The sequence below is a fragment of the Rattus norvegicus genome, chromosome 1, assembly GCF_036323735.1.
Source record: "Rattus norvegicus strain BN/NHsdMcwi chromosome 1, GRCr8, whole genome shotgun sequence".
NCBI classification, from domain to species: domain Eukaryota; kingdom Metazoa; phylum Chordata; class Mammalia; order Rodentia; family Muridae; genus Rattus; species Rattus norvegicus.
The window spans coordinates 124968873-125040961 of NC_086019.1; the positions used below are offsets into that span (position 1 = coordinate 124968873).

At 36.8% G+C, this 72089-nt stretch overlaps 1 long non-coding RNA gene across 1 annotated transcript; it reads right to left on the bottom strand.

Annotated features, from left to right (window-relative positions):
- Positions 1 to 20376: 20376 nt before the first annotated feature.
- On the bottom strand, positions 20377 to 60423 carry LOC134483493 (uncharacterized). Its single transcript, XR_010060329.1, has 3 exons — positions 60130 to 60423; positions 35954 to 36036; positions 20377 to 24938 (listed from the first exon to the last, which is right to left on the bottom strand). It is a non-coding gene; the product is annotated as an uncharacterized LOC134483493 (long non-coding RNA).
- Between the last annotated feature and the right edge of the window lie 11666 nt (positions 60424 to 72089).

Consider the following 72089-nt stretch of genomic DNA (forward strand, 5'->3'; position numbering starts at 1 on the left):
TCCCTGAACTCAAGCAGTATTACAGAGCAATAGTGATAAAAACTGCATGGTATTGGTACAGAGACAGACAGATAGACCAATGGAATAGAATTGAAGACCCAGAAATGAACCCACACACCTATGGTCACTTGATTTTTGACAAAGGAGCCAAAACCATCCAATGGAAAAAAGATAGCATTTTCAGCAAATGGTGCTGGTTCAACTGGAGGGCAACATGTAGAAGAATGCAGATCGATCCATGCTTATCACCCTGTACAAAGCTTAAGTCCAAGTGGATCAAGGACCTCCACATCAAACCAGACACACTCAAACTAATAGAAGAAAAACTAGGGAAGCATCTGGAACACATGGGCACTGGAAAAAATTTCCTGAACAAAACACCAATGGCTTATGCTCTAAGATCAAGAATCGACAAATGGGATCTCATAAAACTGCAAAGCTTCTGTAAGGCAAAGGACACTGTGGTTAGGACAAAACGGCAACCAACAGATTCTGAAAAGATCTTTACCAATCCTACAACAGATAGAGGCCTTATATCCAAAATATACAAAGAACTCAAGAAGTTAGACTGCAGGGAAACAAATAACCCTATTAAAAAATGGGGTTCAGAGCTAAACAAAGAATTCACAGCTGAGGAATGCCGAATGGCTGAGAAACACCTAAAGAAATGTTCAACATCTTTAGTCATAAGGGAAATGCAAATCAAAACAACCCTGAGATTTCACCTCACACCAGTGCGATTGGCTAAGATCAAAAACTCAGGTGACAGCAGATGCTGGCGAGGATGTGGAGAAAGAGGAACACTCCTCCATTGTTGGTGGGATTGCAGACTGGTAAAACCATTCTGGAAATCAGTCTGGAGGTTCCTCAGAAAATTGGACATTGAACTGCCTGAGGATCCAGCTATACCTCTCTTGGGCATATACCCAAAAGATGCCTCAACATATAAAAGAGACACGTGCTCCACTATGTTCATCGCAGCCTTATTTATAATAGCCAGAAGCTGGAAAGAACCCAGATGCCCTTCAACAGAGGAATGGATACAGAAAATGTGGTACATCTACACAATGGAATATTACTCAGCTATCAAAAACAACGAGTTTATGAAATTCGTAGGCAAATGGTTGGAACTGGAAAATATCATCCTGAGTGAGCTAACCCAATCACAGAAAGACATACATGGTATGCACTCATTGATAAGTGGCTATTAGCCCAAATGCTTGAATTACCCTAGATCCCTAGAACAAACGAAACTCAAGACGGATGATCAAAATGTGAATGCTTCACTCCTTCTTTAAATGAGGAAAAAGAATACCCTTGGCAGGGAAGGGAGAGGCAAAGATTAAAACAGAGACTGAAGGAACACCCATTCAGAGCCTGCCCCACATGTGGCCCATACATATACAGCCACCCAATTAGACAAGATGGATGAAGCAAAGAAGTGCAGACCGACAGGAGCCGGATGTAGATCGCTCCTGAGAGACACAGCCAGAATACAGCAAATATAGAGGCGAATGCCAGCAGCAAACCACTGAACTGAGAATAGGTCCCCTATTGAAGGAATCAGAGAAAGAACTGGAAGAGCTTGAAGGGGCTCAAGACCCCAAAAGTACAACAATGCCAAGCAACCAGAGCTTCCAGGGACTAAGCCACTACCTAAAGACTATACATGGACTGACCCTGGACTCTGACCCCATAGGTAGCAATGAATATCCTAGTAAGAGCACCAGTGGAAGGGGAAGCCCTGGGTCCTGCTAAGACTGAACCCCCAGTGAACTAGTCTATGGGGGGAGGGCGGTAATGGGGGGAGGGTTGGGAGGGGAACACCCATAAGAAAGGGGAGGGGGGAGGGGGATGTTTAAAAAATAAAAAAAAGCATAAAAAAATAAAAAAAAATCATAATCTCAAGAATCAACAAAAAATATAAAAGAGAAATTACACTGTGGGAGGAAGGTTCTTTCTATGGTGATATGGTTTGTTTATTTCCTTCATCAGATCTCAAATAACAGCAGATACAGAAGAGGAAATATAGGCAAATATATTTGCCACAAAACAGTTGATATATATGCCTGGTTTGGCAAACATACTCTGTGAAACTTATTGATGGTAACAGGATGAAAATAAAGGAGGATGTTACTGTTAGAGTTCGTCAATCCTTAAGAATGGACACTGGGTATCAGGTAAGAGAATCCCAGCAAAAGACATTATCTGCAAATCCAAAGCTCTCTCAAATTGATAACTAAGAACAATAAAATTTCTTTTTCTCCAGTGGAGTCTCACTGCATATAAGAATTCCTCAAAAGGATAGGACTTAACTGGAGATGGATGACTCCCACAGAAAACACACAATTTCATATATAGAGGAATTTTGTCTCATAACACATTGTCAGGGCCATTTTTTGACCTGACAGTTTCCTTGCTTACATATTAAGGTTGGTGCTTCGGTGTGTTTATGTAATTTCTATGATTGTGACCATGTGTGTCTCACACCTAAGTGTACTGTACTTTTACCCTAGCTATTTCTATTTTTTTTAATTTATTTATCCTATTCTTGTGAATTAGTGGTGGTGATGGTATCATACATCTGTTTATCTTCTAAATAAAGACAGAGAAATAAATAGAAATGATTTGGGAGGATGGATTATCAGAGTACCTAGCAGGGGTGGGAAGGAGAAACTCAAATCATAATATATTGTATGAAATGATTCTGCAACCATAAATGTGATCTTTTTTAATAAATATTTTAGCTCTCAATTTTCAAAGTTCTGTAGGGTCACTGAGAGAAGTAATTAAATAGCAACTATTTACATAGCAGGTTATGAAGGGACTATGAGAAATATCAAGCCTCCAGTCTCTGTTAGATATTGAAATTTAAGATGAATCACTTTCTTTCAGATAAATCCAAGATGGATGGCTGTGTAAAAGTGATGGAAAGTGATATATCAGTGGCTACAGATGCAAAATAAATTTCCAAACAGAGAAATCGGGCACTGAATGACTCTAAAGATAGCTGCAGGAAATTCTAATATCCCACCGCATATCACTTACCCTACACTTCTATTGGCTCATTCTCCTACAGGTCTCACAGTCCCCCCTTCTCTATTGGGCAGACTGCAGTCAAGCCCTGGCTAGAGCCTGGATCCAGCTTAGAGCTGGACTCCAGGCAGGAGCCTGACTTGCAAAAGCCCTGTGCTCCCTCACTTTTATTAGATCTGTCTGCATTTGATTGGCTGAGTGTGTGCATTCAAAAGGAGAAGGGAGGTAGGACCAATCAGGAGAGAGATCTCAAACCAAGGGATGGAGATCAAAAACCTACTGTATCTAGGGAGATTTACATCAAAGCGATTGTTTCATCTCTCTCCCCTCCCCCCCCCTTACACTGCAGCAGAAGCAGAGAAATTAAAAGGAAAATGAATAAAATATAATTAAATCTGGTCTCTGGCTCAAATGAACATCAAATAAAAACAGCCAGTGGCACCTGCAGGCTGATCATTTATCGGGCTGCTTGAATCTACTTACTGGCTATTAACTATAAAGTGTCCATTTTGGTCTGAATCATTCTCATTCTGACTCCTTCGGGCTGGCAAGTACAGCTTGCTGCTTAATCTTTGCTATCTGCCAGTGTCACTTTCATCCAGGACCGTTATTGCATGTGTGAGCCTGCACCCCTGATTAGAATTTTATTTCCTCAGAGTGTCCTGCAACGTGCTGCTTGCATTAATGAAAGAAATGTTCATTTTGAACCCTGGCCAAGCAATATACTCAGTATGTCTGAAGTATCCTGAAGTGCCATGATGGTCAGGAAATCATTTAGAGATAATATAAAAAAACTGTTAAATTCTATGTCAATTTAATACTTCTTGTGTTATTGTTGGTGGTGGTGGTGATGGTGGTGGGGGGTGTGTGAGAGAGAGAGTGTGTGCTTGTATGTATGTGGTTATCACACACACATACGCACGCGCGCACACACACACACACACACACACACACACACACACACACACACATAGTTTTCGATGTGAGGAGGCCATAGAGGTGTTCACAGACATATGACAGCCAGAGGATAAAATCGACTATTGCTTCTCTTGTGCCTTCATTTCCAAAAAAAACAAAGAAAGAAAAAGAAAAAAAAACTGTCTGATCTGGCCTCAGTGAGAGAAGCAATTTCCCTGTGTCAGTTTCCCCAAGTATTATTATGATTATATCCATGAGTTATCACACTGCATCTAATCTTTTTTTGTGTTAGAATAATCTGTAACAGGCCAGTAGAGGGAAATATAGAAATGGTGTTTTCCCAAACTGATCAAGCCACATCTTCAATTAGTATGTAGTATATTAAAATGTCATACTGGAAAACAATTTAAGAGCAGTGTTAGAAAAGAGATGATAAAAAGCTATGTATATTTTTAATGTAAAGTGTGTGTCTGTGTGTGTGTGTATGTGTGTGCTCACACACACAAGTGCATATGAAAGAACCCAACTTTTCTATCTGTAGCATTACTTTAAATGTCAATAGCTACTCATTTAAGAGTACCTACTGACTACAATCATAGCAGGATATTTCTGGTTTGATTTGATACAAGTTTTGTGCATTCAGTATTAGATGTTGGAACTTCATGTGATCAATGGCCTGTCATGTCCAGAAAATGTTCTTTACATTGTAGATATCTACCCACTCTGGCTTTATTTGACATGGTACTTTCCAATGGACTAGAATTTTCTGAGTATTCTAGGCTGGCTGCTCAACAAATTTCAGAGAACTTTCTGCCACTTCTCCTCCATATACTGGGAGTGCTTGTGCAAACCTTTATGCCTTGGTTTTTACATATGTATTTAATAAATAAAACATTTGTCCATATCTATAAGACAAGCAAATCAACAGTAAAAACTGAATGTTACAAAGTATTTGGCTTTCCACTATAATCCATGTATAAATGTGGTGGCCGACATCTACATTGTGAGCACCTCAAGAACCTGCAGAGCTGGCATAGCTTCAGCAGTAAGATTCCAATCATACTTTATAAGCACAGTAAGACTGTTGGATATTAAAGAAATATCTGCCAAGCTTTCTGCTGTTAGACTTACTGGAGTCTGGGTCAGAAGAATCACTGCAGTATATGTGTTAAAGACTTTCCTGAGAAACAGAATGAGAGCCTGTGGGATCTGACAGCATCCAATATAAATACTATTCATACAATTTTAAAATGCATTGAGCATTGATAAGGAAGAATTTTTAAACTAGGTATAGAAATGTGTTCCTGTGTTCCTGCTGTTTTTCTCTACTTGAATAGACATAAGGAAAATGATCTTTTGCCCAAGACAGGACATTGACAACAGACCAGAAATTAAAATAAATCCTTATCGAGGCAAGGCCGGTGAAACAAAAGGCTAAATGATGTTATTTACGGAATGACAAATAAGAAATGTGACAAAAGGATACCTGCATCAACAAAAATCCCACAATGACATAGGTCAAAATATTTAAACTATAGTTCAACAAGTACCTAACTCAGATGAATGCAACCCCACAAATAATCCATGCCACTCATTTTTTTATCAAATGCCCCATTGAGATGTCTCATCTCTGCATCAGTGGACTACCACTTTGGTTCTGCTTTCCTCTCAGATTCTCCAAAAGAAGATAAATTTGTGGGTAGTAAAATTAACATGAAAAGTATAAGAGTTACAAATTACTATAGGATGAAAACAATTTTTAAAAATTATTTTGATTCAAAAGAGCAACTCACATAAATAATATAAATTCATTACTGTACATGATTTAGGTGGAGCACACCTAAAGTCACTGGAGGGGTAATGGGTTGCTAATGAGAAGACCTTGGTCAGAGAATGACAAAGTAACAAGCCAAATAGAGCAAAGACATTTTATAGGTAAAATCCTGTCCATGGAAGTATGGGCAGACTTCTTCCTTTGCCTGTCATCAATGAAAAAGTGTGAGCAGACAGAGGGAGAATAGTGAGTAAATGTATGGGATTAATTATTTCCCAAACAGCAGTGTCAATTTCATTCCCAAAAGTAAAGTCAGGAATGGAAAGGTGTATCTTTGGCACTCTTAATCAGTAGACTGTCAATAATAGTATTCCAACACTATATATCATTGATATACCTGGCCCTGGTAAAGCATGTAAAAAGTGACATGGACTAAACGGTCAGAGTCTCATGTCTTCAGATAAGAGCTGACACTGATATAGCAATTCTTCACGGAATGTATTTGCAAAAGTTGTAAGAAGCAGTTCTCATTTCTCTGTAATATTGACAAATTTAGGAAATCTTCTTTCTTGTATATCATAAAATAAATATTTCGAGTCTCAGGTAGGAAGGACCGATATTAATCAAAATTGGTACCCTTGGACATAGGAACAAATTTTCAGCAAACTAACCAGGAGCAGAATCTTTATAAACAAAACTCAAAAGAATACCAGAAGGTAGCCCTGACTTTACTGGGTGGCTCTGTAAAGGCAGGAGCAGTTCCCCTTCTATGAAGTGGAGCTTTTGCTCAAGCCCTGGCTAGAGCCTTGGACCAGAAGCTTGAAGCTATGTGTGTTGGTTTGTATTGGTTATGGTTGCCTGTAATTGACTGTATATGTGTAAATAAATAATGCATTAAGGGCTATGACAGGTGTTTTTATGACAAATTCACACAAGCTAAAGTCATCTGAGAGGAGAAAACCTCAATTAAGAAAATGGTCATAGGCAGGCCTGTGAGGCATTTTCTTAACTAGTGGTTAAAGGGGAAGGTCTCAGTTCTCTGTGGGTAGTGGATCACTCGGCTGGCAGTCCTGGGTTAAATAAGATAGCAGGCTAATGAATAGATGTGAAACAAACAGAAGAAGCATCCCTCAATGTCCTCTGTATCAGTAACTGCTTCCAGGTCCCTGTCCTAATTGAGTTCCTGTCTTGATTTGCTTAACGATGCACTGCAAATTAGAATGCATGGCAAATTAGAAGCCTAATAAACCTTGTCCTGCACAGTGTTGTTTTAGAATCATGGTGTTTTGTCACAGAAATAGGATCCCAAATTAAGTGTTCAGGAGGAGAGAGAGAGAGAGAGAGAGAGAGAGAGAGAGAGAGAGAGAGAGAGAGAGAGAGAGCAGAGAAAGGGACAGAGGCAGGAGAGGAGGGAGGAAGAGGTGGAGGGAGAGGGGGAGGCAGGGAAAGGGAGAGTGTGAGAGAGAAAGGGAGAGAGAGAGAGAGAGAGAGAGAGAGAGAGAGAGAGAGAGAGAGAGAGTCTCAAACCTTGTAATGGGAAGCAAGAGTCTGGTGTAAACTGGGAGATTTCTCCAGAATAGAAGGTCCTCAATTTCTTTTGTCTCCTACCTAGGTGTTTCAGGGTGCTTACTTTAGCTAACAATAGAGAAATGCAGCCATTAAGGTAAGGAACCTGAACCTTTATCTGCTCATTCCCGGATTTCATTCTGGCTAAATACAAGAATACCTCATTAGTGTCTGTGGCCTTCTGGTTCATATGGTGAGTGGTCAAATTCAGAGTGGAGGTGGCTCTTCCTAATTCCACTGGGTCTGTTTCATTAGGTGTGTGATTGTATGATGATGACACATTACACTGTATCATTGAGTTGAGTTGAGTTCAGTTGGCATCCTGAATACAATCAGACTAACATTGATTCTATTTTTGCAAATATTTTGGGATGATGAAAGCTTTTGGTGAAAGAACTTAATAGATACACACTCTTCAATGGTCACCAATAGACATAGCCTGATTATTGATTTCCAATTGGAGAATTTTAAAATGAGTATACTCATTCACTGGCAAAAGAATTACACAACATTAATTTGACCCACGATTTCTGAAGTTATCCTCTTGTGATCACAGTTCCGATCTCTAGCTCTTACCGAAAGGTGGCAACAACATGGCCCATCAGCCAGTATAGGTAAATGGACTTGGAAGCAGCAGTGTTGTCTGACCTCTATACATCCACTTCATCAGCAATCCACAGCAAGCCATTGATTACCTCTTAAACATCAACCCCTTTCAGAACAACATTACTTAAAGTCCAGATTTAACCTAATTTTTCAAGGATTGCAGTACAGAGATTGCATGAGACTCAGAAGAGACTTGGAACTTTCAAGCAGTGCAGACACTATGATAGACTATGAGGACTCTTCAAGTTGGACTACAGGGACCACAGAATAAAATGTGTGAGCGTGAATGAAAATGATCCTTGTAGGCTACTCGGGAATGTCAATATTAGGAAATCTGGTTTTGCTAGATTAGATGTCGCTCTCTCTTTTTCAAGAAGTGTTTTATTCTGGCAGAGAGGGGTGAGGAGCTTCGAAGTTTAAGAAGCAAAAGCCATGCCAAATGTCATTTTTGTTTTGCTGCCTTGGGATCTGGATGTAGAATTCTTTTTTTTTTCACTTTTTCTTCTTCTTTTACTTTTTTTTTTATTAACTTGAGTATTTCTTATATACATTTCGAGTGTTATTTCCTTTCCCCGTTTCCGGGCAAACATCCCCCTCCCCCCTCCCCTTCCTTATGGGTGTTCCCCTCCCAACCCTCCCCCCATTGCCGCCCTCCCCCCATAGTCTAGTTCACTGGGGGTTCAGTCTTAGCAGGACCCAGGGCTTCCCCTTCCACTGGTGCTCTTACTAGGATATTCATTGCTACCTATGGGGTCAGAGTCCAGGGTCAGTCCGTGTATAGTCTTTAGGTAGTGGCTTAGTCCCTGGAAGCTCTGGTTGCTTGACATTGTTGTACATATGGGGTCTCGAGCCCCTTCAAGCTCTTCCAGTTCTTTCTCTGATTCCTTCAACGGGGGACCTATTCTCAGTTCAGTGGTTTGCTGCTGGCATTTGCCTCTGTATTTGCTGAATTCTGGCTGTGTCTCTCAGGAGCGATCTACCCTTGGGATCTGGATGTAGAATTCTAAGCCATCTCTCCAGCCAGCTCACTCCCAAGTTTCTAGCCTCGATGATAAAGCACTAAACTTCTGAATTGTAAGCCAGCACTAAATAAATGTTTCCCATTATAAGAGTTGCAAAAAATGTAATTTTGAGGACATCAAGAATAAGTATCCCTCCCTCCCTAAATTCTTTGCCTGAATGCTGCAGGACACTTAGCCCCACAAACCCACCTCCATGCTTGCACGCTGCTATGCTTTTCCACTTGATGGTAATGGACTAAACCTGTGAACTATAAGACAGCTCCAGTGACATGTTTTCCTTCAAAAGTTTTGCCATGGCCATGGTGTCTATTTACAGCAATAGAAACCTTAAGACAATGTATAATCCAAATAAATTCTTTCTACCACAAGTTGCTTTTTGTAATGGTATTTCATCCCAGAAATAGTAATACTAAACAAGACAATATGTAGGTAGCATACTTAAATATATGGGAGCAAAACAAAGAGTTAGACTGTGAAGTACCAGAGGCTTACAATTTTTCTCTTGATAAACATCTATCAATGTATAGAACTTGGGTATAAGGAGTGGAGTTATGGCAAGCTTCTCAGGAGTGGTAGGAAGAAATTGAACTAGCCATAGACAGTTCATTGTATATGACATATATTGTAATATTGAACTGTTTCCAAAATGGATCAGGCAAATTAAGGGATAGCATATCACTTATATCTAATGATGAAAATATTTTATATTATTAGTTGAATTACTATTGAAACATTTATATTACTATTTATATAATAATTGATGCTTGTGATTTGATGCTACATAATCATGTGGACATAAACACAACTTAGTTTTTAAAATGCAGTGCCCTCACCAATCAGGTTTCTAGTTCAATATCTTTCCAAACTTATCAGTATGGTGAATCTAGTACACAATGAACTAAACTCACTCTTGTCCACCGCTGAGGAGAAAGACATATGAAATTTTTAAGTGACACTGCTGGGTCTTTCCACAGAAATATAAAGGGAGCTACCATTCAGTTACAGGGTGATAGTGACCTCCTCCTACCCATTTTATTTAATCCAAACCAAAGATCCCAGGAGATTTTGAGACATTTTCTAGGTTCCAACAAACATTTTGTCCTTCTTTATCCCATTTCTCTCCTTCCCAATTTTCCTACCTTGTTGAAAATGTTGAAAGGTCATGTCTTGGTATTCACATCATAATACATATACGAAGTATAAACTGAAATAATTGAATTTGAAGGATAGTGGAAATGGGTATAGGAATGTTGAGGAGAGAGTAAAGTCAAGAGGAATATGTTGTGATTAAATAAGAATTTCAAAAGTAAATATAAAGAAATGAAATTTTCATGTAAAAATTATTTCATTGAGGATATAACCAGGCTTCTTACCTTGTCTGATATAAAAACGAGAGTGCCCATAATAGGAAGAGTAAACAAAAATGTTTCCCACACAGCAGAAATAACATTTACTAGAAAAAAGGAGTGTGGATTAGAACATAGAATCTGTGATACTCTTGATGCCAGCATTACAGTTCTATGCTTCCAGAAGATTATTGGATATTAGGCAAGAAAAAGTCAGTACATGACCTGTCCCAAAACCACTATCTGCCAGTTGATTAATGCAAGTGAATGAAAAATTAGTTTCTTCTGATGGAGTCAGATTGCATATACAAATTATCCTTAAAGGTCCAAAACTCAAAAGTATATAGCATACAAAAAAGCACTCAATAGCATTTTGGTGATCCTTTTTCTTACAATGCTCACTCAGTGTTTTGTTTGGTTTTGTTGTTGTTGTTGATGGTGGTGGTGGTGGTGTTTCTTTCTTGTTTTTTTCCTTTCATGTCCTTTGTTCGCATGCCTATAATGGATAATAACTTATGGTTTTGTGGTTTTTGCCACTTAATTTTGTTTGAATATATATGCCTTTGAACTGTATGTGTCTATTCTGATTGTCCTTTGGCTAGTTTTCTTGTTTCTTTCTTTTGTCTTATTCTGATTTGGTTTATATTGTTATTATTATTATTATTATTATTATTATTATTATTAAATACATGTCTATATTCTCATTAGAAAGAGAAGGAAAAAGTGTAGGTTTAGGTGGGTGGGGATATGGGATGATCTTAAAAAAATTTGGTTAAGGGAAACCATAATCTTTATATATTTTATGAAATAAAACCCATCTTCAATAAAAAAAACATAAAATGGTCAGTCAATGCTTCAGCTCTGACTTTTTTCTCATAGTCCTTGTTTGCCAGATTAAAGATATATATATAGATAGCAGTTCTCCTCACAGTAGGTCCATGAATGGAATATGAGGAACAGTACCTCCCTTGTCACTATTATATAATGAAGGCTGAGAAAAATCATATTTATGGCAGATAAGGCCAAAATCCAAACATACATAGATAGATAGATAGATAGATAGATAGATAGATAGATAGATAGATAGATGATAGATACATAGATACATAGATACATAGATAAATAGACACATAGGTACATAGATAGATATTGATAGATATAGATATATTAATTTACACTTCTCTCAAACAATGCATCCTAATTGCAACCTCCTCTCCCTCCACTCCTCTCTGTAACCTCCTCTCCATTTCCCATCTCCTACAGAACAACTGTTCCTACTTTTAACTTCAGAAAAAGAGAAAACTGAAACAGGGTATAACAAGATGCAGTAACACTAGGAAAAATAAACTTCATATCATGCGTGAATGAGTCAACCCAGGAGGAGAAAACAAGTTCCAAGAAAAGACAAAAAATAGTCAAAAACATCTACACTGACCGTGGAAAGTACCACAAAACCCCCAAGCTAAACAAGCAGAAGTTTGGTAAGGAACGAGCACAGATGAATGCAGGCTCCATGACCCTTGTGAGCAGTATATTTTAAAGAGCAGTGTATTAGGAAGCAGAAGCACATTTCCTAAACAGAAAACAAAGGCAAGTAATTCAGCAGGAGTGTGGAGTCTCTTAGCAAGTACCTGTCTCGACTGGAAATCCATTGGCTGTTTCCTGGCACATCTTAATAATGGTCCTCCTTCATGGCAAAGTAGGATGTAGTCAGTTCCTGGCTAGAGTCTGGAAATGGCTGAGAGCTGGAATTCAGCCAGGAACCTGACTGGCACCAACCCGGTGTTCAGGGACTTAGCTCCATTTGTCTCAGATTGGTTGAGTGTGTGTATTCATAACAAGAACGGGTTTAGGACCAATCAATTCGGAGATCTCAAAACTAGTTATGTAAATCAAGAACTTGCTGTAAATAGAGATATTTCTATAAAAGTTTGTATGTATCTCTCCCCCTCCCTGTATGCTGCATCAGTATCAGGGACAGTGAAATGAGAAAGATTAAATAAATGTAATTTCACATGGACTCTGGTTCCACTTGACAGGACAAGAATAGACAGAGGTGTGTCTAGTCTGAATATGTATTTAGTAGATTCTGCCCATTCTACAAGGAGGCATATTTGTCTTTTTGGGCCCTGCTGAGTGTGATTTTTGAGCTGCCAGGTACAGCTGCTGCTGACATTTTCTGCACAGGTGTGCCACTGTTTATCAGTGCTACAATTATGAGCATGACCCATCACAGTGGATTAGAACTTTATTAGAATGATTGGAAAGATATCTACATGGGGTTGGGGATTTAGCTCAGTGGTAGAGCGCTTGCCTAGGAAGCACAAGGCCCTGGGTTCAGTCCCCATCTCTGAAAAAAAGAACCAAAAAAAAAGATATCTACTTTATGAACTTTACCTATTAGAAATGATTAGAAAAAAAATAACTATCGTTAGAAAGATCTGATTAGTTTTAGAAAAAGAAATGAGGTGTTCTATACCTATTAAAGTAATATATCCAATGAACATGGAATAGCTTAAAGTATAATCATGCTAAAGAAACAATTTAACAGATATTATGAAAAAAATCTTTCAAGATACATTCATAATTGTATCTCTGCCTTTGTCCCTTATCTGATTCTGTGTATGTGAGTGAGAGAGAGAGAGAGAGAGAGAGAGAGAGAGAGAGAGAGAGAGAGAATGTGTGTGAATGCATGTGTGACTTTCTTATTTTTATGATTATAATTTAATTAAATTTCTTCTTTCCCTTTGTTTAAAATTCCCATAAACCATACCACAATATCTTTCAAATTCATGGCACCTTTTACTAATTTTGTTGCATGGATATATGTAAGCACATATGTATTCTTGAATATAACATAATCAGTAAGTTTTTTGTTAACTCGATGTATATTTTCAAAGCTGACTTTTCTGAAAACACAAATAATTGATGTGATCTCCCCTGAGAATAGTTACATCTTCCTTTTCCATGTTTCCTCAGATGCCTATTGTTCGTTGAGTGTGGTTTAGTCCTTGTGGATTGTTTTTCATAAAGTTTAGCTCAATTTTGAAAGGTCAGGTAATTGATGGAGCTTCTAATATTATTAGTAGAAATATTATTATAACAACACCCCCTGATCACCTGGGTCTTGCAATTTTTTGCTACTTCACTTTATTATACCATGAACATTATTTGTGAGACTACTCTGTGGATATATCTATTATGAACTTGGAACCTGGAATTGGGGGAAGCCCCTGGGAGTCTATGAGTTTGACAGCACATAAGACTTCTAGCAGTGAGGGATATGGACCCTAAAGTGGCAACTTTCTGTAGCCAGGCAGGACTCCCTCTGAATGGATAATGGCACTACCTCACCAATAAAAATTTCAACCCTAAATATGTCTTATCTACAAGAAGTGCAGGGGCACAGATGTCACAGCGACTGGGAGAAAGACAGACCAATGCCTGGCCCAACAGGAGATCTTTCCCTTGGGCAAGAACCAATACTGGCCCTGCCCCCTTTTTGTTTGCTTTTTTTTCATTTGATCCTTTCCTGGTTTCCCAGACATAAGCCCCCTATCCAATCCTCTTCCCCTTCTTCTATAAGGGTGTTTGCCTCCACATTTACCACGCTTGCAGCCACAACTCCAACATTCCCCTACACTAGGGGTTCAACCTTGGCAGGACCAACGGCTTCTCCTTCCATTGGTGCCAAACTCAGCCTTCAACTGCTACATATGCAGTTTGAGCCATGGAGTCTTTTGGTAGTCATTTAGTACCTGGGACCTCTGGTTTGTTGGCATAGTTGTTCTTATGGGGTTGCAAGCCCTTCAGCTTTTTCAATCTTTTCTCTAATTCCTCCATCGAGAGTCAAATTCTTAATTCAGTGGTTTGCTGCTACAATTCACCTCTGTATCTGACCTGCTCTCTTAATGGTACTCTGTCACACTTTTTCAGAGGAAGCTAGCTAGCATAACTGTTCTCTGAGAGGCTCTGCCCAACAGCTGACCAAAATAGATGCAGACCCCCACAGCCAAACATTAGATCAAACAAAAACACTTAAGAAAAAGTTTGAGAAAGTATTGAAGAAACTGGAGACACCAAAAGAACACCAGCAAAACCAAATTATCTGGACTTATTGGGGCTTCTAGAGAAAGAACTAATGACTTAAAGAGACAGGGTCGATTGACTCGCCAGGAGGAACCTCCACCTTCTCAGAGATTAAAGACAGGAATGAGTGGCCTGTGAGGGGGAACTGGTAAGGGGGCGGGCAGCAATTGGTATGTAAAGTGAATTATGAAAGAAATATAAAAAAGAAGTAAGTGGCTATAAACCTTCAACAAACAAACAAACCAACAGAGATAATGTGCAACTTCCAAATTAAAAAGGAAATCAAATGTCATACATAGATATGATAGCTATAAACCACATCAATAAACAACATAGCACAATAACCTTAAGTGTGCAGTGGTATAACACATAACTGTGTGGCATCCAATGCTACTCTAATTGCATTTATTGCCTCTTCAAACAGAGGAAGGCAATGACTAGTACTGGAAAGCTAGTTAACTAGTTGATGCTGCTGAAGTTATGCATAATGGAGAATTCTAACCACAAATTCATTAATCCAATATAGTCACAATACAATCCAATATAACAAAAAATTGTATATTATTCTAATCAAGGAACAATGTATAAACATTTGTCTGAATATGCAAAGATAAATTTAGTCTTCTCCACTCATAAAGAAACTCTTCACTGTAAAATAATACAATCATTTCAGAAAGTCCTAAGCAGTCAAACTATAGGTTTGTGGAGCCCAGTCTCACTGTCTTCTTAATACCAACTAGTTTATTTAGGGCTATGTACATGATCAAGGATATATGGATCTCTAATGAAAGCTAGATATCTACTGAGGCCAAACATTACTGAAGAAAACAGATTCTCCCTTCTCCAGCAGTCCATCAAATGCCAAGGATAAATAAAATAGGAATGGGACTTCATGAGGATTGCCCAAGCCATGTTTAGATTTTAGCTATCTTGGTCTGGTACAAGTCTTGTATATGCAGATTCAACTGTTTGCAGCTCATGTGTGCAACTCTACTGTTGTGCCTACTACCTTTGGTTCATTTGATACCATTATATTCACTAAAACTGACGAAATAATGTAGGTTGACTGGCCAGCAAAACTCAACAATCTTAACTCCATGCCCTGAATTTCATGCCCAAAGCACTCAGCATTGTCTTTAACCGGTGTATTCTAGAAATAAACTCAGAAGGCCACCATCAGGCCCAGGCATAGTTGTGCTTATATGAAAAAGTAACCCATTGAAGATAATTCAAGGACCACAGGAATATACATTCTATATATTCCAGAAATACCTTTGTGTCACAACACTGAATAGTATCTCTGAGCTAGTCCTAAAGTTTAAATGTTGGCTCTCTGAAGTTTCAGGAAATGAGAATGTGTCTGTGCTATTCTGGTGTGAGTCACAAAGTAATAGAATAACAGAAGCACAGAGGACTTTCCACTACATTCTGTATCACATGTAAGACAGACAAGTTTCTAACAAAATAGTCACATTTACTGTCATTGCCAATAAAGTCGGTTTGAGATTCCATACAATATTAAAGTCAGAAGGAGAGTCCCCTATGTCTGTTATCTTTATATTTCATTTATTTCTTACCACCATACTATGTTGAAGTGAACACTAAAGATAAGTTTGCTACAAAACATGTAGATAAACATAAATATTTTACTAACTTCCCTCAAGTGTCATTTGCCAAATAATAGCCCTCACCATGGTGATAGAGTTTAGTGATTCAAAGCAACACAGAAATTGTTCAACATAGAATGTTATGTGTACAGTAGTCAGTAGTTTTATTATATGGTCAAGGAAATAAATTATGCCAAACACTACAAACTTAGCAAACTATCCAAAGGCAGTAAGATAATCAATATTGGAAAACAACCTACACTGACCAATTTTCTGAATCAATGTTAATTATAATCACATTCTAAATCTACCTAGAGATTAGTATAACTCTTGCCATTGGCAAAATAGCTTCATTTTGTAGCAGAAAGAGACCATTACATTATACCTCGGGTCAAAATTCAACTTACTGTGGTATACCTAATGTCAACTGTTAAATTTAAAAGCATCATCAGCACTCAAACAAAAAAGTATTGTGGAAGAGATGTAAAAATGTAAATCCAAAGGAATAGGATGCCTGCTAATGAGAAACACCTGTATGTGTTCTGTATATGATAGAGAAGCTGTATCCATGAAATTTCCATCATTAACATTGCTAAAAATGAATGATATGATGAGACTCCAAGTTTAAATGTCATTGGAGATATGGGGAAAATTAAAAGGCTACCTGAACAGCTATAGATTGCAATGGGTTTTAAGAAATGAAGAATCGGGGGTTGGGGATTTAGCTCAGTGGTAGAGCGCTTGCCTAGGAAGTGCAAGGCCCTGGGTTCGGTCCCCAGCTCTGAAAAAAAGAACCAAAAAAAAAAAAACCCAAAGAAATGGAGCATCGATCTTGTTCTAGAATTAGCCTTAGAAGGGACACAATATCTGAAGAATTCAGCACTAAACAGAAACATACAAGTGGGCAAACAAATACACACACAAACACACACACACACACACACACACACACACACACAAAACAATGCATATGTTTGTGTGTGTGTGTGTGATCAACACTTTTTGAATCCAGTAGTCATAATATATATATACATATATGTATAATTATATTTCATATATTTCATTGTTAGAAAATATATAACAATATGCCTAGAATTTGAAATCAAATATGACATATGATAGGAGCTGTGGATGAAAGATGAAATGATGTAAGTAATAGTTAGATCATATGTTCATATATGAACTATGAAAAATACTTAAATGTTCCTAAAATTGGTACATTTAAGAATGGAATTTAATGAATTCACCTTATAAAAGGGGACGGTCCTCAACCAAACATTTAGTCCACCAAGTAAAATGTTCCGTACTGGAAATGTGTTATTTCTTAAATCTTTCATTAATGTGGTCTCATACACTCTACAGCAATTAAAGGCTACAGCCTAGGATATCTGCTACTCTATACACCTTAACTGTGAGGTCTGTTAATAGAAATGTAGCTTATTTATATTATCCGATACAGAGAAAATGAGCTGGTGATAAATTAGAAGTTTCACTATTACTGACTAGAAGTCCTGGTATTGGGAGATACTTTACATATAACTGGTAGAAGGAAGAAATCATCAATACTACCCAATTATAAATGACACAACCTATAATAGTGATATGCCTCATGAACTCCTTGCACAAAAGTCATTGAAGTAATAATATATTTTTATGCATTTATAATGTAATCCATAAAGAAGAAATAATAAAGAACATTGTTAATATGACAAAAAACCTGAGAATAGATGTGACAGGAGCCTAGTGGAGAACCTGATAGTATTATTTTGCTAAAGTAATCCAGTAATAAACTGACTCCAAAAAATAAGCATATTTTTCAAAAATCAACAACAAAGCTTCTACTTGTAGTAGATAGGAAATAACATAAAGTCTCACAACTGTACAATATGTCAAGAATGAACCCTTGAAGCACTTGCACCTAAATGAGATTTCCTTAACAGGTCTCTCAGTTCAAGTCTCAGAGATTTCTGCAGAAAAGGATGTACAAAGATTGTCAGAGCCCAAAATGGTGAATAACTCCAAAGAAACAGAAACTTCTAGACAAATAGACTTAGTAAATTTGAAGTCACCAAGCCACTGATAGCAAAAAGATTGCATTGCTCAAGTCAAATAGACAAAAGCAATCAACTTCCTCAACAGTAGGACATTTTCATTCAGTTCCTAAATAGAACCAACATATGCTACAAACATCTTTGTTGTTGCAGACACTGTTAGGTTTTCTGTGGTCAATAACTACTAATGAAGTAACTTACTGCTAGCCCTATTATTTCCAGTGAATAATGTGGTTCAAACAAATATCTACTTTTATCTTTTCTATACCTATTAACAAAAATCTCCTTTCCTTTCCACCATTTGTAAAATAATCATCAATGCATGATACTTTGGATGCATTTTCGTGTCTATTTAATGAGTCTCCAAAACTTTAAAATATGGAAAGACTACATAATGAAGTTACATAGAAATAAAGGATATTATGTAATATATGGTTGGAACAATGATGCAAATACCTGAGCCATTACACTACATGTAATAATAGAACTTCTGAAATAACACTAATAAAACACTTGAATCACCCAGAGTCAACTCTTCTGTGAAAGTATCAGCTATTATCAGGAGTCCAAATTGAAGGGGACATTAATTCAAATACAATCAATATTTAACACAGCATTTGATCTTAGCATGTATTATTTCTTCTTCTCATCACTATTAAGTATGCCACACATTGACCTGGCAACTACCAAAGTTCTTAAAATAATTGTTTTCCAATAACCTTTCATTTAAAATTTTCTACATCAAAATGGTATAAACTCTCTGATGTCATTAAGCTTTATAATTCATCTATTTCTTTTTTTAGAGCTAATATTTTTCCATCTTTATTAAATTGGGTATTTCTTATTTACATTTCAATGTTATCACCATGCTGTATTGAAGTGAAAACTACAGGTAACAACTCTAGGTAAACATCCTGATAGCATCTTTCCTTAAGTGTCAACATTTTGCAAATCTTAGCCCTTACCAGGGCATTCGAAGCTTTTTGGCACCAAGGCACACCTAAATTGTTTACATTTCTTGTCAGTAAGGTAGATTTAGGCCATGGCAAAAGAGAGAAATTATGGCCAACTTTCCATAGATAGTGAGGTCATAAATCTGGCAGGAGTTCTTACCACTGTCATTTTTGGAAATCTGCATTTAAGATATCAATTGTTGTCCCAAGAAATTAGTGATGAACTCACTTTCAGCAAAATACTTCACTTTATAGCAGTTTGAGTGCAGTACAGAATTCCACAGCTATATAAAATGGAAGGAATAAGGGACTATGTTGTGTGCAATGAACACAAAACTTAGAAAACATTGTGCATGTGGTGGAAGAAAAATATTTGATCCAGAGTAACAGGATGTCTGCTGTGAGAAAGGGTCTCTTATTTATGATAGTGAAGATGGATTTACAAAATATCAACAATAGAGATGCCTAAAGAAGATTAAAAACTTAACACCACAAGTTCTCATGCCAATATGGATGGCAGGAACCTCACAGGCCATGGTGCTAACTGAAGACCTACTATGGATAATTTATGATAAGAGGGAGAATCAGTGACTTCTTAGGGTAAAACCTTTATTACATATGAAGGACTCAATCCTAAACAAAAATATAAGTTTGTCACCTAACAAACTCAGTAATTGGTACTTAAGCAAACATAATCGTGTGTGTATGTATGTGTACATATATATGCATATTCATTAATGTAATATAAATTATATGTTATATATACATATATGCATATATATACATATGAACACACACATATACATATGTATATATATGCACATATATATTCTCTTGAGTTTAATGTAAATCATTTAAAGATGAAGCTACTACTTAATGAGTAAATGAGAGATGATTTATAAATGAAATTACACTTTCAAAATCATTCCACGAGATTCATTTGATATTCAAAGGATTAAATTAAACTGAAGTGCTAGATCCTCATGCGTAATGAAAATAAATGACAAATATGATACTTTATATATAGAAGCAGCACATGGGCACATCGTTACTCTATGTTAAATAGTAACTGACAATACCCACCCTTGCCTTTTCCATTTCACATTGTCCTCAATGTCTCAAAGCAGTTGGTGAGTGTTGAGTTCAATGCTAAGGCAAATGGCTGAGACAACTGTAACATCAAAACAGAGAGGCCTTCAGGTTCTGTCAGTAACTTTTAGTCCTTACCTGTTAAAAGTTTAGCTGGCATACCCAGCCCTTTAACAAGAACTCTTCAGCTGAGGTACTGGGGTGACATTCAGTCAGAGGTTCTATAAAATCCTAACATTTGGTTGCCTGCCCCTTTTGTCATTTTTGCTCCCTGGTTCCTGCACCTGGTCCTTCTTTCTTCTGATTCTATTCCCTTTCCCTCTCTCCTCACATGGCTCAGGATCCTGAATTCTCTGGACTCTCCCAGATGTGTCTGCCTCTGACTATGCTCTCCCTTTTTTCTACAGTAAATGTTCTCCTCAATCATACCTAGGAACATCCATGTGCTTTCCTTACCTTTTCATTTATTTTTTAAGTGGGGGAAAATAAATATTGTACATTTCTGGTTATTAGATGTCTGGTGTTCAAATCTAACAAGAAAAATCTTCAATTTTGTGAAAGGGCACAAGACCTTTTGTAAAATTAAACATGCAGTAATCAAAAGAAATGTAGATTGTAGAAAAATATAAAGTTCAGTCTAATTATTTTTCATGAGCAATCTACAATCAATAAAGAAATGATAAAGCAAATGGCTTTACAATACCAGAATTTCTTGGTTGTAATCTCCAGTGTTAGAATCTCAGTATGCTGAGAGAAAGCATGGCTTTAATGCTTGAGTTGCAACAACATTGCACAGCATAGTGAGACCCTGTATTAGAAATAAATGAAACAAATTAAACTAAAGCATATGAATGAGTGAAGATGAGTATACTGAAAGCAATAAACATTTATTCAAGATTTTTAAAAACATGCATATCTGTTTTTAAATCTTCTAATTCATTGACTTTATGAAGGAAATACTTTTCAAATCTATTAAAAGAATAAAAATATTACATCCAGAGCCAATATAGATTAATTTTTGTCTTATGATCAACCAAATATAAACTTCATAAGGAACTGCCATAAGAGAGCCAAAATTGACACAATAATAAAATAGAAAAGTAAAGATGGAGAATTTGAATTTTCAATCATCTTTCAAAACTAAGGGCAAATTAGTTTCAAGATTATGTGGTATATGGCTAAAAAGAAGTTAGTTAAGTAAAATTGGGTACTTTAAATTAATTCATAGATAGATGATAGATAGATAGATAGATAGATAGATAGATAGATAGATAGATATAGATAGGTGTAAATAGATATAGATATAGATAATAGATATAGATATAGATATTTGTGTATATGACCATGGGTGAGTGAGGGTTCTGCTATATATACAGAGGTGTATGATTACAAGGACACCGTTATGTCTCTAGCTCAATTGAATTCTAGCTTATTACCATTGAGTTTGAGATTTTCATAGATCTTATACCTTAGCAGCTCATTGGACTTGCAGAACAAATTTGGAATTAAAATGCCTTCTATCATTCCCTCATATTATTTTGCTTTGGAAATTCTACAAGTCAAAATCTATATCCTCATATTCCATGACAAACATTTCATGAATGAGCATTCTCCTTACCGTAAATCACACATAAGAGAGTCAGAAACACACACACACACACACACACACACACACACACAAACACACAAACGCAAACATATACACATTCTCGCACACTTGCATGCGTGTACCAATGATTCTACAAAGGTTTTGAGATTTGCAGTAGTCACAGAAATTTTTAAATTGGAAGCAGTGAAGAAAATAAGAAAATGTAATTCTTGGCTCAATAACACAAAACATAGATTAAAATTGTCCATGTAACAATACATACCAAAAAACTTGAAAACCCTGCAAAGAAAGCAAAATATTATGAATTAGTTTTTGGTATATTGGTGAAAAATAATTAGTAATATGGAGTAAGAAATTACTGAAAAATTAAATGTTGCAATTAACACAAAATATACATTCTGTAAAATAAAGTATATATTCAAACAATTATTATGACACAAATATAGAACTTTAGTTGTCAATGAACTACTGAGTGAAGAGGATGCCCCAAAAAACAAAGGGGAGTATACACACAAAACTAATATGTTTGGTCACATTAATACCTTATTCAAATGCTCCCCTTGGTTTTCACAATTTCTCAGTATTATCCCACTCATGGATCATATTGCAATAAATTGATGAGATATGAAAGAGCAATCACAGCAGAATCGACAAGTAAAATGAAGTAAAATTTAAATTCACAATACATATAACATGAATTAATAAAAGTATAACTCGATAAATATAAGCATATAATTTCATATCACATTGGAAAAGTCTACTATTCTGCAAGTATTATATTCTTAAAGAAAAAAATTTAAATATTAAATATAAGAACATCATAATTAATGCCCAATAGTCATTTCTACAAAGCATTTCTAAGAGTATTAAAGAAGAAAATATACAAATGATTATGTGAATACACTAAGGATGGTCAACATTAAAAGGGAATCATTAATTTATATTTATTCCAAGCTATCTAATAAATTTAGAGTATTTACATGAAATTACAAATACTTTAGAAAACAATATTCAAACAAGGAGCTACGCCTATCTAAAAAAAAAAGAAAAAGAAAAAGAAAAAGAAAAAGAAAAAGAAAAAGAAAAAGAAAGGAACACACTGGAATCAGGAGAAATTCATTTGAATTTGTGGGTCCGGGAGACTACCTTAAGTGCATAGTCTATTGCAGACTCTTGGTTACGTTCAATATGTTGCAGTTAAATTCCTATTGCTGAAATACTGATTTTAAAAATGGAATTATAGAAATTTGAACAGTAACTACCCCTGTTAGTGCCTGGTCCCTTAGTGCTTTCCAAGAGCAGAGAGGTGTTATAAATGAAGCTGTTAAGAGAGAAAAGTACTCAACTGTAAAATTTAGCTATAATGAATTTGAAAGACAATGGCCAGCCTGGCAATGTATCATTAAATGTGTAAGATGTTAGACTCCAGAGAATTAAATAACCCTATTAAAACGGGGTACAGAGCTAAACAAAGAATTCTCAACTGAGGAATACCTAATGGCTGAGAAGCACATAAAGTAATGTTCAACATCCCTAGTCATAAGGGGAATGCAAATCAAAACAATCCTGAGATTCCACCTCACACCAGTCAGAATGGCTAAGTTAAAAAAAATCACATGACAGTAGATTCTGGTGAGGATGTGGAGGAATAGGAACATTTCTCCATTGTTGGTGGGATTGCAAGCTGGTACAACTATTCTGGAAATCAGTCTGGTGGTTCCTCAGAAAACTGGACATAGTAATAACTGAGGACCCAGCTATGCCACTGTTGGGAATACACCCATAAGATGCTCCAACATATAATAAGGACACATGCTCCACTATGTTCATAGTAGCCTTATTTATGATATCCAGAAGATGAAAAGAGCCCAGATGTCCCACAACACAGGAATGGATACAGGAAATGTGATATACTTACACAATGGAGTACTACGGAGGTACTCATGACTCTAGTCACATATGTATGAGAGGATGGCACTGTCCAGCATCAGTAGGAGGAAAAGACTTTGGTCCTCCGAAGGCACATTTCCCCCACTCTAGGGGAATGCCAGGGCACTGAGATGGAGTTGGTGAGTGGGAGTGGGGACATCCTCAGAGAAGCAGAGAGAGGGAGTATGGGAGAGGGAGAAAGGGGATAAAATTTGAAATGTAAATACATAAAATATCCAAGAAAAATAACATAAAAATGTCTACTGACTTAGACATCATATCAATAGTTATTACCAAAGTAATTGGACTCATTTCCTGGTTAAAATGAAGTAAACTATGCCTCACATTGTAAACCAGCATACAACACTTGACTAGTGTGGCCATGAAATATAGAGGACCTTACTGCCATTTAAATAAAATGTTATATACATTAACTACATTGCTTCATAATTTTGTGAAGCTGGGAACGTCAAACTGATTCAGGGGTTTTATTTATACACAATATGTATTTTGGCTTTGTATAGATGTATATATGTAACAATAACAAGTAATGAAGAGCTAATTCATTAAAAACTAGAGTTGTGAGTAAACAGCAAGAGGTTTAGCTACAGAGATGTGGAAAACACACTGGCCTTTCATTAAATTCTCACATTCATTATAAAAAGATACAGCCAGAGGACTTGGCAGAGATTCAGAATAAGAGAATGTAGGAAGAAACAGAAGGATTGAGATGAATATGACCAAAACTCATTATGTAAATGTATAAAAACATATTTATTAAGGAAGTTAAACCCAAGAACTAAAAAAAAATCAGGCCATGTACTGTACTGAAATTTCATAATTACATAGAAGGAAGTAATACAATCTGAAAAGGATCACTAACGTTCAACAAATTAAAAAGAAAAATATACAGTGGATGCCACTTCACAAACATTTCTTAGGCATACCCTTAGAGCAAATAGGGTAGAAAATGAAAAGTGAGTATTTCTAAGGAGAGAACAAACTATATCTAGTTGGAAATAACATCGTGTTGTTTCTATAAAATGAGTAAGGCATACACAAAAATGTGGTTTTAAAATATGCCTAAGAAACATGTTAGTATAGGAGGAAAACAACAGATTTAATGGATTTTATGTGAAAACTGTTAATAATTGGAAACCAAATGTAAAATGCTCAACAAATTAAAAAGCGAAGAGAAAAGAGGCCCACGATTTACTATACCATGACTAGGTGTTTGACTGTGTCTTCAATGAAAGTTTCTCAGAACTTAGTGGAGAAAAAGCACCTCATTCCCTGAGTCTGAGCTCACCATAAGGAGCATGCAGAGACCCTGCATCAGGAACCTAAAATGGAAAGGAAAATGTTTAGGAATCAATTATTGATTAATTGTAAAATATGAACACTTGAACAGTAAATCATTTCCATATAATTAGTCAGATCTATATCAGATTTAGAAACATCCAAATTACTAGACAAATCTTTTTAACATTAGTATGAGTGCAGTATTCACAAGCAATGTGAAGATTGGGTAGATTAAGCATCAAAGCCACCATGTGTGTTATGCTCTTGTTCTTATTATCAACATAATTATAAAATTTGTACAAAACCACCAGAAATCCAGTACCAGTGAAATTGTCCAGAAAATAAGAACAAGATCAATGTACTCCAATCACATTTCCTCTTTAAAAACAATGGCCAAGATAGTCCTGTGGGAGATCAGATACCATAGTCAGGCTACAGCTTTAGGGAGAGCCTCCACTACATTTATGGGGAGAGCACAACATGGAGACAGAGCTGCATGTTTTCTATATGTGTGCCAGGGCCTCATTCCTTGTAGGTTCTTTGGTAGGTGGCTCAGCCTGAGAGCTCCCAGAGGTGCAGGTTATTTGACTCTGTTGCAAAAAGAGAATCCCATCCCTTTCAGGGTGCACGTTGGGGGAGGACTCAAATGAGAAGGGGAGGGAGATGAAGGGAGGGACCAGGTGAAGGGGAACCAGATAGGGACAGTGCTTAGGATGTAAATAAATGATTGAATAAATTAATTAAAGTTGATAAAAATTATTGGGATATGACCATATACATATCAGTACAAAATTTTTTGATATAAATTAAAGGATCAAAAATAATATTTACTACCTATCATTTAACTTATGTTACAAATTTCCAAAATATGGTGATATCAGACGCAGGCCCTAAGGAGGTTTTTCTCCACCAAATTTTGATAAGCTTTCACTGAAGACATAGTCACCACACTTAGCCAGTGGTATGGTAAAATATGGGCCTTTTTTGCTTCCATTTAGATTATTAATTTTTAGCACTTTTCTCTTTGGTTTCCAGGTATTAATTGTTTTCGCATAAAATTTTTAAGAAGTTTCTCAAATCTTCTGTTTCAAATTTATAATACAGAAAAATTGGATTTTTCACGGCGTATGTACTCAAATTTTGTATTTGCCTATTTAAGGGTGCGTGAGTGCATGCGGGAGTGCAGGAGTGTGTGTGTGTGTGTGTGTGTGTGTGTGTGTGTGTGTGTGTGTGTGTGTGTATGTGTGATAACAAACAATAAAAAGATGTCAAGTTCCCATCTTTTCCCAGATATGACCAGTCCCACAGCTCTCTGTAACCAGATCCCCTGGGGAAAGTGCAGGACTCTAAGAAGTGTGGACAATCTTGAGAGTACAGGGGAGACCACCACTTCTGTTCACATTCCTGGCCCAAGTGGAATCTGGCTAGAGCTCTCTGTACACAGGACCTTAGGAGCAGTCAGGGACAGGATTCCTCTGGTTAAATCCAAATCTTGCTTTTTCAGTGTGTTTGCATACCCAGTATTTGCTTTGGTGGGAGAACTGCATTCTGATGATGCCAAGTAGCCTTGGTTTCTGTTGCTTAGGTTCCTGAAATTACCACTCACAATCTGGTTATCTCTGGTGTCAGTTGGACTTGCTATCTCTGACAGTGGCTTTACCCTCCTGAAAGCCTGTGCGTCAGCCCTCCTGGAGATAGGCTTTCTCCCATCAGGATCTCAGGTACAAAGAGAGCTCTGTCACAGGGTCAGCACCAGGAGCAGACAGAAACCAGAAGGATCCTGTACCAGACTACTCCTCAGTTCCTGTGTCCAGAAGGCTCTAGGCAGAAGAAGCTAAGAATGGTGACCCTATAGAAAGACCAGCAATCTCAACTAACCTGGACCCCCAAGATCTTTGACACTGATCCACCAACCAGGCAGCATACACTAATGTATAAGGTCTCCAACACATATATAGCAGAGGACTGCCTGGTCTGGTATCCGTGAGAGAAGATGTACCTACATGTGTGTGGGGGGTATTTCCTAATTTTTTTAATGTACTATTTAATTACAACATTTCTGCCTTCTCTTTTCTCCTTCAATCTCTTCCATATACCACTACATGCTCTCCTTAAATTTACCAACTTATTCTTAAAATAGTCTTTGTTGGATATATACATACATATATATAGAGATTTATTTTTTTCAGGATAACCTGTTCATTCTGATATTGTTACTTGCACATATGTTTAAAGCCAGACTTTTGGGTACTACACGGCCAATTGGTTTGCTAGTCCCTAAGATGTCAATAATTCCCTTTCCCAGGTTTTGTCTTTTACCTATCATAATTGGCACATGGTTGAATCTGTGTTGGCTTATCTTTTTCTAGCTTAGCATGTTCCTGTGCGCTATCCTTATCAGCTGTTTTTCAGTAAGTCTTGTTCCTGAAACTGTATTTATTAATAAAATACCAGATATCGTTGCAAATGCAAGAACATCTGGGCCTTACACTTTTCTTCTATATTTGACATAATCTTGCCTAAGGATTAGGTTTGTGCAAGCTTACAAAAGATGAATACCAACAGCAGTCTTTTCCATCTATGATGGCTATGACGGAGAGATATCATATTTAGTATTTGTCAGTATTATTGAAGTCATGGTTACTGGAGGAGAATCTTCAACCACAAATTTGGTAAACAGCATAATATCTCACTGCAACTTATAATTGATTTCATCTTCAGTGGTAAGATTATCCTCCTGCATGTCAAGAAACTTCTCTTTGAATGAGACAGAGACCATGACAAACAAACAGAAAAACAAACAACAAACATGTAAAAAAAATAAAAACAGCAATAATATCTATCAAAATATAGACATGTGGAACCCAGTACCAAAGTATTTGAATTACCTATTTAGGACTGCCTGTGTTGTACATAGATATTCAGAAATCCATGGCATTGTTGGAGTCTACTGTACTGAAAGCATCCCTGAAGAAAATCCCCCCTCATTCATCAAGCCATGAAATTCTAAAGAAACTAAAATCTGGGTGCATCTACCAGCCATGCTGAGATTTTTGCTAAGCAACGACAAGTCCTGTATATGCAGTCATATTGTCTAAGGACCCATGTGGGGCAAGTAGACTATGCCACCAGACAAAAGAACTGGTAAGGTTGAAGCAGGTTGAAAACCACAGTAAATCTCATAATTGAGAACATCTGGCACAGGGATCAGCTTCTAGCCAGGCTCTACCTATTCTGGAATATGTGAACATGCCACCCCACTGAGAGGACCAGGAAAATTGGTCACACAGCATTTTTTTATTTCTACATTTTTATATCTTTATTATTATTGTATTTTAGTTTTTTTAAATTTTATTTATTTTATTTTAATTTCTGTCACCTAGAAATAAATACAGGTGCTCTCTATTAAAGGCAAGAGTGTTGCTACCTGAGTCAACTTATTCCTATATGTATTTGATCTTATAAATAAGTAACAGGCACAGCCATAGCCACTGGAAAGAGAGAAAGTTATGAAGCCTGCACAGCGGTTTGACATAGTTCTAGCAAAGCTGACAGGATTGCTGCAATCACTGTCCTAGTATCCCTAACTTTCGGATTTCTGTTTCTGCTCATCACAGTATTGAGGACTTTCTGTATTATGACTCACATCGTGACTTTTCCTGAGTAAAATAAGTCTAAGGGAGATAATGGGCATTGAAAAAAATGACTTACAGCTGCCAGTTTTTTGAGCCAGTATAATTGTTATCTGAACTTTAAATTCAACATTTAAATTAGTGTTACACTCACCATCAGCAAAATAGCTTCACTTTGCAGCTGAAGGTGACCATTACAATAATCTAATTGTAAAAATGTAACTGACAGTGCTCTATTCCCAATGTCAATTGAATGATAAAAGAAAAACCCTTACTCAACACATAATACTCAGAGAAGACACAGAGGTAACAAAAAATATGTTTCAGAGGAACAGCATCTCTGCTGTAAAAACTGACTTCTATATATGACAAAGAAGCTGTATCCAAAAAATGCAAAGTAAGAATACACAGTGATTAGTAATAAGGTGACACCTCAAGAGGAACAGTAAAGTGCATGGTAGAAGGTGAAAGGTCCCACAGCTGGATGAAGAACTTAGATGCTAAAATATGTCCAAGTATTCTATAGCATTGATTGGAGAGATAAAAGAAGTATTTCAGACCTAAATAAATGCATATACAACATATATTTGAGAAATATACAACTGCTGATGGATTCAGATGTTGGTCATTAACTATACATATTTTTATGTATGCACATACAAATGTTAATAAGAATATGCCATGTTGTAGGATTCTGTAATTTCAGTGTTGAATTATCTTTATTATTGTTTCAGAGACTTAAATGTAGTGCTACAGGTTTTCAGTGGCATTCTGATTTTGGGATGTCACATGATAATCTCTGTATTGCTAGCCTAATCTGGCTCCTCTTACCCATTTGATCCCAGACCTGTAAAGACCAATAACTGACATTTAATTTTTTCCTCTTTTCTCACCTATACATACTACATTAGAGGCAATACCAAATAGCCTCACAAAGTTTATGCTATGGCTTTTACCTTACAGCACAAGTGACTCTGTAGGATGGCATTCAACATTATATAAATTTCTCAGTACCCGCAACAGTAGACACATTGCTAATTCTGTTACTAATGTGCTATTCCCAGGCACAAATCAGTCACAAACAATAAACATGATAAAGGAAAAGACAGCTATTCTGTGGTTTCTCTAGCCCCTAGCCACTGTCCAGTTGACCTCATCTTATTGTTGTATGTTGCCACATTCTGTATTGTCCATTTCTTTGCTATCAACTCCCTACTATGTTAAAAAGAAAAAAAGAATGTTACCACCAAGTAAAGTTCTCCCTGTAATCTCCACTAATTTGTACAAATATATTCAACTATTTGTCTTTTTCCTCCTTTCAAGAATAAAATCACTGCTCTTCCCAAACTCAAATTGATTTTGTTTTATTCATTTACATTCTTGTATTCCTTCCGATATTTTCACCAAACTGTCTTTTCCAAGCAAGAAATATATCTTTCATCTAATTGTGTATATGAAGTCACCTTACCTTTGTGATTGATGACCTATTTATTCTAGGCTATCCACCAAACCATTTTAACTTTTGTAGGAGTTGCATAAAACATGTAGCAAATTAGTTGTATACTCTAGAAAATACAGATATGGTACATGATTAAATAAATAATAAAGAAACAGAATTAGGTGCTCCAAAATGAACAGTTAAATGTATTTGTATATACGAATATGGGTGAGTGAAGCGTCTATAATATGTTTTAAGGCAAGGACAAAATGCAGTGCCTGTCTTAATCAAATCCCAGCACATTTTCGTTGAAACAGTTTGTTACTGGTTGTAGAGCTCAGTAGTGTATTAGACTAGCAAATGAATTTTAGTATTATGATGCCATGCCATCAAGCCTTCTTATTATTTTGTATTGATGATTCTAAGTATCCTGATTCGTATCCTCATGGCACATGATGGAATTTTGACAAATAAGTACTCTCCTCAGTCTAACCCCCCAACCATCAATAAATCTTAAACTCTTCTTTGATTTTCAGTAGAAACAATACTTTTCAAATCATTTGAGAAACGTGAACATGATATGAAATTTAATTCCTGATTCAACAGAACAAAAAGTGTATATAAATTGAACCTCTTTTATATACCTATAATTAGAAAGCTTAACAAAGACAGCAATGCTTTTGGAATTAACTTTTGTAGTATAGCTGAAAATAATTAGTAGGGTGGTAACATAATGATCTCAGACATGGGCAATGAGGAAGTTCTCCACTAAGTTCTGGGAAGAATTCACTAAAGACACAGTCACCACACCTAGCTGGACATATAATAATTCATGGATCTTTTACTCTTCCATTTCAATTATTAGTTATCTCTTTTTCTCTTTTGTTTTCAATTATTCATTTCTTGAATGTTAAATTCAATTAATTTTTTGTTTTCCTACATTAATCTGTTTTCTAGTCAATATTAAATCTGTATCTTTCTGTTTTAATATTTCTGCATAAATAACATGATTTTTTAAAAAACTAGATATAGTTTAGTTTTTCTGCTCTAGAAACACTCACTGTTCATTTGCTATACTAATTGCCATAAGGAAAATATCCAGTAACCTGTGAGAGAACATCTGCCAGTATTATTCTTTTTTTTCTATATTTTGGATAATTACTGATTCTTGTACCATTCGAGATAATTTTGTCCATTTAAATTTATCAAATTCCAGTACTGAATATAAATTGATTTGTTGATATTTGTTAATTCTTGTATTCACTGTTTTAACAAATGTTTTCATACATATTTATAATTAGTTTCAGTCATTTTCATATAAAATCTACTATCATACCTTTTTGTCCTTTTGCTATATTTTTAATTTCAAGAATATAGGGCATTAAAACAAGAATAGTATGTTACATAATTGTCACATTTCTGTCTCTTAAACTCTTGCTGTGTTCTCCTTACTCCACTATTAAATTCATTATCACTACTTAATTATTATTGTTACATACACAGGCACACAATAACATAGAATGAATATATAAATATAACCTGTTGCATTCCTTGCTGTTCCTAGCTTTCCAATATTTTGTAGTATAAGGGAAGAAATGGTAGGGCAGTTAGAGATTATGTTTTATGAAAGTGGTGGTGACTTTTAATTCACTAAATTAACTAGCCATATGGTATTAGCTTGTTTTTGTATGATCCATATTGACCTCTTTCTAAGCAGCTCTTGGGTCCATAACTACTGGTAGAAATAGGCCTTAGTAGTGCAATTTTAGCAACATTCACATTTGAAAACAAAAAGAAAAGAGAGAAATGATGCAATTATGCTGGCAAAAATTTTTTGAAACAATAGTCTCTATGGTGTGCATCCATAGAATTTATTGAAATGGAGATAATACCCTCTATGTCCTCAACTGTAGATGGAGCTAATTTGGTATATTCCCATAGCCTCCTACCCTAGTAGAGGATGTTAGAAAAATTCTAGTTTCCTATGGGTACAGGCAATAGAGGAAGAATAAGGGGAGGTCAGGTATCAAATAATTAACTGAAAAATATACATGTGAAAAGTAAGAAGCACTCTAGTGGCAGCTTGAGTTCTCTAAACAGTAAGCACTAAGTTTAAAAATGTAGCAATATTAATACCCATGATAGTGAAAGCTTTCTTTCATATGAAGTAACACAGATAATGCTGGGAAATGTACAAGTCATCTACAAGGTTGAAGAAAAGGAAAGAAATGGAATCTCTTATTTAGGGTGCATTATCTAGCTTCACTGGAAGAATTTGGCCATAGTCTTGCTGTGGCTTGAAATGCCAAGGCTTCTTGTTGTCCAAGAGTTGCCTTCCATTTTCTAGGGAGAAGGGGCAGAGGATTTGATGGGGGCAGAGTTGAGGTGAGATGGATGGACTAGGTAGATAAGGTGGGGAGCTACTATCCTAATGTAAAATAAATTAATAACTTATTCAATAAAATATTTTATAGTAGCAAATACACATAAAAATTAGTTTTTATATATCAAATTGTCAGTCCTAAAAATATAAAATGTAGTAGTGGACACATAACTATATATAGCTATATAGTTATACGTAGTTAGTTATATATAGTTATATACATGCAACTGCGATTTATGTAAGAGTTCATGGATTTGAAAGCAAGGAGGAGTATATAGAAGTATTTAGAAGAGGAAGTTGCAGGGATTAATTTGCAATTATTTTAGAATTACAAAATGTAAATAGATAATTTTTAAAATATTTCCTTTCAAATTGACAGATTTTCTTTTTTCTTTTTTTTTTTATTAACTTGAGTATTTCTTATATACGTTTCGAGTGTTATTCCCTTTCCCGGTTTCTGGGCAAACATTCCCCTCCCCCCTCCCCTTCCTTATGGGTGTTCCCCTCCCCACCCTCCCCCATTGCCGCCCTCCCCCCAACAGTCTAGTTCACTGGGGGTTCAGTCTTAGCAGGACCCAGGGCTTCCCCTTCCACTGGTGCTCTTACTAGGATTTTCTTGTTATTTATCTTCTCCTAGAGAGTCCTGAAAGGCCTGTTCACCCTAAGCACAGCATCCAGAAATTTAAAATATTTGCTCTAAACTCCTGCTTAGTGTGCCACTGAGCTTACAAACTTTCCACCCAGCAATGGTGATGATTTGGGAGAGTTGCAGACCTAGATATTCTCTGCCTTATATAATTGGCAGAAGTTCAACGTGAGCAGCCACCAATACTATAATAATTATTTACTATCATATAAATTAAGCAAGTTTACTAAGCCTTACAAACAAGTAAGTTCATGAGCTCCTTTAACAGTGGGAGTGAATTCAGTATTCCTAGTACAGAAAATGTCCTTCCAAGGACAACTTCAGAGAACATAGACTCACAAAAGATAATATGCACTAACCTACATTGGAATGAAAGACTATTGGAGACAAATGAGCACCTGAAGGAGAGTCCATTCATTTATTGCTAATTTTAACTCAGGTTCAGAATTACACAAGAAAAAGGTAAGAGTGCCTGATTTTTGGTTTGATGTGAAGTCTGAATGTAACCATGAGTATGAGTATTTTCAGGTCTGTCCAAATTACTAAACCTATTTTCTAATTTAATTCTTCTGTCACAAATACATTATTTAATTATTAACTCCTCAGTCTTTCATAAGAATGAATAACAGCCAATAATGAAATAAGGCATAATGATTTCTTACTACTACAAATCTTATATTACTACACATTTTTATCAACAAATAAAATAACATGATGAAATGATACAAAAATAAAATAAATATATATTTTGTTATTCCTAATTCTAGGAAAAGCTTTCCTATCACAATGTGCAGCATTCCCCCGACACTGTCATGTTCTATACTGATCTCGTGGTTTGATGACACAGACTTTATTTAGATCTTCCTCATGGTCCTGAAAAAATTGCTCTCATGATGATATTAGTCACATGGAAAATGGCTATTAAAATGAGGTCACTGAAAATCTGATTGTAGATTTTTAAACAAGATTATATATGTATACAAATTATGACTGCTTCTTTGCTTACATACCATACATTATTAGAAGAAATATAGGGACTACATTATTTTCAGTGTGACTTGAATCATCAGAGAGCCTAAAGATTGGCTTTGTAGCTATGATGAGATATAAACAAACTATGATCCTCATAGTGTAATTGAAGGAACCAATTTTGGTTTTACTGAATCACGTGTTTGAGTACCTAAACATAATTATATACACATTTTTATTGCTGTTTCAACTCTGTCAGTGAAAATTTCATTATTATTAATGAAATCAAAAATATAAGAGCACTATATATATATATACTGTTCTAATATAAAAAATATTAATATAACTTTATATTTAAATTTAAAATTGAGCTTGAGCTTAAATTAAAATTGATTCAGATAAGTCATCTGATAATTGAAATATTAGAGAATGAAATATCATAATAGAGTCTATTATCACTACTTGAATAATATATGAAATCTTACTAAATTACCATGTAACAGCATCTACTTGGGTATCATTAAATTTCTTAAAATGGAGAAGAGGTGGAGATGCTGTTTTACTTCAAGGCTGATTAAGCCAAGCGTGTTTGCACATAGGACAGATGTGAGGCTTTGCCACCATCACTTATGTACTTCAGCTCATTGGATAATGACAACTACTTCTTCACAAAACAAACCCTGTAGACCATCTCACCTGAATTCAAATAGATTCCAGAAGGTAAGATTAACACTCAAGTAAGATAAAAGTAGTTTGAGTGTTGCCATGAGCAGTCTGGACAGGTTCTACATGTTATGGCACATTGACATGCTGCTTTGGGCAATGGTGTACTTTTGGGTGCTGTTCTCTTAACTGAAAACCTTTTAGCCAGCTGCCTGAAAAGGTGCTAACACCTCCAATGGTGTAATATGCATACTGAGGAAAAATCCAGGTGTTGTGTTCCATTGTTTCTGGCAGGTGAACCTGTGTCTGTGACCTTGAATCAACCTGAAAACCAGAGTCCTAACAAACTATTACTGTGAGCAACGTGATGTGGTCTGTTGCATTATGGGACAGCACAACAAATCCATTCTTATAATGTGAAAAAAAATGAAGTGTTTATTGCCAGTGCATCAGCTGTATTAAAGGGTTTGGAGAAAAAATATAGACTATATCAATAGGGCTCTGCTTCTTTAATCTTCTTCAAAGTAGCCCATTCACACACCCTGAAGAGCTCCCTAATGTAAAGCTCATAATAAGAAGTCAGACCAATACTGGAATTTGTCCAGTGAAGTTCTTTCTCATAATGCCAATGACGACAGGAAGTACAGCATTTCCTAGTTAACATGAGAATTCTAGAAATGTGCTAGTGTCTTCCAAACCCAAGAAGAAAGAGGAGGTTTTACAAAAGATGTTGTGCACAATGAAGTAAAAATAGATGGTCCTCTTGCTTCCCATCTCTCTCTGTTCCTATTTCTGAAATTATCATCTCTATTAACATCTCTATCTAATCATAATTTCAACATTCTCACCTGGTGTTATCAATCCAGTATCTTTGAATTAAAGAGTCTGTTCTCCTGAGATCATTAAATTATGAAATACTTCTGTTGTATATATTTGGTGAGTTGTCTCATTGGGTATCACTTGAATATAACTCCTAACCATGTAAGTGAAATTTTCAGAGAATTAAATTAATATAGGACAGCGGTTCTCAAATTATGGGATGGGGCCTAATTAGGATTAAATGATCCTTTTATAGGTATCAACTAAGAACATCAAAATTCAGGAATATTTAATTTATAATTCATAATAGTAACAACGTTAAAGCTTTAAAGAAGCATTGAAAATAATTTTCTGGTTGGGTAACACGACAGCATGAGGAACTGTACTAAAGCCTTGCAGCATGAAGGAGGTTGAGAAGTAATGACAGTATACACAGTAGTCACACGATGTTATTTAATAAATGTGCATTACCTTCACTAGTAACTGTGTTAAGATACAAAACTTACCTCCCTGAACTGGCTCATGAATACAGATGCTAATGAACACATACTACATACTGAGTGAAGATTACAAGGTTAAATCTTCAGACCTGAAAAGAAACAATAAAAGTAATATTATACAGAATGAAAAATTTATATGTGAGAATATACATGCAAGTAGATGAATGTAATATCAATTAGTAAAAAAGGAGGCCAGGAATATGAAAAGGAGTGGATAAAAAATAGAGAAAAATTGCAATTAAATTGTATTGTCTTTTATATGATTATTCACTTTACATCCTGATTGCAGACCCTCTTTTCTTCTATCCTCCAAGCCCCACCCTCACAACTCCTTTCACTACATTAACCATTCACTATCTCCTCAGATTAGGGGAAGCTTTGATGGGTAACAACCTTCCATGGCACAACAAGTTGCAGCAGGATTAAGCACATACACTCCACTGATGTCAGAGAAGGCAACCCAGGTTGGTGAAAGGGATCCAAAGACACGCAACAGTGTCAGAAACAGACCCTTCTCCAATTGTTCGGGGCCTGCATGAAGACCAGGGTACATAAAATATAATTTAATGTGTGATCTGGATGCAATGGACAACAAACACAGAACAGTGTGTGGTACCAAGAGGCTGAACATATATCTGGATGCTTGAACCTATAATCTGGCTATTAACCAGAAGGTTTCCATTTTGCTGTATACTATTCAGATTCTGACTTTGCGCTGCAATGGCAGCTTGCTGATGACTCTTTGCAAGCTCTCTGTGTCAGTTTTTCCAAGTCCTATGATTATATACATGAGCCTACACTTTGGATTAAAAGTTTATATCTATTATAGTGCACTACCAGTGGCTATTTGCTTTAATGAAAGAAATGTTGATTTTGACTCCTGTTCAAGGAATATACCCAGTGAGCATGTGATGCCCTAAGGTGGCAGGATTGTCAAGAAATAGTTTAAGAGTTATTGTAGAAAAGTAAACATATATATATATTTTTTTAACTATTGTGTGTGTTGGTGCATGTGTGTGTGTGTGTGTGTGTGTGTGTGTGTGTGTGTACACACGCATGCACAAATAAACTTTTGGGATGTGGAGATGGTACACATTTGTTGATGGCCATATGTCTGCCAAAGGTTAAACTCTTCAATTATTTCTCTGGTGCCTCCATTTCTTTAAACATTATTGAATATATATGTAAATATTGATTTTGAAAAATCCACCCTCCATATCCTAATCTAAAATTCTTCCCCTATCCTCGCTAATTTGATAACTCACTCTTCTGAGTGTATGATATGTGCATGCACACGTTGTATACATGTGCACATGTCTGTGTACATGTGTGAGCATGCTTATGTGTGTGTATGTGTGTGTGTGTGTGTGTGTGTGAGAGAGAGAGAGAGAGAGAGAGAGAGAGATTATGCATGAGCACATGCAGTTCTCTTACAAAGAGTGAACCCATTTGTCATTTGTACATGCAGGTAAACAACAAAGAACAAATTGTGCTATTCTTCCTCTGGTGTCGTAATTTCTTAAAAATATTTCATTCAAACACATAAATATTGTATGTTTCATAAAGCTACGATCCACACCTTAACCTAAAATCAATACCTATCCTTCTAATACTATGCTGATATCCCTACATATATCTACAACTCTACCTTCTCTTTATATATGCATGAATACTTGCAAGCAGATGTTCCTGCACACATATGTATGTGCATATATGTACATGAATGCCTGAAATTGGGTAAGTAGGTTATGGATTTTAACATTATAATTTAATTATATTTCTGTTCTCCTTTTCCTCCTGCAAATGTTTCTATATAACAATAAAAGCATTTCCTTCAATTTCATTGCTTCATTTTAAAATAATCATGGTTAAATGCATACATGTATATGATATACAGTTGTATTCTTAAATATATATGAAACTTGTTTTTTCTCTTAATGTTTGCTGGATGTTTGTTTTCAAAGAACTTCTGGTACTAAACAACCAATTGGTATTCTCTTCCCTCAAAAAGCCAGTATCTGCCTTTCTCAAATAGTCTCATTTGTCTATGATACTTTGTGTATGGCTGAGCCCTTGTGGACTTTACTTCATCCTCTTTGGAGAGTTCATTTAAATCACCTTATTCAGCTGATTTTTGGTCAATCATGTTGCTCAGTCTCAATCTGATATTACTAAAAGACAGAATATCACAACCAATTTTCTGACTACTGGGCCTTACAATTTTTCTGACACATTTGAGGCAAGGTTTCCTATGAATTCTATATGGAAGTATTCTCTACATGTACTTATCAAGTATACACAAGCTTACCAAAGAGGAGGACAACCAAAAATTTAACCCAAATATGATGGATATGAGAACACTGACCAAGAGAAGTAAAATAATCCTAGGCGTGCAATATTTGCACATAAATCTGGGAAATGACAAACAGCTCTCTAACTGAACATATGACCTAATGAACAAGAGAGAGATCATGCTTAGTACTGGTATCCTACTTAACTCCTCTGCCATAGTAAAGTTATGGTTACAGGAGGAAAATCTACAACCACAAATATATTAAAGCAACATAATTTCTAATTACAATTTATAATCATTTATGGTCAAACCCAAGGATAAGTTTAGTCTTCTCACCTTGTCAAGCACTTCTCTTTCAAATAGATAGACTCATTACAAAACCAATACCAAATCAAACCAAACCAAACCAACCTAAATCAACAACGACAGAAATACATACTAGTCAAACTACAAAATTATGGAGGCCTGTATCCAAGTATTAATAATACATGTTTAGGACAGCCTGCTTGTGCACAGATGCGTGCAAATCTATGGAATTATTAAAGTCTTTGAGAGAAAACACCCCTGAATAAATCTGACTCTACATTCATCAGCACTTCATTAAATATACTGATGTAGTATGTTTTTAGCTACTTGCTAAGGTAGAAGTCTTGTATATGCATTCTTAACTGCCAAGAACTTATCTGTGCAACTTGCTGTTATGTTCAGCAGATAATGTTAGGTTTCAAATATCAACCACCACTGGCTAATTTTAGACAGCAGTTTTCACTAAATTTCAGTTTTGCCAACCAGAAATATTCAGAGATCTGTCATTGGCTACGTTCTAGAATTGTATAACCACAACACTATCCATAATTTTTGGTTAGTCGATAAATAAACGCAGGTGCTCATGATTTAAGGTAAGTGTGTTGCTGCCTGATCCAATGCTCCTCTCATGTATCTTTCACATTAAAAGAAAAATAAACATTTTGATATAATTCCAGGCTTCCTGCTCTATGTAAACCTGCAGTCTTCTGTATCACACCTCTGAAATTTCCTCTAAGATCATCCTTGGGTTTCAATTTCAGTTTCTTAAATAGTTAGAAATGGCAAAGTGCCTGTGTTGTTCGATCTCTGTGGGCCACTAGGATGTGGTGGGACAAGAATACACAGAGGACTCTACCTTACATTCCACATAACAGATGAAGCCAAGTTCTGTGAAAATGTTAAGGTGTAATGTAGTTTCCCGTAGGTTGATTTTAAATTCTCTTACAATTTTAAAGTGGTAAAGAGTTTTCTATTTAATGCAGCATTATATTTTTGTTCTCCTAACCACCATGCTAGTTTAAGGTGAACACTGCAGCTGAGAGTGCTACAAAACGTTTAGGCAAATTCATGGATTTAGTACTTTTCCTCCAGTAACTCCATTATGTAAATATTAGGCCTTAGAGAATTTTCAGCTCAAATCCCCGTGTAATATTTCTGGCCAATAAAGTAGAATCCTATCGTGGTAAAGGAAAAAAGTTATGCCAAACAGTGTAATTCAGAGGTACACTGTGTTTGGTGTAAAAATGTGTGATTAATGTATATGACAGAGTTGTATCTTTAAACTCCCAAAATAAGAATACAAAATGAATAGTAATACATGATACTTGTGGATGGTAGAATTTCAAAACTTCTCACTGCTAGCTTAATAACTATTGGCAAGAAATATTCTTCTCCATGGTCGAGCCATTAGATGCAACAGGTTAGGCAAAAAGTTTAGTCCTCTATGAATGCACACAGACTATATTTGAGAAATATTAAACTGCTAATGTTTCAGCAGTTGTTCGAGATATATATATATATATATATATATATATATATATATGCACGAAACTACAGAAATTAATAAAGTTATGCCATGTTGATGATTTCTGTAACTCTAGGAATAGGAATTTCAGGGTTGAATTGTGTTTAATGATAATGGCCTCAAATACCTAAAGTAATTGTACAGGACTTCCATGAGTTCCTATTTGGTGGTGCTATACACTGTTCTCTATAGCTGGTCTAATCTAGGCCCTCTTACACCTTTAAACTTCATAGCTGTAAGGAACACTAAATTTTCAATTACTCTTCTTTACTATATAACTGCTCTATTGGAGGCCAATAACAAACTTACATCCCCCATGCTTTTGCTATGGTTGTTACCTTACACAAGAAATATATTTCAAGGTTGAAACTCATCATTAGACATATTTTTTCAGTACCTGCTGTAGTAGCCATGTTGCTTCTGCAGCTGCTTACTGATACTTCTGCTATTGATGTGGCATTCTGATGTATAAACCAGGTTTTTATCTGTCAAATATATCTGACAACGAAAACCAGAAAGCACAGACACTGTCCATGCACCCTCACTTTAATGCTTTATTTTACATATTGCCCATTACTCTTCCTACTCTCCTGTCAAGAAAAACCATCAAGTAAAATTTCCCTCTCTAATCTGCCCTAATTTATGTAAATTTTCTTCAGGTACATTTCTCTTTTCCCATATCAAGTACAAAATCATTACTATTCCCAAATCCATCATTCATATCTTCATCTAGATCTTCCTTGTACTCCCAAATCAAATTTAAATCAGACACTCTTTCCCCAAAAAGAATGATAGCTTTCATATAACTCTATGAATAGATTCCTCCTATATTTGTAATCTCTACCTAGCCACAAATCCACTTCTACATTTTTTAGAGTTGAAAAAGACAAGTCATGGCCAATTACCTGTATGTTCTAGAAGAAAAAGAACCCAAAGCAACTAAGTAATAAGAAGGGCCCAAGGCAGAAAGCATGAATCTCACACAGAAAGGGAAATAAAACAGATATTGTATGAGGTGGAATCTGGATGGAGACAGAGTGAGGAGGGGAATGGCTGTCAGAAGTAGGGAGGAGAGTAGTAGAAGACTGGTAGAGAGAAGAGAAATTAATAGGGGTCATTACTGGGACCAGCCTGAGACCTGTGACAGGGGAGACTCCCAGGAATAAGTACGGGAATTTAATAAATTTGAATTGAAAAAATTACAGTACTGAAATTTAACAAAAGTAAATGGATGAAAATACCTAAAACCCTAGAACAATTGGTGATTTTTCAAAAAATAGAAAGAAAATGATACAAGTAGTTACCAATGCACACAACATTTACTGGGCAATATCCTCTGGGAAATTAGTGTACAAAATGTAGTGCATGTGTTTCTAAGGCAAAAATCACAATCTATATCTAGTTGGAAAGAACAGCATTCATTTCAACAGAGACAGACATACACAAAATTACACATTAAACATATGCTAGGAAATATGAAAATACATGAAAACACTAAAGTCTTGGGTGTACTTTACCTGTAAGAAATTAATAATTGAAAAACAAACAGAAAATGTCTCACGAAATTAATAGTTAAAAAGGAGATAAGTAATGCCTGTTGTTTTCTATACTACGAGCTAGGTTTGGTGACTGTCTTTGATGAAAGTTTCTCAAAAGCAATATAGAAATTCTGTACACTGAGGTTCAAGGTCCAATATATATTCTTCATTTTTTTCTCATGCTCAAATTAATTATAAAATTTTTACAGAAACACAAGAAATCATGTATCCTTAAATTTTCGTGAAAATATAAGAGAGGATTGCAATCATATTTTCTATTTTTAAAACTTATTAAAATATGACACTGTACACACAAATTGAAAATTATTTGGGTCTTCCTGGTTGCTGCCGCTGCAGAGAGCCCGTGGGCAGCACCCCACGAGCGAACTTGAGCCTCGGGACCACAGGTAAGACCAACTTTTCTGCTGCAAGAAAGCTGCCTGGTGAGCTTGGGACACAGGGAAGCAGAATTCCTCTAGGACCAGCATGTTCTGTGTTTACCGGAAGTCCCACACCCACGGATCCCGGCCCGCAGCAGCTCTCTGCTCCCAGACCCTGTGCGAGAGAGACCCAACCGCCTGGTCAGGTGGGCACTCCTGAGGCTGCAGAGCGGAAAAGACCACCAACACTGCTCACCCCTGCCCACATCCCTGGCCCAAGAGGAAACTGTATAAGGCCTCTGGGCTCCCGTGGGGGAGGGCCCAGGAGCGGCAGGACCCCTGCCTGAGACACCGCTGGAACCTGAAGGAAACAGACCAGATAAACAGTTCTCTGCACCCAAATCCCGTGGGAGGGAGAGCTAAACCTTCAGAGAGGCAGACAAGCCTGGGAAACCAGAAGAGACTGCTCCCTGCACACACATCTCGGATGCCAGAGGAAAAAGCCAAAGACCATCTGGAACCCTGGTGCACTGAAACTCCCGGAAGGGGCGGCACAGGTCTTCATGGTTGCTGCCGCTGCAGAGAGCCCGTGGGCAGCACCCCACGAGCGAACTCGAGCCTCGGGACCACAGGTAAGACCAAATTTTCTGCTGCAAGAAAGCTGCCTGGTGAACTCAAGACACAGGCCCACAGGAACAGCTGAAGACCTGTAGAGAGGAAAAACTACACGCCCGAAAGCAGAACACTCTGTCCCCATAACTGACTGAAAGAGAGGAAAACAGGTCTACAGCACTCCTGACACACAGGCTTATAGGACAGTCTAGCCACTGTCACAAATAGCAGAACAAAGTAACACTAGAGATAATCTGATGGCGAGAGGCAAGCGCAGGAACCCAAGCAACAGAAACCAAGACTACATGGCACCATCGGAGCCCAATTCTCCCATCAAAACAAACATGGAATATCCAAACACACCAGAAAAGCAAGATCTAGTTTCAAAATCATTTTTGATCATGATGCTGGAGGACTTCAAGAAAGACGTGAAGAACTCCCTTAGAGAACAAGTAGAAGCCTACAAAGAAGAATCGCAAAAATGCCTGAAAGAATTCCAGGAAAACATAAATAAACAAGTAGAAGCCCATAGAGAGGAGACACAAAAATCCCTGAAAGAATTCCAGGAAAACACAATCAAACAGTTGAAGGAATTAAAAATGGAAATAGAAGCAATCAAGAGAGAACACATGGAAACAACCATGGATATAGAAAACAAAAAGAAGTGACAAGGAGCTGTAGATACAAGCTTCACCAACAGAATACAAGAGATGGAAGAGAGAATCTCAGGAGCAGAAGATTCCATAGAAATCATTGAGTCAACTGTCAAAGATAATGTAAAGCGGAAAAAGCTACTGGTCCAAAACATACAGGAAATCCAGGACTCAGTGAGAAGATCAAACCTAAGGATAATAGGTATAGAAGAGAGTGAAGACTCCCAGCTCAAAGAACCAGTAAATATCTTCAACAAAATCATAGAAAAAAATTTCCCTAACCTAAAGAAAAGAGATACCCATAGACATACGAGAAGCCTACAGAATTCCAAATAGATTGGACCAGAAAAGAAACACCTCCCGTCACATAGTTGTCAAAACACCAAACGCACAAAATAAAGAAAGAATATTAAAAGCAGTAAGGGAAAAAGGTCAAGTAACATATAAAGGCAGACCTATCAGAATCACACCAGACTTCTCGCCAGAAACTATGAAGGCCAGAAGATCCTGGACTGATGTCATACAGACCCTAAGAGAACACAAATGCCAGCCCAGGTTACTGTATCCAGCAAAAGTCTCAATTAACATTGATGGAGAAACCAAGATATTCCATGACAAAACCAAATTTACACAATATCTTTCTACAAATCCAGCACTACAAAGGATAATAAATGGTAAAGCCCAACATAAGGAGGCAAGCTATACCCTAGAAGAAGCAAGAAACTAATCGTCTTGGCAACAAAACAAAGAGAATGAAAGCACACAAACATAAACTCACATCCAAATATGAATATAACGGGAAGCAATAATCACTATTCCTTAATATCTCTCAATATCAATGGCCTCAACTCCCCAATAAAAAGACATAGATTAACAAACTGGATGCACAACGAGGACCCTGCATTCTGCTGCCTACAGGAAACACACCTCAGAGACAAAGACAGACACTACCTCAGAGTGAAAGGCTGGAAAACAACTTTCCAAGCAAATGGTCAGAAGAGGCAAGCTGGAGTAGCCATTCTAATATCAAATAAAATGAATTTCCAACTAAAAGTCATCAAAAAAGATAAGGAAGGACACTTCATATTCATCAAAGGAAAAATCCACCAAGATGAACTCTCAATCCTAAATATCTATGCCCCAAATACAAGGGCACCTACATACGTAAAAGAAACCTTACTAAAGCTCAAAACACACATTGCACCTCACACAATAATAGTGGGAGATTTCAACACCCCACTCTCATCAATGGACAGATCATGGAAACAGAAATTAAACAGTGATGTCGACAGACTAAGAGAAGTCATGAGCCAAATGGACTTAACAGATATTTATAGAACATTCTATCCTAAAGCAAAAGGATATACCTTCTTCTCAGCTCCTCATGGTACTTTCTCCAAAATTGACCATATAATTGGTCAAAAAACGGGCCTCAACAGGTACAGAAAGACAGAAATAATCCCATGCGTGCTATCAGACAACCACGGCCTAAAACTGGTCTTCAATAACAATAAGGGAAGAATGCCCACATATACGTGGAAATTGAACAATGCTCTACTCAATGATAACCTGGTCAAGGAAGAAATAAAGAAAGAAAGTAAAAGATTTTTAGAATTTAATGAAAAATGAAGGTACAACATACCCAAACTTATGGGACACACTGAAAGCTGTGCTAAGAGGAAAACTCATAGCGCTGAGTGCCTGCAGAAAGAAACAGGAAAGAGCATATGTCAGCAGCTTGACAGCACACCTAAAAGCTCTAGAACAAAAAGAAGCAAATACACCCAGGAGGAGAGGAAGGCAGGAAATTTTCAAAATCAGAGCTGAAATCAACCAAGTAGAAACAAAAAGGACCATAGAAAGAATCAACAGAACCAAAAGTTGGTTCTTTGAGAAAATCAACAAGATAGATAAACCCTTAGCCAGACTAACGGGAGGATACAGAGTGTGCGTCCAAATTAACAAAATCAGAAATGAAAAGGGAGACATAACTACAGATTCAGAGGAAATTCAAAAAATCATCAGATCTTACTATAAAAACCTATATTCAACAAAACTTGAAAATCTTCAGGAAATGGACAATTTCCTAGACAGATACCAGGTATCGAAGTTAAATCAGGAACAGATAAACCAGTTAAACAACCCCATAACTCCTAAGGAAATAGAAGCAGTCATTAAAGGTCTCCCTACCAAAAAGAGCCCAGGTCCAGACAGGTTTAGTGCAGAATTCTATCAAACCTTCATAGAAGACCTCATACCAATTTTATCCAAACTATTCCACAAAATTGAAACAGATGGAGCACTACCAAATTCCTTCTACGAAGCCACAATTACTCTTATACCTAAACCATACAAAGACACAACAAAGACAGAGAACTTCAGACCAATTTCCCTTATGAATATCGACGCAAAAAATACTCAATGAAATCTGGCAAACCGAATTCAAGAGCACATCAAAACAATCATCCACCTTGATCAAGTAGGCTTCATCCCAGGCATGCAGGGATGGTTTAATATACGGAAAACCATCAACGTGATTCATCATATAAACAAACTGAAAGAACAGAACCACATGATCATTTCATTAGACGCTGAGAAAGCATTTGACAAAATTCAACACCCCTTCATGATAAAAGTCCTGGAAAGAATAGGAATTCAAGGCCCATACCTAAACATAGTAAAAGCCATATACAGCAAACCAGTTGCTAACATTAAACTAAATGGAGAGAAACTTGAAGCAATCCCACTAAAATCAGGGACTAGACAAGGCTGCCCACTCTCTCCCTACTTATTCAATATAGTTCTTGAAGTTCTAGCCAGAGAAATCAGACAACAAAAGGAGATCAAGGGGATACAGATCGGAAAAGAAGAGGTCAAAATATCACTATTTGCAGATGACATGATAGTATATTTAAGTGATCCCAAAAGTTCCACCAGAGAACTACTAAAGCTGATAAACAACTTCAGCAAAGTGGCTGGGTATAAAATTAACTCAAATAAATCAGTTGCCTTCCTCTATACAAAAGAGGAACAAGCCGAGAAAGAAATTAGGGAAACGACACCCTTCATAATAGACCCAAATAATATAAAGTACCTCGGTGTGACTTTAACCAAGCAAGTAAAAGATCTGTACAATAAGAACTTCAAGACACTGAGGAAAGAAATTGAAGAAGACCTCAGAAGATAGAAAGATCTCCCATGCTCATGGATTGGCAGGATTAATATAGTAAAAATGGCCATTTTACCAAAAGCAATCTACAGATTCAATGCAATCCCCATCAAAATACCAATCCAATTCTTCAAAGAGTTAGACAGAACTATTTGCAAATTCATCTGGAATAACAAAAAACCCAGGATAGCTAAAGCTATTCTCAACAATAAAAGGACTTCAGGGGGAATCACTATTCCTGAACTCAAGCAGTATTACAGAGCAATAGTGATAAAAACTGCATGGTATTGGTACAGAGACAGACAGATAGACCAATGGAATAGAATTGAAGACCCAGAAATGAACCCACACACCTATGGTCACTTGATTTTTGACAAAGGAGCCAAAACCATCCAATGGAAAAAAGATAGCATTTTCAGCAAATGGTGCTGGTTCAACTGGAGGGTAACATGTAGAGAATGCAGATCGATCCATGCTTATCACCCTGTACAAAGCTTAAGTCCAAGTGGATCAAGGACCTCCACATCAAACCAGACACACTCAAACTAATAGAAGAAAAACTAGGGAAGCATCTGGAACACATGGGCACTGGAAAAAATTTCCTGAACAAAACACCAATGGCTTATGCTCTAAGATCAAGAATCGACAAATGGGATCTCATAAAACTGCAAAGCTTCTGAAAGGCAAAGGACACTGTGGTTAGGACAAAACGGCAACCAACAGATTGGGAAAAGATCTTTTCCAATCCTACAACAGATAGAGGCCTTATATCCAAAATATACAAAGAATTCAAGAAGTTAGACCACAGGGAAACAAATAACCCTATTAAAAAATGGGGTTCAGAGCTAAAGAAAGAATTCACAGCTGAGGAATGCCGAATGGCTGAGAAACACCTAAAGAAATGTTCAACATCTTTAGTCATAAGGGAAATGCAAATCAAAACAACCCTGAGATTTCACCTCACACCAGTGCGATTGGCTAAGATCAAAAACTCAGGTGACAGCAGATGCTGGCGAGGATGTGGAGAAAGAGGAACACTCCTCCATTGTTGGTGGGATTGCAGACTGGTAAAACCATTCTGGAAATCAGTCTGGAGGTTCCTCAGAAAATTGGACATTGAACTGCCTGAGGATCCAGCTATACCTCTCTTGGGCATATACCCAAAAGATGCCTCAACATATAAAAGAGACACGTGCTCCACTATGTTCATCGCAGCCTTATTTGTAATAGCCAGAAACTGGAAAGAACCCAGATGCCCTTCCACAGAGGAATGGATACAGAAAATGTGGTACATCTACACAATGGAATATTACTCAGCTATCAAAAACAACGACTTTATGAAATTCGTAGGCAAATGGTTGGAACTGGAAAATATCATCCTGAGTGAGCTAACCCAATCACAGAAAGACATACATGGTATGCACTCATTGATAAGTGGCTATTAGCCCAAATGCTTGAATTACCCTAGATCCCTAGAACAAATGAAACTCAAGACGGATGATCAAAATGTGAATGCTTCTCTCCTTCTTTAAATGAGGAAAAAGAATACCCTTGGCAGGGAAGGGAGAGGCAAAGATTAAAACAGAGACTGAAGGAACACCCATTCAGAGCCTGCCCCACATGTGGCCCATACATATACAGCCACCCAATTAGACAAGATGGATGAAGCAAAGAAGTGCAGACCGACAGGAGCCGGATGTAGATCGCTCCTGAGAGACACAGCCAGAATAGAGCAAATACAGAGGCGAATGCCAGCAGCAAACCACTGAACTGAGAATAGGTCCCCCGTTGAAGGAATCAGAGAAAGAACTGGAAGAGCCTGAAGGGGCTCGAGACCCCAAAAGTACAACAATGTCAAGCAACCAGAGCTTCCAGGGACTAAGCCACTACCTAAAGACTATACATGGACTGACCCTGGACTCTGACCCCATAGGTAGCAATGAATATCCTAGTAAGAGCACCAGTGGAAGGGGAAGCCCTGGGTCCTGCTAAGACTGAACCCCCAGTGAACTAGACTATGGGGGGAGGGCGGCAATGGGGGGAGGGTTGGGAGGGGAACACCCATAAGGAAGGGGAGGGGGGAGGGGGGTGTTTGCCCGGAAACGGGGAAAGGAAATAACACTCGAAATGTATATAAGAAATGCTCAAGTTAATAAAAAAATATTAAAAAAAAGAAATACTCAAGTTAATAAAAAAAAGAAAAAGAAAAAAATTATTTGATGCAAATTAAGTGAGGGCTTAAAATATCATTTACTAATTTTCATGTGACAAATTTTAAATTTTAAAATTGCTAAAAAATATATTATTAGATAAAAAGTTTCTAAAATTCTTGATGTCCTCAGTAGTAACAGTATAATAGCATTCCATTGTGTAAATAAACCACATTTTCTGTATCCACTCTTTGGACAGAACTAGAAAATATCATCCCGAGTAATTCAGACCCAAAGGACATGCATGGTATGTACTCATTAATAAGCCAATATTCGCCAAACAAGTAAAGAATACGGAGTACCTAGCATACAAGCCACAAAAATCAACAAAGTTAACTAGTTGTAGGGCTCAAGTGAGGATGTTTCAATCCCACTTGGAAGGGAGAAGTAAGCAATTACAAGAAGTAGAGTGAAGGATTGTCTGGATGGGAGAGGGGAGCTGGAGAGGAAAGGGGGAAAAGGGTCAGGTATTGGGTTGGGTGTGGGGAAAAACATGAGAGAAACCTTGAGAGCCACCAAAATGAATAAAGATATGTGTATATGAGAATTGGGCATCAGGGGACATTCTAGAATATACCAGAGACCTGGAATGTGAGAGACTCTCAGAACTCTTAGATGAAATGCCTGGCAGTGGGAAAAGGGAAATTGTAGAGTCCACTTCTAGTAGAAAGACAGGATATCCAGAGGAGGGATGGGGTTGCCATCATATAGTCAAAAACTCTGACCAGAATTGTTACCGTCTAAAAGAACTTTAGTGACAAAAATGGAGAAGACACTGAGGGAAAGAAGGTCGGGAGACGACCCAAATTGGGATCCATCTAAAGGGGAGAGTCCATGGCCTGACAGTATCATCAAGGCTGCTGTATTCTTACTGGCATGAGAATAGCATGGCTGCCCTGTAATGTTAATGGGAGCCCTGCAATGGGCTGAAGTCAGGGACCCCATTGTTTGAATTAGGGAAATACTAGAAAAAAACTAAGGACAAGTGAAACCCCATAGGAAGACCAGCAGTCTCAACTAACCTGCACCCCGAAGATCTCTCAGACACTGAGCCTGGCCTCAGGGAGAGAAGATGTGCCAAAACCCCAAGAGACTTGAGGCCCCAGGGTACGGGGAGGCCTGGCAGGAGGGGGCATCCTCTTGGAGACAGGGAGAAGGAGGAACGAGATGAAGAAGTATGGGGAGTCAGTCTAGGAAGGGGATTGAGGATAATGGCTGCACTGCAAAAAATAAAAGTAAGAAAATATTTTGAAAAAGATTTTCAAACCTAGTAAAAATGGATAACACAGAAGTTAAATCAAATAACCCTATTAAAAATGGGAAAAAGAACTAAACAAAGAATTCTCAACTGAGGAACACTGAATGATCACAAAGCACCTAAATGAATGTTCAACATCCTTAGTCATCAGAAATCAAAACAACCCTGAGATACCACCTTAACTCAGGTGACAGCAGGTGCTGCTAAGGATCTGGAAAATGAGGAATGTTCCTACATTTTTGGTGGGATTGCAAACTGGTACAACCATTCTGGAAATCAATCTGGAGGTTCCTCAGGAAATTGGATACACTACAACCTGAGGACCCAGCTATACTATTCCTGGGCATATACCCAAAATATGCTCCAACATATGACAAGGATACTTGTTCTACTATGTTTATAACAACCTTATTTATAATAGACAGAAGCTTAAAAGAACCCTTCAACAGAGGAATGCATACAGAAAAAGTGGGACATATACACAATGGAATACTACTTGGCTATTATAAACAATGACTTCATGAAATTCCTAGGCAAATGGACAGAAGTAGAAAATATTATCCTGGGGGAGGAAACCCAGTCACAAAAGAGCACATCATGATATGCACTCACTGATAAGTGAATAGACTCAGAATAAGCAAGATACAATTCACAAAACAAATGAAGCCCAAGAAATAAGACCAAAGGGTGGATGCTTTAGTCCTTCTTAGATAGGGGAACAAAATACACACAGGAGGAAATTTTGAGACAAGCTGTGATGCAGAGAATGAAGGAAAGGCCATTCAGAAACTATTCCACTTGGGGATCCATCCCATATAGTCACTAAACCCAGACACCTCTGGGGATGCCAAAAAGTACATGCAGTTAGAAGCCGGCTATAGCTGTCTCCAGAGAGGTTCTGATAGAGCCTAACAAATACAGATGAGATGCTGACAGCTAATCATTGGACTGAACAAGGGGTCCCTAATAGAGGAGTTAGAGAAAGGACTGAAAGAGCTGAAAGGGTTTGTAACCCCATAGGAAAAACAACAATATCAATCAACCAGACCCCCTCAGAGTTCCCAGAGACTAAACCACCAACCAAAGAGTACACAAGGAGCCACCCATTTTTTGCAGAGGATGGTCTTGTCAGGCATTAATGGGTAAAAAGGCCCTTGCTCATGTGAATGCTCAATGCCACAGTGAAGGGGAATGCAAGGGCAGGGAGGCAGGGGGGAGTGGGTGGGTGGATGGAGGAGCACCCTCATAGAAGCAGGGGGAGGGGCGGTGTGATAGGGGTTTTCCAGAGGGTAAACCATAAAATGGGATAATATTTTTAATGTGAATAAAACATATCGAATAAAAATGGAAAACCCACAAAACTGTTTTTTTAAACTCACATAACACGTATTGTTGATATTTTCATTTATGTGTGTGTGTGAGTGCCCGCCCGCATGTGCATGCACGCACGCAGCATTCGAGTATGCCTGTGTGAGTGCTTGTGAGTTTTTGTGCTTCTATGTGCACTTATACAAAAAAAGAATAAGAAGAGGTTATATAATTAAAAGTGAACAAGGAGGATGGTGTGGGAATGATTTGAGAGAAAGGAAGGAAAGGTAGACATATGTATCAAAAATTATGGGGAGCAGAACAGGAAGACAATAATAGCCTCCATATCCTCATATTCTTTTATATTCAAAAATGGGATAGTTTACAGTCTGCCGATAGAAACAAGCTGATAATTATCAAATGATAAGTACAGCAATATAAAATGTTAAGAACTAGTGGAGATCTGATGATATTCTAGAAGAAGATGTGTAGGGTGAGGTGCTGATAGTAAAATCTGTTTCCCTAATTAGTCCTTGATTTGGTCAATAAAGGAGGCTGGAAGCCAATTGATAGGTGGAGGGGACAGGTGGGACTTCTGGGCCCCATGAGGACAAAGGAGATGCAGGGAAAGAGAATAGTCTTTTGCTGATACTCATTGGGATGAGAAGAAAGCAGCAGTCATATGTGGCCTCGTGGTAGCTGGGGCCTGAAGTCTCCACCTCCAGCAAGGGCCAAGGATGTTGGCAGGAGTTAGCTGATACAGACTAGCTAAGTTTAGGGCAGGAAATTTTGTGACGAGCAATTATTCATAGGCAAATTCCAAAATAATAAAGCTGTCTGAGTGTTTTTCATCCATAGAGCAACGGTAGGTAGAGTGGTAAGCGATGGTGGCTTGGTGAACCTAAGCCATGAGGGACAAAATGTTGGGATCAGCCAGAGCAAGGGCAGCTCCACGGCAAGCTGGAAGTGGTGATGGTGGCAGCTGATCTGGGTGCTAAGGCAGAAGGGCCAGAGCTCAAGACACACTCCTGGGCAAGGCAGTAGTATGTTTATCAAAATTACACAGAACAAATGTGTTTACTTACACATGGGGACAGCAATCATGTCTAGGAACCATTGCCTCAGACCTGTGGAATTTTCAAACCCTTTTACATGTGAGACTGAGTGTACTGGCCAGGACTTCTACTTCATACAATACTTACCAAGCATAGCTTCCTCTCAAATGCTTAAGGTACAAAATATGATGTGTGCCTATAGTGATCTCTTATCAAGATTAGTTGCATCCATAGAATAGCAAGGTATTTGGATCAAGTATACAGTGTATACTCCCTTCCATTCCAACTAGTACATTGACAAAGTTGTGAGTTCTGGCTTACCACACAATTTCACTGGGAGTTTTGCAATGTCTTCATTAGGAAATTGCCAAGGAGAGAAAAGACTCAGCATTAACCAGCAAAAGCAAGCATCAGTCAAGGAGAGATGCAAAAATTGTGCACAGGTCAAACTGAAAGACATAATTACTAAATTAAGATTCATTTTCAAAAATATATCCAAGTTGTATCAAAATAAAAAACTATCCAGTACAGATTATGAGTATGAGGGAAAACGTGCTTCATGGATAATGACTCATTGCTTATAATACTGGGTCGTAATGTAACAATTAACATGAAGCAGATATTTACCTTGACTGATAATAAAAAATCTTACAGACAGGATAAAATTCCATAACTCAAAGAGGGATTGTGATTCTGATTGTCCAGTTTCAGAGTCATTTATGAAAAGAAAATAGGGGAAAAACTATCCTGAAGCTTTTTACATAAAACTGAAGTGCCCTAGATGTGGGGCAGTGTAAGACACCCTGGTTTCTGGTTCAGGGAGAGCCTGAAAGACACAGTTGCAGTTTCTCCAGACTCCCAGGAAACCAAGCAGGACACTTGCCAACAGCCTTCCAGAGATTTCTGACCATGTATGGGCTATGCCCCAAGCCCCATCACAGGTAAAGGACATGACCACAGGTAATTTAGGCTCAAGACATATCTCCATTGTAGTGAGGTACCTAAAGGCCTGTAGGCTTAGCCAATGAATTTCCCTTCCCAGACACTCCTCCCTGCCAAAGGTATTTAATCTCAGGCCCACTCTGAGAAGTAGGGTATCATTTTACTCATCCACTTTCCTCCATGACAGTAAATGCCTTAAAATTATGGACAGCCTCGTTTCAAGGGATTTGTGTAAGGAGCTGCAGAGAAGCCCTTCACCTACAGAGTCACAGTCTAATCTGCAGAAGGCCTCCCTGCACTCTCAGCAGCAGCTGCCACCAAGCTCAAGCCCACAGCCAACCAGCCAAAAGATTCTCCCAGCAGAATCAGCCAGAGCTTCCTCTCCACTTTTCTTTCAGCCCTGGGCTAGATCCAGCCCCTCAGACCCCGACTCCATTCTCAGCTCTTCTGCAGAATCTCAGCAGCGCCTGGATGGTCAAGAACCTGAGAACCAGATGGCCCAGGCCTCCTTACAGGCGAGGGACCTCCAAGCGAGCCCCAGCTGTGTCCTGTGCTCAGACCTTGCTTCCCCACCCCGGAGCATCTGCCCAGAGTCTTCGTGGAGTAAGCAAGGTCAAACTTCTCATGCCCTGCCTTCCTGAGCAGACAGAAGGCTGTGGCCGGATGGACTCGGGACTCCACCATTAATCCTACACCTATATATATGATGTTATGATTGCAGGAGTCAGTAATGTTAAATTTCAAAGCTGTAGAAGATAGGACCTAACTTTCTAACTGATTATAAATATGATGGAGATGCACCATAGATAAGCATATTAAACTAGTAGCTTTGATTGCAGGGGAGCTTATAGGATTCAGTGTGTACTCACAGTGTATTAGAGGCTCTTAATTGATGACTAGACATTTCTCTAGAAGACAAGTTGTCAGGTATACTTTTCCTGTATTTACCCTATGATTTCCCTACACATGCAGTATAATCTATAATAATTTCCCTCTTACAAACCTTGGTCTGTCTGAGATACATAATTGAAGATTCAAATCCATCTCTCTTTTATTCACAGTGAAAAGTATGATATAATTTTGACATACAGTATATATTCTGGTATATATAGGAGGAAAAAGAGAGCAGAACTATAATTAGGGTATTATGATATATGAGAATATACTATGTGATATAAAATATATGAGAAATATTCTATTTTCTTTTTATTATAATTTTATTTAATTATTTAAATTTCAAATGTGGTCCCCTCCCTGGTTCCCCCTCAATGAGTTATGTAAGCCCTCCACTTTTTCTTCTGAGATGGTGCTCCCCTAACCATGCACCCACTCCTACCTCAGCTTGCCAGCATCCCCCTTCCCTGTAGAATCAAGTTTCTACAAGAATAAGTACATTTTCATCCACTGAGGCCAGACAAGGCAGTCCTCTGCTACACATGTAACAGCGGCCATGAACCAGCGCTTTGGTTGGTGTCTTTGTCTCTGGGAGCTCTGAGGGGGTCCCAGTTAGTTAATAGTATTGTTCTTATGGGGATACAATCCCTTTCAGCTTCATCAGCCCTTCTCCTAACTCATCCGTAGGCATTCTCGACCTCAGTTCAATAGTTAGCTATAAGTATCTGCATCTGTCTCAGTCAGTTGCTCATAGAGCCTCTCAGAGGACAGCCATGCTAGACTCATGTCTGCAAGCACATGTCATCAGGAAGAATATCAGGATTTGGTACCTGATCATGGGATGCATCCCAAGTTGACCCTTTCCTTCAGTCTCTGCTCCATTTCAGTCATCCATTTCTTTAGACAGTAACAATTATGGGTCATTTTTTTTTTGAAGATGGGTGGATGGAACCATGCTTCAAATGGGGCCTATGTCTTTCTACAGGTGGTGGTCACTTTAGGTTACATATTCCCATTGTTGGGCATTTCAGCTAAGGCCATTCTCATTAAGTCCAGGAAGCTTCTTACATCCCTGACTTATTGGAATTTCTAGATGGTCCTGCTGCACACACAAAATGAGGGGGTGGCAGAGACAGAGGGCAAGAGAGCAGGGGAGAGAGAGAGAGAGAGAGAGAGAGAGAGAGAGAGAGAGAGAGAGAGAGAGAGAGAGAGCAGACACACTATAGCAAAAACTTTTTTCCTGGGTCAATGAATGCTGACAAACTGGGGCTGAAGAATAGGTTGTGATTAAGAAATGTTACAATCATTGATTTTAAAAATTCTAGTAATTATACCCTGAGATTACCACACAGAAGCTGTTTTCCAGTGGTGATCAAGATTATACTTCATGCTGGCAGCCAAAGTTGGTGTACAAATGTTACCCAGGTTGTGAGATGTTTGAAGACTTGAGGAGGTATTGTAGAACATCTGAGGCTTGGAACACTGTGAGAAATCTAGTGTTTCTGTCACTTGCACCAGAGTTCCATGTGTGTGGATGCTAGTTTATTATGAATATTATACAGTGTAGAGTCATTAGAGAGAAGGAAACATCTATTGAACACTGCTTCTATAAGATATGACTGTAGCTAATGATTGTAGGGCATTCTCTCAATTAATGATTGGTGAGAGACAGCCCAACCTATTGTTGTTGATGCCATTTATGGGCTGTTGGTTCTAGGTTCTCAAAGAAAGCTGGCTGAGCAAACCTATCAGAACAAGCTAGTAGGCAGTACCTCTCCATAATCTCTGTAGTAGCTACTATATGCAGGGTTTTGCCCAATTTGAGTTCCTGACCTAATATATTTCCATGATGTACTATTATATGGAAGTGAAAAATCAAATAAACCCTATCCTCGCCAGTGTGTTTTTTATTATGGAGTTTCTTCACGGCAATAGTAAACCTAAGACAATGTACAGAAGAACAAATTCAAATACACGTCAGCAAAGCATAGATATAGACTTAGTAGAATCAAGAGATTACAATTACTCTACTTCTAAACTCCTGATAAGATATAGAATTGAGAGGAAAAAATAGAGTCATGTCATATATCTGATATATTGTAAAATTAGGATGAATTAACCATAGATATATTTGTAGACTAAAGACAACCCATGATACCTATATGGCCATTTCTAGATTGGCATAAATAATTTGTACCTCAGTGCTTATGTTTTCTCTCAAACCTAGTGTCTCTTCATTCTGTTTCATTGCTGAAACTGTTGAATAATCTTGTGTTTTTATTTACCTCATGAATACATACTAGTTAAAAATCAATGATTATGAATGATAAGTTATTATAGAAGGAGAACATGAAATTAGAATTGAGATTAGTGGAGTAATGGTAGGTATGATAAATTTCTATTAGGTAAATGAATGAAATTTTTAAATTTTAAATTATATTCAATTACAAAATAGTAATAAGTCCCACATGAAATTTTCAATGATTGCACTTGTAATATATAATGTGATTTCAACAAAGTATGGTTCTCATGGTGAATCTGTAGGAGCTGATGGGCTTTTAATGACTCGCGTATTTGGGTGCATAAGAATAATTATATTCATACACCACTATGGCTACTTTTCAGTCTTGGTCAATAAAAATTTTATAATTATTAGTGTAACCAAATATTCCCATTGATTTCCCATTTCAAAGAAGCAGTTATCAGAAATTAGCATTGTACTATTATAAGATAACAAAATATTAATGTAAGTTTAGATTTCAATATAAATTAATATTAAATTAAAATGGATTCAGGTAAAAGCAATCTGATCATTGAAGTATTAAAATTTCAGAGATTGTAATCACTATCTGAAATATAGTGAATTCTTAAAATTGTGCAATATATCTGACTCTACTTGGGTATCGTGGTAACTTTGTTACAAAGGAGATCATAACATGCTAGACTCTACCCTTAGGGCTCTGTTTCCTACATCTTCCTCAAATCAGTTCCATTCAGACATCCTGATCTTGGAACACATCCCTAGTATAAAGCTCCTAATAATAACTCAGATCAATATTGGAGTTCATGCAGTGAGCCTCCAATTTATAATGCCTATGGAGATAGGAAAAGCAACACTTAGTAAGTTACCATGAGACTTCCTGGAAACCCGCTTGTTTCCCCAATCTGATGAAAAATGAAAAGGATTTTGAAAAGATGTTGTGTACCGTAAAATGGTGATGTAACCCGCCGGTTCCCCTCCTCTCTCTGTTCCTATTTATTTAAATATCAGGTCTATGAGAATTTTTACCTAGTTATAACATAATCCATTATTCCATTAACTTTGCAGCATGATAATTTATTCTGCTGAGATTTCTAAGTTATGAAATACTTCTGTTGTTTTATATGCTTTGCTAAATTGTCTCCAAGGCGTGTTTCTAGACCATAGCTCCTAACGATGAATTCTTATCCTCTCAAAATATTGTACAAGAATGAGACTTTTCAGGGAACAATTAACATCAGGCAGTGATCCTAAACTTGTGGGTTTAGACCCATTTGGGTTGAAGGAAATTTTTACGGGGATGACCTGAGAATATTAGAAAACACAGATATTTAATTTACAATTCATAACAGTAGCAAGATTACAGTTTTATAGAAGCAATAAAATAATTTTAAGGGTGAGGGTCAAAACAATATGGGGAACTTTATGAAAGCCTTGCAGCATTAGGAAGGATAAGAATCACTGACAATATATACAATAGTCACAAAATGATATGTAATAAATTCAATAAAAATGGTTTACAGTTCCAAAGGGACACTCAGTACTGTGATGAATGGTAGAAACAGATGCAGAAAAGCAGACACTATATACTAAGTGAAAAGGACAAGTTTAAACAATCAGCCTTGAAAGAAACATACAAGCTATGAACAGTTCCTATATAAGAATATGTATGTAGTTAGATATATTCGATATCATTTAGTAAAAAGAGACCAAAAAGGTGCGTTAGAATTGGTATGTGGAAAGGTGTATAGGGCAATAAAGGGAAGAAATGAAGTTAAACTTTATTCTCTTTTGGTCAATAATTAATTTATTAACTTTCGATCCTGATTTCAGGCCCCGTCCTTCCTCTCCTCCAAGTCCCATGCACACAATTCCCACAACACTCAACAGAGAATGGGAAGCTCCTATGGGACTTTGACACCACTGGCTCTCTCAATCCTTCCCCCTACTCTTTTGCAAGACTCACAAGCTCTACCATATATAACGCTGCAGATCTTTGCATCTGTTTTCATCAACTGCTAAGTGAAGATTCTCAGTGAACAGTTATGCTAGGCTTCTGTCTGCAAACATAGCAGAGTGCCATTAATAGTGTCAGGGATTGGCTCTCTATCATCAGATGTGTCGCACATAGGTCTAGTAACAAAACTACAGTTTTAAAGTAGCAATGAAGCTGACTGAATTGTTAGTGGTCACCATAACAAAAAAAAAAATGCATTAAATGGTTGCAGCATCACAAACTTTGAGGGCAAGGGACAGGGAATACAGTAGACATGACAACAAAACATAATAAATATGATTGCAAATGGTTTACAATTTCAAGAGACTCAAAATAATTTAATTATATTAACATATATGACACCTCACTGAAGTGACTGGTAGAAACAGATGGTGACAAGCACACACTATATATTAAGTAAAGAGTACAAATCCACTAATCAGCCCTGAAAAAAGCATATAATTAATATTCTACAGACTGAACTGTTTATATGTGAAATGTACATTTATGAATATACATGTGATACAAATTAGAAAAAAGGAAGACGTAAATATAAAAGAGAGTGTAAATGGGTATATGGAAGAATGTGTAGAGAAAGAAAATGCTACAAGTTATAATAAAATCATAATCTCAAGAATCAACAAAAATATAAAAGAGAAATTACACTGTGGAAGGAAGGTTCTTTCTATGGGGATATGGTTTGTTTCTTTCCTTCATCAGATCTCAAATAATAGCAGATACAGAAGAGGAAAAATAAGCAAATATATTTGCCACAAAACAGTTGAGATATACACCTGGTTTGGCAAACATACTCTGTGAAACTTATTGATGGTAACAGGATGGAAATAAAGGAGGATGTTACTGTTAGAGTTCATCAATAACTAAGAATGGACACTGGGTATCAGGTAAGAGAATCCCAGCAAAAGACATTATCTGCAAATCCAAAGCTCTCTCAAATTGATAACTAAGAACAATAAAATTTCTTTTTCTCCGGTGGAGTCTCACTGCATATAAGAATTCCTCAAAAGGATAGGACTTAACTGGAGATGGATGGCTCCCACAGAAAACACACAATTTCATTTTTAGAGGAATTTTGTCTCATAACACATTGTCAGGGCCTTTTTTTGACCTGACAGTTTCCTTGCTTATATATTAAGGTTGTTGCTTCGGTGTGTTTATGTAATTTCTATGAGTGTGACCATGTGTGTCTAACACCTAAGTATCCTGTACTTTTACCCTAGCTATTTTTTCTTGTTTTTTTTTAATTTATTTTATCCTTTTCTTGTGAATTAGTGGTGGTGGTGGTATCATACATCTGTTTATCTTCTAAATAAAGACAGAGAAAGAAATAGAAATGATTTGGGAGGATAGATTATCACAGAGTATCTAGCAGGGGTGGGAAGGAGAAACTCAAATCATAATATATGGTATGAAATGAATCTGCAACCATAAATGCGATCTTTCTTAATAAATATTTTAGCTCTAAATTTTCAAAGTTCTGTAGGGTCACTGAGAGAAGTAATTAAATAGCAACTATTTACATAGCAGGTTATGAAGGGAGTATGAGAAATATTAAGCCTCCAGTCTCTGTTAGATATTGAAATTAAAGATGAATCACCTTTCTTTCAGATAAATCCAAGATGGATGGCTGGGTAAAAGTGATGGAAAGTGATATATCAGTGGCTACACATGCAGAAATAAATTTCCAAACAGAGAAATCAGGCACTGAATGACTCTAAAGATAGCTGCAGGAAATTCCAATATCCCACCGCACATCACTTACCCTACACTTCTATTGGCTCATTCTCCTACAGGTCTCACAGTTCCCCTTCTCTATTGAGCAGAGTGCAGTCAAGCCCTGGCTAGAGCCTGGATCCAGCTTAGAGCTGGACTCCAGCCAGGAGCCTGACTTGCGAAAGCCCTGTGCTCCCTCACTTTTATTAGCTCTGTCTGCATTTGATTTGCTGAGTGTGTGCATTCAAATGGAGAAGGGAGGAAGGGCCAATCAGGAGAGAGATCTCAAACCAAGGGATGGAGATCAAAACCCTGCTGTATCTAGGGAGATTTAGATCAAAGCTATTGTTTCATCTCTCTCCCCTCCCCCCCTCCCTTTACACTGCAGCAGAAGCAGAGAAATTAAAAGGAAAATGGATAAAAGATAATTTAATCTGATCTCTGGCTCTAATGAACATTAAATAAAACAGCCAGTGGCACCTGCAGGCTGAGCATTTTTCTGGCTGCTTGAATCTAGTTCCTGACTATTAATTATAAAGAGTCCATTTTGGTCTGAATCATTCTCATTCTGACGCCTTCGGGCTGGCAAGTACAGCTTGCTGCTTAATCTTTGCAATCTGCCAGTGTCACTTTCATCCAGGGCCGTTATTACATGTGTGAGCCTTCACCCCTGATTAGAATTTTATTTCTATTAGACCGTCCTGCAACGTGCTGCTTGCATTAATGAAAGAAATGTTCATTTTGAACCCTGGTCAAGCAATATACTCAGTGTGTCTGAAGTATCCTGAAGTGCCATGATGGTCAGGAAATCATTTAGAGATAATTTAGGAAAACAAACCTGTTAAATTCTATGTCAATTTAATACTTCTTGTGTTGTTGTTGGTGGTGGTGGTGGTGATGGTGGTGGGGTGTGTGTGTGAGAGAGAGTGTGTGCTTGTATGTATGTGCATATCATACACACACACACAAACTCACACACACACAAACTCACACACACACACACACACACACACACATAGTTTTTTATGTGAGGGGGGCATAGAGATGTTTACAGACATATGACAGCCAGAGGATAAAATCTACTATTGCTTCTCTTGTGCCTTAATTAAAAAAAAAGACTGTCTGATGATCTGGCCTCAGTGAGAGAAGACTCACCTAACCTTTGAGAGACTTGAGGTCCCACAAACTTGAAGCCTGGTGGAGTTTTCTGGGGTGGGCATCCTCTTAGAGATGGGGAGGAGGAATGGGATGGGGAACAGTCAGAGGAATAGGATGGGGAACTGTCAGTTGGAAGAATGGGGGGGGGAGGACTGGATGGTATAAAGAATAGTATTAAAGATAATTTAAAAAGAAAGAAAAAGTACTAATGGAACAGAGAAGCAAAAATAATTCCATGGGGTGGGAGCATGTGCGTGTGATCCTACTCCATAGGTACCCAGGGGATTATAGACAGAAGGTAGGCTCACTGTACTGCCATCGAAGCTTGAAATGTGGATAAAAGCAAGGGCAGGAATGGCCAGGATGTTGCACCTGGTCTACCTGTACCTCTGGAGAGCTCCAAGCTGATACATGCCACAAGAAGACTTGTGTGTCTCCTTTTGTAGCCTGTACTCCTATTTGTCTCAGATCCTGTATGTGGGTTGTCTCATCACAGCATGACTCATGGTTTTCCCATATTGTACATTTGAACCAGAAACAGAGTTCCACACCCATTTCCTTCTGGTCAGTTGCATTGGGACTGTGAAACAACTAAAATCAAGTTATATAACAAGACTTTTTAAATGAAATGAACCTAGCATGTGCCTTTTAGAACAACCATTGCATGTTAAGGAGTATTAGCAGCTCTGCTTTGAATTCTTTCTAGAAGGTGCCAGCGAGATGGAGAAATTGTCTCGCGGAATGGTAAAGAGATTGGAGACAGTTCTAATATTTTCTCATACCTCTTTAGATGGACTGAAGCCCTGGCATTGATGAGAGAATCATGGGTGGAACACCACCTTGTCCCAGGCTGCTAAGATTCATGTCCCTGCTCTTCTGTGTAAACCTTAGTCTGGCTTAGACCCAGAATATGGTCTTGAAGGACATACTGCATCACTTTGTTTGTCTCCTCAATATTCCTACAGTAAATAAATTTCCTTTTCTGCTTTCTATTAAAATATTAAATATAAATATGCAAATTTTGTGTTTGAAATCTGAAATGCCTCAAATCAGTATTATCACTAAGCTCTGCTAACTTTGAGAACTATCTTGGCGCTTTGTGCATATGTGCATGCACTTTTTGTGCACAAATGTGTGTGTGTGTGTGTGTGTGTGTGTGTGTGTGTGTGTGTGTGTGTGTGTTGGTGTACATACAGTTTTGGCATGAAGAGTGAACTGACCTAGAAAAGTAGGTAAAATATAGATGACAATTTTTTTCTTGTTATGCTGGTGCCTTAATTTCTTAAGAATCTTTGGTTAAAATATATACATATTTTATATAAGTTAAAAGATGTCTGCTGGGTTGAGGATTTGGCTCAGTGGTAGAACACAAGGCCCTGGGTTTGGTCCCCAGCTCCAGAAAAAAGAAAAGAAAAAAAAAGAAAGAAAAAGATGTCTGTCACATTTTCACCTAAAATCCTCACCTGCCATTAATTACTATTACTATTCTATGCTGACTTAACTTTGTCTTCTCTTTATGCATGTACACATGCACATATTCAGGCACACATGTGTATGTGCATGTTTGTATTTATGAGTGCCTACCGGAGGCTATTTGTTTTTTTTTTTTAATTTTGACAGTATAATTCAATTACAAAATTTCTGCTTTCATTCAACTCCTCCAAACTCTTCTACATATATATATACATTGCTCAATGTATATATGTAAACATATATGCATATATATTTTTAAATATAATTTGATCAGTCTCAACGCTACCTGCATGTATGTTTTCAAATCAGAACATTTGGTACTGGACAAGCAATTGGTGTACTCTTCCCTGAGAAATCTCTTTTGCTACTTTTCCTCAGGTGCATATTGTACTTTGTGTAGGATTGAGTCCTGGTGGGCTTTTCTTTGTCAAGCTTGACATGTTCATGTGTCACACATAGTCATTGAGTTTTAACTCTATCATGCTGCTATGTCTCTATCTAATATTACTAAAAGACACAATATCATAGCAAACTCCCTGAAATTTTGAGTCTTAAAATTTTTCTAACACGTTTGAGGCAAAGTGTCCTAAGCATGAGTTGTGGAAGTGTTTGTACATCTATCTACCTAATGTCTGTCTGTCTGTCTGTCTGTCTGTCTAGCAGTTCTGTCAGAGCTTCCAAAAGGGAAATATAACCTACATTTTGACACCATTATGATGCGATGAGAAACATCAATTATTAGCAGCGCAAAATAACCATTATACAGTGATGGCACATATAACTTGGAAATAACAAATAGTTCTCTAGTTGCACTTATGACCTGATAAACAAAAAAGGATATCATGTTTACTATAGGAAAGGTAGTAAACTACTCGGAGGAGTGATGTCACAGTTACTGTAGTGGAAGCTACAATTACAAATTATTTAAACCAACATAATCTCTATTATTTTAATCATTTGTGCTCATACCCAAGCAAAACTTAGTCTTCTCGCTCCAGAAAGAAACTTCTCTTTGGAAACAGAGATAATTAAAAGATATATCTATCAAAATAGAGAATTATGGAGCCAAGTGTCCAAATCTTCATAAGACCAATTTCGAATGGTCTATTTGTTCATAGATGTGTGGAACCTTATAGGATTGATTGTAAGTAGTTTCTGAGATCAACCATCTCTGAATATAATGGAGTTTCCTTTCTTTACCACTCTATAAAATGCCAATATCAACTGAAGTATGACTGCAACTTCATAAGTTCCTCAACAATTCCATGCTAATAAGATTTTTTGTAGCTTGACTTGGTGTAAGTCTTCTATATGGAAGTTGTATCTATAACTGCTAGAAATTTATCTATGCAGTTCAACAACCAATATGATTCAAGTATCTACCATTTCTGGCTTATGCGAGACAATCCCTCTGACTAAAATTTATCAAATAACCTAGCTTTTATGACCAGCAATACAAAGATTCTGTGACTGCACTTCATGTTCTGGAGTTGCACATCCACAATACTATCGCTGAATTTTTATTTCTGTAGCAGAGAAAGAAATTCAGGTGTTTATAATTAAAGATGAGTATTTTGCTACAAAGCCCAGTTGCCCATAATTTCAAAGTAAGTATTCAGCTGCCTGAATCAACTTTTCACTCAGGTATATTTAATCTGCAAGCATAGCAGATTATCCTTAATAGTGTCAGGGATGGGCTTTCTATCATGCAATGTATCTTACCTTGGGCAAGTAGCAAAACTATAGTTTTATATATAAAACTATATATTTTCTATAGTGAAACTATGGAGAAGCTATGTCCATAAAACCCCAAAATAAGAATATATGAATATTAATAATAAAAGCATACACTTCAAGTTGAAATACCAAGTTGAATGGTGGAAACTCAAAGGTCCCACTTCTAGCTGAAGTGCTACCAGCAATGATATATGCTAAAATATGGAGAAGCAGTCTTCTATAAGGTTGATCATTTGAGGAGACAGATGAGAATAATAGTTCATTCCTAAATACATGCACACATAATAAATTGAGAAATATAAAGCTGCTGAAAAATTTAGCAGTTGTTCATTATATTTATACACAAAATTAATTAGGAATATACATATATACATATATATATATAATTATATACAAAATTAATAGGAATATGCCATATGGAAGATTCTATAACTCTAGGAATTTCAGTGCTGAATTGTCTTTAAAGGTCATTGCCTCAGACACCTAAACTAATTGCTACAGGACTCCAATGTGCTCCTGGTTTGTGGGGGTAGATGTTGTTATTTATTGATAGTATAATCTGGGTCTTCTTAAACTTTTGACCTTCACAGCTGTAAAATAATTTTTTATATTTTTCATTTTTAAAAAATATCATCTTAGGACTTGCTCAGTTGATGTCTCTGGAGCTTTTCACTAGTCTGTGGGCTTTTAACTCAGAGAAGGTACCAAGTTGGGGTTATAGCTCCTATAAATCAGACACATTTTGGAAACGAGATAGCTGTAGGATAAACAGTGTTTAGATCTTCACCCATGTTCTTACCATGGTTTTGTACCTACTGAGTATCCCAAATTTGACATTTTGTGCCTGTCTACAATATAAAAGCAGAAAAGCCTTGCCACAGTTTTTCAGCTCTCAGTCTCAATCTGGGCTCCTTGAACATTACCTGTCTGCATAAGGGAAGGTGTGACACAGTCCCTGCCCCTGGAACATTGCCAGATCATTGATTCCTCATGTGAGCTGAGAGGTGCTGTTAGCCTGAAACTGATCTGCTGTCTCTTCTATTTTACTTTCAATCTCTCTTTCTGGTGTATACTTCACCCATTGTTCAGAGCTAATTACTCCATAATAAATGAGATCAACATGTCTGATCCATGCTAAATCCTATAGCTTGCCTGTCTCCCAGCAGGTCTCCTGTAACCAGGGACACAGATGAGATCCTTGTCCTAAAGCCCACCTCAACTGGAACTCCCACAGAGCCCAGGAGACAGTTTTCTCCTCTATACTGAAAGCCAATATTAAATTGTCAGGCCCATATATTTTTACTATATTTCTTACCTTACATCAGAAGTATCTCTGAGGGTTGAAACACAATTAGATACGTTTCTCAGTAACCACATTTGTAGTCATATTGCTTCTACGGCTTCTTGGTGATACCTTGGTTGCTGCCATGGTGTTCTGAAGGAGAAACTAGTCATATATCCATCACAAATATCTGCCAATGAACATCACAGAAAAGAACACTATTAAATGATTTTCCCTAACTCACCGTCCTGGTCACCTCACCTTAGTGCTATATCTAATGACTCCCTTATGTCCATTAGTCTACCATGAACACCCAACTCTCTTATCAAGTAAAACAACCAGGTAAAGTGTTCTACTATTGTGACTCATCACCAGGCTCTTCAGTTAATTTTCTCTAACTTTTCTTCCATCATCTCCCATCATCTAAGAATTTTTTTTCTTTCAATACATTAGCAGAGAGCATTATAGATATATTATAGGAAGAGGGGCCTTAAAGTGGTAAACCTGCACTAGTGAGTCCAAGTCCCTGTGAAGATCAGAACACCTATCATCAAACCAAGAGATTTTAACACCCTTGGAGCTCCTAGCACCAGCAGACAATTAAGGATTTCTATATAGAGATAAGAGTGCATACTAGCTCACCTAATTGGCTGTTATATTAATATTAGGCCATGCCCACCTGAAATCATCTAGATTTGTGTGTATAAGAAAAGGACAGACTAAATCAAAAGCGATAGAGAAATTTGAAGAAGTCTCACTTTTCCACAGACAAAAATACACATGTATACCTACACTTTGCCAAACATCCAACACTGGAGTGAGAAAGGATTCAGAATTGGCAAGATTACCCACACGGACATTTAGTTTTATCTAGAGTGAAAAATGTCTTTTTTTTCTTTCTACCAAGAATGATTATTTTTCCTTTAACTCCAGGCCCAGGTACAAGCTTCCCCCATGAACTCTGCATGGAAAAAACTCCAAACAGCCTTTATCAGAGTCGCAACTACTTTTATGGGATTGTTACCCCATAGGAAGAAAAATATCAAGTGATGTGACCACTCAGAGCACCCAGAAACTAAACCACAAACCAGAGAGTACACATGGAGGGGTCCATGGTCCCAGTTGTACATGTAGCAGAGGGTGGCCTTAGCTGGCATCAATGGGAGGGGAGGTCCTTGGTCCTATGGAGGCTTGATTCCCGAGCATAGGGGGATGTTAGATTGGTGAGGCAGGATGGATGAGTAGGTAGAGAAGCACCCTCACAGAGGCAAAGAGGAGGGGGATGGGATAGGGGTTGCAGAGAGAAACCAGAAAGGGGGACAATAGTTGAAAGTTGAAGTCTAAATAAATAAAATAACCAATTAAAACACTAAAAATAAGATTCATGTTCTCACATGTTTAAAAAGAAAAGTAACTGCTCCATGGGAGTATGACCAATTTTGTGTTGCTCATTATTATCAGAGATGAAACTGATAGGAATGCCAACTGTACCAGCCAATGTGATAGAGTTCTCTCAGATGTGGGCTACTGGGGTGATTAGTAAGTATTCAAGAACACATCCAAGTTCTTCTGCATGATTTTAAATTTGGTATATGATTTTGAATATAGAACCTCTAAAATCTTTGGTGAAATACTGGAATCGACTTTGAACAAACTTTGCTAGACTATGCCAAAGATCTCCTAAGCCCCTGTGAATAGAGAAATCACATAGAAGCTTTTCTATGCAAGATATGTTGCTGTTGTAGCTGTTGTTGCTGTTGCAGTTGTTGCTGTTGTTTTTGTTAAGTTGTTGTTGTTTTTGTTTTGGTTTATATATGGAAAAATCCTCTTGGCTTTATAGTTTGGAATGGAAACTGAAGAAAGAAGTATACTAGTTCCTGCCATTTATACTGGGTCTCTAAGCATGCCAACAGAAACTCTGAATAGTCCCTACATTCTTGGAAATTCTTTGTCTTATGCCTAATGTTTGCCTTTGTTTCTGCTCCAAAATCCTGGATAGTATTTTTTTTAATTTTTGTGCCTTTCTCTTTGATAGCTTCCAGGTTTCAGGTCTTGTACTGTTGACAATTCAAAAATTTTAAAAATAGAAAAAATATTTTTGTCATTTTTTTATGTTTTCTAGCTTTACCTGAAGGTACTCAAACATGCTTAAGGATTAGTCTTACAGAGATTTGGATACTTTTGGATGTGTAGTATATGAAGATAAAGTTGCATGCAATTTTGCTGAAAAGCTTTCTCTGGAAAGGGGTTTTAGCCTGCCCATTCTAGTCAGTGTTTTCTTCAAATGCTATATAGGAATATAGGGTAGTCTCCTGATTTTGTGACACAGAGAAGTCAAGCAAAAGAACTGCCCAGAAAAAAAGTACAATGTGTGCTTCACAATAACTAAGGGCAAACTACTTCAAATAGAGACAACTATTAGTTGTCTCATTGAAAGATGGAGTTTATAAAAAAAAAAAAACAAGGAAAAAAAATAAATGACACTCCAGCATCTTATTTATTTTAACATGCTTCCTCAGCTAAATTCTGTTAAATGATATAAGCATGAAATTATGATTGTAATGAAGACAAAACATGAGCGCACAACCAATGTCCCTGTACACACTTCCTAAACAATAAAGACTATCCTATATTTTATGAGGTTTATCTGGAAACATAAAAAGTCTAAAGTTTTGCCATGAAGTTATCAGGCAATATTAATTCATTGCATTATTATATGAAGGTTCAATTTGATCTTGTTTATTGTAGGAATGATTCACAATATTTTCTAAACTGAACAATCCCTTTATTTAGAACTCTTGGGGTACCTAACTAGTTAAATTATATCTTCAAAAAAAGAAGACAGACAGGGGTCGTTGCACTTTAGCCTATTGTCCAACCAGTCCTCCAGATAGTTATGTGCAACTGGGTCCTAATTATACTAGAGCTCAAGGTTTTAGGAAAAATGAGAAGTACAGCATAAAAAATTTATATGTAAAGAGGACCAATTTATGTTACAATGTGTAGATTTAAAATATAATGAATTAGTTCCCCAAATATTGCTTAATACTTCCCTTAGGTAAAAATTGACAAATAATTTGTTGTGTTTTTTGTAGTATTTAATTGTGTATGTTAATATTAATTACATACAATTAAAGGTATTCAGCTTTTTCTGATCTTCCCCCTTATCTAGTTTTTTTTTAAGTATGGCTCTCATTCAAGATCATAAATGTCTTGGAAACTCTTCATGAAATGTGAACTTTCTGTCTCTTATGACCTGTAAGACCACTGATGTCATGGTTTAAAACCTGTAAAATTCCAAACAGAAATAAACAATAGCTTAAACCTTGTACTAAAATATAATCTTTTATATTAGAACATCTATGTACAGATAATCATATTTTAGTACAGTATCTTATATATGTATGTTGCATTAAACTCATGTTGAGGGAAATAAAAATAAGCAATATGTATATATGAGAAAACTATTTAAACAGATATAAGATATGTTAAGTTTTACATTTAAAAAATGGGTAAAATATTTTAATGAGAATGAATTCTTACATCATGATTTTTCCTAATAATCAAAACTAACAGATGAGGAAGAATTTCTGAAAGTTTAAAGAAAATTGACAGAAAGTCTGAGTAAGCCATACTTGGTTAATGGAAAATAGGATGTAAGGATGATACATGTTGATAGTTGTTATTCATTCCTAAAGTTATAATGATTTCCTCATGATAACAAAGGCACTAAAAAGATGTATGTGCAATCACAAAACTAACTTCATAAAAGCATATTAAATCACAAGTACCTTTAATTTTATTAAACTTTAGTAATTTAGAGAAACTGAGTCATACAAAGATTTTTGATAAACACATAATATAAAATGATAAGAAAAATTGTATTATATTTTCCTCAAATTGGACGTATTTTTAGGTTAAAATGTATTACAGTACAAAAAATAATGTTAATTTTAAAAACTGTAAATATTAAACTTAAATGTAACATAAATAAAAGAATATAATCAAAATCATATAGGAATCACTAATTTGTTGAAATAATTTACAACAAAGATAATAAATAGATGTAAATGATCTGTCACTTTATATACTATCAAATTATTTAATATAGATTGTTAACGTTTGTGGACATGTTAAGTACAAATGTAATTGATTTACAGAAACAATCTTAGAAGGGAAGAGCCATTTTTAACTGGCATAGTTAGTTACTTTTACATATTGTTAAAATTCAGTCTAAGGCAAGTAACTCAAAATAAATAAAGTAGAATCAAAGTATATTTAATATAATGTAATGTTCAAAACCAATTATAAAAGAAAAATGAAGTCTAATGTTCATTCTGTGGCAACATGTACAGGCCTTCTGACTAGTCTTTATTCAAATATGGAATGGGAAAGTAAAAAAAAATCAAAAACAAAGAAAAACAAAAAACCTTATAAAAAAACAATATTTGTCCCATAGCAATAAGTTACACCTAACAGTAGAACATGGTTTGGAAAGTAGAACCTGCATGACTATTAATGCAGAAGGATGGCAAGGAAGAGGATATCAATATTAGAACTTTTGTTCTCAACTGGCCATAGGTACAAATGCTACAGTTCTGAACTCTCTGAGATTCTCAGGACCATAGGTGAGATCTATTCCTGACATAGCAACTCTACACAGAGTGGGTCTGCTAAAGGAGTATAACAAAAGTTCACTCATTTCAATTAGCTTCAGAAGGCTTAAGTAAAACCATGAAGGCAAGCCACATTTACCTCATTTTCGACTAAGCTGAAATCTAAATCTGAGTTGTGAGTAAGATGCCTAAAACAGAATCAGTCTCATATGAGGAACAAAGTCCCAAGAAATGAAACAGGTACAAAATCACTCTCAGAAGAAGATTGGAAACTCCTAAGAATCCTGATAATTCCATTTTTCAATTGGTGCCATAAAAAAGGCAGATCTCATGAGCAGTCCACCTCTCCTAAGTAAAATGTTGTAGTCAAGCACTTTCCTAGGGGTTGAAGCAGCTGAGAGCTGGATCTCAGGTAAGAGACTCTCAAAACCTCTTTGTGATTGGATTCATACTAACTTGGTTGGCTCTGGTTGCCCATGTATGTGGCTAGAAATAAAGAGTGAATTAAGTACCAAGAAGCAGAAAATGTGAAAAATAGCATAAACATTGGAGTGGAAATTAAATATCCACACCAGAATCATAATATCTTCATTAAGGGTACATTTTCAGCCAGGTGCCCATCGTCACTATGTGTTAGAGCAGAATAAAGAAAAGTTAAAGGAGAAACAGAGAAACAAATGTAAGTTACCCTGGGCTCTGATTACAACTGACAACAGACAAAAACCAGTTAATGCTGCCTAGTATCTGAGTATGCATTTTAATTTATAAACTTTAATACTGGCTAATTACTCCATTTCAGGCTGGGTCCTTCTTTTTCTAACTGTGGGCTTCAACTATAGCATCCTGCTGACTGAAATATCTCTGAATGTTATTCCAAATATTATGACTACCTGCACTAATTATGACACTGTATCGGACCTTTATTTCTATTATAGTGCCCTTCAAAAACTCACTTCTATTAACTAAGTATATCATAGGTTATAGCCCTCAACTAGCAATTTTCCAAATTGGTGTGGAGTATATTAAAATGTTCTTATTGTAAAGAAATAATTTAAGAATTATTTCAAAAATGAAATTGACATTCAATGTGGATGGGAAACACAAATGATGAAATGCCTTGTAGACACAAAAATACTGATATATGAACTCACAAAGACCATAGTAACATTCACATGTCTATTCAGGACAAATACAGAAAGCATCCCAGGACTGAGAAGAAAAAAAGAAGTTGGCTCCCATCCTTAACCATAACCCTATCTCTAACTGACAATAACTCACCAAAAAATTAGAGGAATTTCAATGAATTACAAACTACACTAATAGGGGGCAATCTCATGCCCTGCAGTAAATTGATAACTCAAAATAAATGCTACTAATTTTGGAAAAACAATTCACACAATGCTTTGTATACACATTTTTAAACCTTACTCTTTTGTTGTTTATTCATTATTGTTTCCAAACTTGTATTTATAGATATTCTCTCTGTGCATATATCTCTGCATAGTATGCATGCTCTTTTATTACTTTGTCTTTAAACTTTTTGCTTTCTGTGTTTTTATCCATTCTTGATTTTTTTTGCCTTCTTATTTTTCTGTTTCTTTTCATACAAATGAGAGGGAAAAAAAGGCATGTTTTTGATGGGTTGGGAATGTATGAATGAGAAATTTAGGGAGAATACATGATCAGAAAAAATATTTTTTGTTAATAAACATCATGATTTATAGTTTATTCACTCCTGCATTA